General features: G+C 39.1%; 6 protein-coding genes across 7 annotated transcripts; 3 read left to right on the top strand and 3 right to left on the bottom strand.

The window, feature by feature from the left end:
• Positions 1 to 29739: 29739 nt before the first annotated feature.
• LOC112174163 (protein trichome birefringence-like 12) lies at positions 29740 to 33442 on the top strand. Of its 2 annotated transcripts, none has more exons than XM_024311893.2 (4): positions 29740 to 30310; positions 31272 to 31409; positions 32326 to 32575; positions 32828 to 33442. In XM_024311893.2, exons 1-4 carry the CDS (start codon positions 29787 to 29789, stop codon positions 33107 to 33109), a joined length of 1194 nt encoding a protein of 397 aa, XP_024167661.1. In that variant the 5' UTR covers positions 29740 to 29786; the 3' UTR covers positions 33110 to 33442. The 2 variants fall into 2 exon arrangements, with proteins under 2 accessions (XP_024167661.1, XP_040364140.1); XM_040508206.1 differs by having other exon boundaries at positions 32851 to 33006.
• A 756-nt stretch (positions 33443 to 34198) lies between these two features.
• On the top strand, positions 34199 to 34948 carry LOC112172297. Its single transcript, XM_024309581.2, has one exon. It carries the CDS (start codon positions 34354 to 34356, stop codon positions 34819 to 34821), a length of 468 nt encoding a protein of 155 aa, XP_024165349.1. The 5' UTR covers positions 34199 to 34353; the 3' UTR covers positions 34822 to 34948.
• A 349-nt stretch (positions 34949 to 35297) lies between these two features.
• On the bottom strand, positions 35298 to 38446 carry LOC112172296 (protein RMD5 homolog). Its single transcript, XM_024309580.2, has 2 exons — positions 38286 to 38446; positions 35298 to 36643 (listed from the first exon to the last, which is right to left on the bottom strand). The coding sequence occupies exon 2, from the start codon at positions 36618 to 36620 to the stop codon at positions 35454 to 35456; it is 1167 nt and encodes a 388-aa protein (XP_024165348.1). The 5' UTR covers positions 36621 to 36643; positions 38286 to 38446; the 3' UTR covers positions 35298 to 35453.
• A 1464-nt stretch (positions 38447 to 39910) lies between these two features.
• LOC112171136 (protein ALP1-like) lies at positions 39911 to 40453 on the top strand. The gene has a single exon (XM_024308364.1). It carries the CDS (start codon positions 39911 to 39913, stop codon positions 40451 to 40453), a length of 543 nt encoding a protein of 180 aa, XP_024164132.1.
• A 4019-nt stretch (positions 40454 to 44472) lies between these two features.
• On the bottom strand, positions 44473 to 45557 carry LOC121049991 (protein FAR1-RELATED SEQUENCE 5-like). Its single transcript, XM_040508503.1, has 3 exons — positions 44948 to 45557; positions 44638 to 44705; positions 44473 to 44553 (listed from the first exon to the last, which is right to left on the bottom strand). Exons 1-3 carry the CDS (start codon positions 45555 to 45557, stop codon positions 44473 to 44475), a joined length of 759 nt encoding a protein of 252 aa, XP_040364437.1.
• Positions 45558 to 65765: 20208 nt separating this feature from the next.
• Positions 65766 to 66428, bottom strand: LOC112171134 (uncharacterized mitochondrial protein AtMg00310-like). Its single transcript, XM_024308363.1, has one exon. It carries the CDS (start codon positions 66426 to 66428, stop codon positions 65766 to 65768), a length of 663 nt encoding a protein of 220 aa, XP_024164131.1.
• Between the last annotated feature and the right edge of the window lie 5661 nt (positions 66429 to 72089).

Here is a 72089-nt window from a genome sequence, read left to right as displayed (position 1 = left end):
CCCGTGAAGAAACTTTACTGGGAGAGGTGATTTGATAGAGAAAGGTTGTTGTGTATTATATTGAATTGCCTTAAATTACATTGAACAGTGATACATATATTTGGAAAATTCTATAATACATACCCGTATGTCATACACACATTTATAAATGTGACAACAAATTTGTTATCAGAGTGGTAAAATTGAGTCATATTTTGTGTAATCTTAGTTTTATTAGAAGTAATTACATCATCTATGACTTTGTTACATGTTTTTAACAAATTCGTTGTCAATGTTGTAATTTTTGTTTAATTATATGTAAATAGTGTAAATGAATATGGTAACTTAGTTCTCAATGTTATAATTTTGACTCATATAATTTATAATTTTTGTTCAAATAAATGTAAAATGAGTGTATGATAAACATCACAGTACCATAGCTTGTCCTACATATATTTATATAAGCCTAAGAACCAATAAGCCTATAGAGAATTCTAGACTAGTGTAGACCCTATGAGATATTTTGAATTATTGTACTATTATATGTACAGAGTTGGTGTTTGTCTTTGTATGTGAAGGATGTGCATTTCTCTCCCTGTGTGCATCTTCATCACTAGTCATGTGGTCTTGCTGATGTGGCTTGATCATGGTTTCATTATAGACAGCTTAATTAAATGGTATCCTCCAAAGCAGGGTTTTTTCAAACTTAACTTTGATGGCTCAGTGTCTTCGATCTCCTCGATCAAATGCAGTTGGAGGTTTTTTTTTTTTTATAAAAGCAGATGGGCATCCTATTGTAGCAGCCTGTAAACGCTTTAACTCTATTGATGTTTTGTTAGCTGAAGGTCTTTCTCTACGAGCTGGACTTCGTGCAGCTATGCTTCATGGTTTACTCAGCTAGAAATTGAAGGAGACTCCAAAAATTCTCATTGACGCGGTCTCTGGTATTGCTCACATTCCTTGGCGCCTCAAACGTACCCATCTTATATGATATCCATCAGCTTCTCAAACAACTCCAAACTATTGAGATCAAGCATGTTAAGAGAGAGGCAAATTTTTGGCATATGCTATTGCTTAAACAGGACACCAATTCCCAATGAATATTTGGAATAATTCTCCACCCCTTACTGCTTCGTCAGCTTTTCTCTTTGATTCTTTGACTGTTGGTTGTACGAGAGGGTTTCAGTTGTATTTTTCTTTTCTTTTTTGAAAAAAAAAAAGGTAGATCTCTCAAAAAGGAAAAAAAAATTGTGCCAAGTAGATAACGCAGGTTGATACAGGAAAATGATATCTTGAGTCAATTACTTCTCAAAAAAATTATATAATACAAAAATAGGAAGTCTGTTAAAGGAAAAACACATTATGTGTCTCCATCAAAGTGACTGACGAAGAGAGAATCAAGGAATCAGTGATTACCATCAATCAGCATTTAATGTCATTATTGTAATTGATATTTCCGTTGTAATTCTATCCCTATATAAAGGGATCATGAAATGAAATGAGTAGACCAATTTCAATTCTCAATTTACTTTTACACTTTATCAGCACGCTCAGACCCAATAGCCAAGAAAAAATAATTTTCTAGTTTCTCTTCTTCCCGTCGAAAAATAAACCCAAACCCTAGAAGAAAAAAAAAAACTTTCTCTTCCTTTTCTTTCTGCCTCCATCCTAAAAAAAAAAATTTCTTTTCTTCTCCAGCGGCCCTTCCCTCCCTACCCCAGCCTCGGCCAAGACCGCGCCCAGTAGCCCTGCACGGTCTCTTGCCCAGCACGCACAAGCCACCGCGCACACCGCCTTCGATCAAGCCCCGCCCGCGCGGCCCCGCCTGCGCAAATCCTGTTAGAACTCAAAATCATTGCACTAGAACTCACAGAATTGGGAGAATGAATAACTTGGTTTATTGAATATCAGACTTTGGCTTATATCACGCCCTTTTACAATAGAAAGAAGCAAATAACAACCCACGAACTAACACTCCTAAGAACGTGGTTTACTGGCTAAGAACGAATCAAACTAAAACAAGAACTCCCTAAGAATAGGGATTATTAACATAAAGCAGTAAAACAGAACAGTAAAAGCATTAAACCCTATCCGGATTTGTTACGTGAACCCCAAGTCTCATCATCTCCTCCCTTAAACTGCATTGCATACAACAATCAATTTACTTGATCATCTGGCATTCTACACATTCCAAGCAGGTCTCTCAATTTCTCGAAACTATCCAGCTTCAAGGCTTTTGTCATAATGTCTGCCACCTGGTTTTGTGAGCTACAATGTTCAAGTTCAACAACACCATATTTACAGAGATCACAAAGGAAGTGAAATCTGATATCAATGTGTTTACTTCTTCCGTGCATCACATGGTTTCTTGACAACTTAATAGTTGAACTATTATCACAGAAAATTATGGTAGACTTACTTTGTTTGCAGCTCAGTTTCTCAAGCACTCTCCTCATCCACACACCTTGGCAGGCACATGTAGCTGCAGAAATGAATTCAGCTTCCGTAGTGGAAAGAGTGTCCACTGGTTGCTTCTTGGAGCTCCATGCCACTGCCCATCACTCATCATGAAGACATCACCCGCATAATCACTATCAGAAAAGGCCACCAATTCTTCACCATCTTCAGCTCCTCTTTTGTACCCAACACCTAGCCCCACAGTCCCTCTTATGTACCTTAAAACTCTTTTGATAGCTTGCATATGAACTTCATTAGGTTTTTCCATGTACCTACTGACTAAGCTAACAACAAACATGAGATCAGGCCTTGTAACAGTCAAATACATTAAGCTGCGCATGCCTACCATTTGTTTGTAATGAGTTGAGTCAACACGAACACCTCCTTCATCTTTCATCATTTTGAAGCCTGGCACAATGGGATTTTTCACTGAGTTTGAGCTTTCCATACCAAACCTTTCTAGTACCTCCTGTGCATACTTACGTTGACTTAAGAAAATTCGTTTTTCATTCTGCACAATCTCTACTCCAAGAAAGAACTTCATTTTGCCCAGGTCCGACATATCAAACTTAGACTTCATTGAGACTTTGAACTCCTCAAACATCTTCGAGCTGCTTCTTGTAAATATCAATTCATCTACGTACACACTTACAATCAAGATCTCACCATCTCCTCGAGTCTTAACGAACAAAGTATGTTCATTAGTACACCGCTCAAATCCTTCATCAATAAAGTATGCCTCTAACCTGCTGTACCAGGCCCGAGGGGCCTGCTTCAACCCGTATAGAGCTTTTCTCAGCTTGTAGACCCTATGCTCCTCTCCTTTCTTCTCAAAACCTTGTGGTTGATCTACATACACATCTTCCTCCAGCTCTCCATGTAAGAACGCACTTTTCACGTCTAATTGGTACACACTCCACCCTCTTTGAGCAGCTAAGGCCAAGATCATCCTGATTGTGTCCCACCTAGCAACCGGAGCAAATACTTCCATATAATCAATGTCGTACTGCTGAGCGTACCCTTTAGCCACAAGTCGAGCTTTGAATTTATCCACTTCTCCTCGCTCGTTCAACTTTGTTTTGAATATCCATTTTACTCCAATCTTCCTCGCTCCTTTTGGCAAATCAGTCAATTCCCAAGTACCGTTTCTTTCTATTGCTTTCATCTCAATCTTCATAGCTTCTCTCCACTTCGCACACTTTGCTGCTTCCTCAAAAGAACTTGGATCATCTGTTGAGGTATAGAACACCATATTTTGCATTTCCTCTTCCTCAGACAAGCCCTCACCTGTGACATAGTGTTGCATCCAGATTGGTGGTCCCCTGTTCCTCTCTTTATCTGGAATTATTGCTTCAGCTGAGTCATTCGAGGATGAGCTAGTGTTCCCTTGTTCATGTGATTGGTCTGCTTCTTCACTTTCTTCGTCACTGCTACTATGCATCTCATGTTCTTCTGATCCCTCTTCATCACTCCAAATAAGTACATTCTTCTTCTCTTCTTCTTCACTTCTACCCCAATCCCATCTTTCACTTTCTTCAAAAGTAACATCTCTGCTAACCACGATCTTCTTTGTTGACGGATTATACAACCTGTAGGCCTTTGATCCCTCGCTCAACCCTAGCAGTACACACTTCATACTTTTGTCTTCCAGCTTGGTCCTCTTGTGATCGGGAATGTGAACATTCCCTATACAACCAAAGACTCTAAAGTGCTCCACATTCAGCTTGTGCCCACTCTATGCCTCCTCAGGAGTCATATCTTTGACAGCTTGAGTTGGACTTCGGTTGAGAACATGAACTATCCAGTTAACACCCTCAGGCCAAAACTCCTTTGGCATATTTTTCTCAGACAAAGTGCTCCTCACTAGATTCATGATAGTCCTGTTTTTCCTCTCAACAACTCCATTTTGCTGAGGGGTAAAGGCAGCAGTGAGCTGTCTTTTAATCCCATTCAAAGCACATAATTCATTAAATTCATTAGAGGTAAATTCTCCACCCCTATCAGTATGCAAACAACACACATATGCCCCAGCTTCTTTTTCAACAAACACTTTGATTCTCTTAAAGCATGCAAACGTCTCACTCTTCTCGAACAAGAAATACACCCAGCACTTTCTAGATTAATCATCAATGAAAGTAAGTATGTACCTTTTCTTGCTATTCGATTCTGGTGTCACAGGTCCACACAAGTCTACATGAATCAGTTGTAGCTTTTGAGTGGCTCTCTAGAGACTTTTCTTGGGAATAGGTTCCCTGTGCTGCTTCCCAACTAGACAGTATGCACACACCTTTGCTGGAGCTTTGATTGACGGTAAACCCTTCACCATCTTCTTGTAATTCATCGTTCTCAACCCTTTGAAGCTGAGATGATCGAGACGGCAGTGCCATAGTTGAGCCTCATCGTCACTGATGGTTTGAAAACAGGTTGAGTCTCTTGCTGCAGGTGTTGCCAACATAACAAACATCCTATTGCCTGTCATGGCAGTCTGAACAATCAAACCCCTACTTGGATGAAATATTTTGCACATTCCCTGATCAATTAGAATGGCCAGCCCCTTTTCTTGTAGCTGCCCTATGCTCAACAAATTGTTTTTGAGCTCAGAGATGTAGAAGACTCTAGTGACTACTTGAGTTATCCCACCAACATGCAATCTAACATTTCCTTTCCCCATAACAGCCATTCTAGCATTATTTCCAAGTTTCACAGAGTGCCTAAACCCCTCATCTAAATCTGAAAACCACATCTTATTGCCAGTCATGTGATTACTACAACCAGAATCTAAAAACCATACCTCTTCTCTCTTTGCCTAATGAAGATCAACATAGGACATGAGAAGCATTTCCTCCTCATCATCGAGCTCTGCATAGTTTGCTCCCTTCTCCCAATCAGGACACTCATACTGAAAGTGTCCCAATTTGTGACACTTGTAGCACTCGATGACAGCTTTGTTGAAGGGTTGTCTGCCCCTTCCTCTATAGCTCCCACGTCCTCTTCCTTTTACACCAATTCTGTCTTCTTCCTTATCTCCAAGCTTTCCAACTCCAGTGACCTTCAGTGTCTGTTCTTCCTCTCTATGCCCCTTCATTCGTTGTTCATGAACTAGGAGGCTGCTTTGAAGCTCATCAATGGTCATGGTGTCCAAGTCGTTGGCCTCTTTAATAGAGCATACCACATAATCAAATTTTGAGATCATAGACCTCAAAATCTTTTCAACAACATTATTTTGATTCACAGTTTCTCCACAGGCTTTCATGTTCTTGGCTATGGCAAGTGTTCGAGCAAAGTATGCGTTGACCGTCTCTCCTTCCTTCATCTTGAGAGACTCGAAATCCCAACGCAATGCCTATAGCTGCGCCTTTTTAACCTTTGTTGATCCTTGGAACTTCTGCCTCATCGAGTCCCAAATCTTTTTAGAGGTTTCATCCTCCAAAATTGTCTCCAGAATGTCACGGTCGATGGCCTAATAAAGATAGTTCTTTATCTTCAAGTCCTTCAACTTCTGCTCCTCGATAAGCTTCAGTTGTGCCTCCGTAGGCGCTGCTTCTGTCTCCACAGTTGGAATACCATTCTGCACAAGACTCCAATATTCTTTGTAGCACAGAAAGTTTTCCATGAGCTTCGTCCAATGCTCATAATGACCATTAAACACCGGAATGGCAGGTTGCACATACTTGCCATTACTACTTTCAGCCATTCTTCTCAACCCTCTCTTCTGTTTCTCTCAAAATCAGGCCCCTGTGATGGGGCTCTCATACCACTTGTTAGAACTCAAAACCTTTGCACTGGAACTCACAGAATTGGGAGAATGAATAACTTGGTTTATTGAATATCAGACTTTGGCTTATATCACACCCTTTTACAATAGAAAGAAGCAAATAACAACCCACGAACTAACACTCCTAAGAACGTGGTTTACTGGCTAAGAACGAATCAAACTAAAACAAGAACTCCCTAAGAATAGGGATTATTAACAGAAAGCAGTAAAACAGAATAGTAAAAGCATTAAACCCTGTCCGGATTTGTTACGTGAACCCCAAGTCTCATCAAATCCCAGCAGCCATAGCCTGGTCTCGCCATCCCTCCAGACCAGCCTCCAGCCTGCTCTACCCGCCCGACAGCAGCTCTGGCCTCCATCCAGACCAGCCTCCATCTCGATTCGGCGGCCTTCCCACTCGATCCCACAGCCGGCCTCATCCTTCCCGGCCACGAAGCCTCACAGCCGGCCTCATCTTTCGTCAGCTCACTCCTCCAGCCTCGGCCCAGAGCCCTCCACACCCAACCAGCCAGCCAATCTGCAATTTGGTCTCCACACCCAACCAGCTACCACCTGCAATCCAGAAAACCAGAAAAGAATAACAGGCGGAGAAAGAAGAAGGAGGGAGGAAAGAAGACGCGAAAAAAAAAACAGAGAGAAAAGAAAGAAAAAAGAGCGAGAGAGAAGAAGGACGAAGAAAAAAAAAGATAATAAAGAAGGGACCCAGCCCAAATAAAAGATCCAGCCCAGACAAAAAAAAACAACAGAAGGCCCAAAGAAAAGGGCGGCCCAAAAAAAAAAGGCCCTGCGGCCCACCTTTGGTAGAAAAAGAAAAGAAAAGAAGTGCTAATTCTCAGCCCAACAAATCAGCAGGCCCAGCAGAAGCTCGAAAAAAAAAACACATCGCTACGCACGCCTGCATCAACACGCGCATGCTCTAGGATTGTTTTATTTTCTCAAAACGAAGTATGTTCTCTTTTATTTATTTAATCTCATACTATGGTATATTTAATTATTTATAATTAGAATTTTTATCATGAACTTTTGAGCATGTTTAGTTAGAAAATTGTGATCCTTTTACGCATGCCTTGTTTTTTATGTTTTACATGATTATGTTTAAGCATGTTTTAATTATGCTATGGTTTATACTTTATTTTGAACATGTCATATATATTTTGTTATATATTATTTATGCAATTATGAGCATGTTTTGTGAATTTTATTTACGCTTATATAATTATTTCTAAGCATGCCTTTATATTATGCTATTGTTTATATTTTATTTTACGCATGATGTATTATTGCTATTATTATGTGTAACATATATTTTGGTGTATATTCATGATTGTTTTAGCATGCCATGTAATTTATTTTGTATATGCTATGTTTTATTTATTATTAAATGTGTTATGGTTATTTTTGTAATGCAACATATAAATTCCGTTTTGCCATGATAATGAAAATTCATGCGCATTATGCACACTTACCGTGATAAAGCATTTTCACATACCATCGAAAAAAATGTGACCATTACGAATCTTGGTCTTAAAATCTAATTCATATTCTTTGGAAAATAATTCACGTGGATGTCTTTATGACTGCGTAATTTATTTCTTCTCTCTTGTTTTATGTAGATGGCTAATCTAACTCGACGTGAATTTGATATTTTGGACTCAGAAGGACTTGAGTACCATCGTTGGGTTTCCGATGTAGAAACTGCCTTTGTGGCAAAAGACTACACTACAACCATCAAAACTCCCACTGACCCCAAAGACAATGGACCGTCTGACTAGGTGAAAGCAAATGTCTTAATGTTTCTGAGGCGACATATTGATCCTAGCCTACGCTGAGAATACCTTCAGTTGAAGACACCCAAAGAACTGTGGGATGCCCTTAAGGGACGTTTTGGGAACATTCATGACACCTTGCTCCCAGAACTGACCGTTCAGTGGAATGAAATCCGCTTGCTTGACTACAAAAGGGTCAATGACTTCAACAAGGACATGTTGCACCTAAAGGCACGTCTAAATTTCTGTGGAAAGGAACTCACAAAAGATGATATGATCCAGAAGACTCTTTCCACTTTTCCTACTTCAGCAATTATACTAGCGAAACAGTATAGGCTGGAGTATGATAACAAAAGAATCACAACCTTCAATAAGTTGATCAACCTACTGCAAGTGGCTGAGAGGCATGATGAGGTTTTTTTGAGCAACAATGCCAGGCCCGTAGGGACAAAGAAAATTCCCGAGGCTAATTATGGCAAAGTAAAAGGTGGAAAGAACCCCAATGCAAAGGGGGTTGGACGTGCTGATCCCTACCCACGTGGTAACAATGCACCACGTGGAATGGGACGTGGGGGTCGTGGTATGGGCCGTGGAGGCCCTCCCAATGTATGGCACAGAGATGGTGGTGCTGGCCCTAGTGGTCATGGAAACAAGGTGCAAAGGGTATCTAAGAACCCTTCAGTCAAACAGGATAGAGTTGGCAATGAACCATGCTATAGGTGTGGAGTCATTGGGCATTGGTACAAGAACTGCCAAGCAAGCAACAGAGTAGCAAGCAATTACAAGAGGTATAGGGAGTCTAAAGAACAAGAGACTCATGGAAGAAGGAGGCCATGACCCAGACGTCAACCTCACAATTGCAGACTTCAATGGCAACAAGGAACTTGCTCAGTCAATGGATGCTTCAGATTTTGACTGATCTGCTTTATTTATTTTCCAAAAACAGTTGTGAAGGCATAATGCCTCATTTTTAATTAGACTATTACTTGGTCTTAAAGTTTATTTCAATAATGGTTTGATGAATTAGATTTCTGAACAAGACCTTGATTTGATTATCGTTGGCTTATTAATAAATTTTTTATTGTATTCTGAAGCATTGAATTTATTCAAATTTATTTACTACACATATTTACATAGTTTGAAATAGCACTATAAAGATGTAACAATACATCTAGAAAAAGAAAAAATTGTTTGAATGAAAAGATTATCATTCTACCTAAAATAGAAATACTCTAAAGAATATGAGATATATTTAATGTCACAAACGCTCTGTATGCACCAAGAGCTAATCGAACCTTGTTAAGTTTCAAAGATATTTGTGCCAACGGTTATCATGTAAAAACACACTGTGAGAATGGAACTGAATACCTTTCATATTACCTCTAATGAATGTGGAAGGAAACGCATTTTAGAGAAACTTATGAGTCAATCTAGTGGACTGTACCTCACTACAATTCGGATCATTGAATCCTATGCTGCCACCAACAATGAAATGTGGGACACTGACTCATACAGGCTTTGGCATGACCGCCTAGGGCACCCCGGTCGTGACATGATGATCCGTATTTTAAAGAACTCATATGGACATCCCTTCTCTCGAGTGAAAAATAAAATGGGAGAAAAATCCGCCACACTGCAAGGTGTCGGTCCTAGTACTGCTCAAATACAACCATTGCCTTCTGAAGTACCAGAAGCACTACCTCCCTCCCATTATGCCTCATTGACTATTTCAAAGGCACATCACTCGTTTTGTAAAGCCTGCTCTTTAGCAAAAACAAGATCGAGACCTTCCTATGCTAAAGATACAAAACAAAACATTCCATTCTTACAAAGGATACAAGGAGATATCTGTGGACCTATCCATCCAGAATGCAAACCATTCAAGTACTTTATGGTTCTGGTGGATGCTTCGACACACTGGTCACATGTCGCTTGATTATCCACAAGAAATGCTGCATTTGCAAAACTCTTAGCACAGATTATACATTTAAGGGCTCACCATCCTGATCACCCTATCAAGTCTATAAGGCTTGATAATGCTGGAGAATTTACATCAAAAGCATTTGATGAATATTGCATGTCTATTGGGATCAATGTAGAGCATCATGTACCCCATGTGCATACACAAAATGGTCTCGCAGAAGCCACCATCAAAAGGCTACATATGGTGGCTAGGGCATTGGTTATGCACACCAACCTGCCTATATCTGCATGGGGTTATGCAATATTGCACACAACTTTACTTATTCGTTTCAGACCTACTATTAGCCAACCATTTTCTGCGTACCAGTTGGTAACTGGATATGAGCCTGACATTTCACACATACGCATATTTGGTTGTGCAGTATATGTGCTTATTGCGCCCTCACAGCGCACAAAAATGGGTCCCTAGAGACTATTAAGTATTTATGTTGGATACGAATCCCCAACAATTATTCGCTACTTGGAACCCTTGATAGACAATCACTTTACCGCTAGATTTGCGGACTGTCACTTTGATGAGATAGTCTTCCCGTCGTTAGAGAGAGATAGGAAAAAGGATTTTCCAAGGGAACGACAGGAATTGTCGTGGTTTGTCCCCACTCTGTCTCATTTTGATCCTCGAACTTCACAATGTGAAAGTGAAGTGAAAAGAATAATCGATCTTCAGAACGTAGCAGATTCGATGCCTGATGCGTTTACTGATATCGCAAAAGTGACAAGATCACATATACCAGCTGCAAATGTGCCTGTAAGGTTAGAAGTCCCCAACAAGGGGCATGGTGCCACAGATAGAGGCATTGCAACCACACTTAGTGGAGGTGTGGTTGAGGCCGTGGCTCCCCAAAGGAAGAGGGGGAGGCCACTTGGTTCGATTGACACTCACCTAAGGAAGAAGAGGGCGCGTAAGGCACAAACTGATCCATTAATCATCAATGTAGAGAATCCATCTCATGAGATTGTCTCTTATTATAGTTATGTCCATGAATCAATACTGAAGAACGCTCCGATGTTTGAAATGATTCCAGAGAACAAAGAAATCTCAATGGATTATGAGAGTGCGTATGAGTTGATAGAAAGATCTTCCATACACATTGATGATGTATTTGCATACACTGTTGCTCAAGAAATCATAGAGCACGATGATATCGAACCACGCTCTGTTGCAGAATGTCAACAAAGAGCAGATTGGCCTAAATGGAAAGAAGCAATCCAGGCAGAACTAGATTCTCTGGCAAAGAGACAGGTATTTGGTCTGGTAGTGCTAACCCCACCAAGGGTAAAGCCTGTAGGACATAAATAGGTCTTTGTCCGAAAGCGTAATGAGAAGAATGAAGTCCTGAAGTACAAGGCTCGCCTTGTGGCGCAAGGTTTCTCACAACACCCTGGAATTGACTACGAGGAGACATACTCTCCAGTAATAGACGTTATAACGTTCCGCTACTTAGTTAGCTTGGTAGTTTCCGAATGATTGGAAATGCAGCTCATGGATGTGGTTACTGCATATCTCTATGGGGATCTTGATTCAGAGATATATATGAAAGTGCTTGATGGCCTTACATTATCCAAGTCAAGTGACTCTAAACCGGGCGGATGCGGTATACCCGTCTAAGTGACTACTTGATTGGGAAGGGATATAAGAACGATGAATTATGCCCCTGCGTATTCATAAAGAAAACAAGTTCCGAATTTGCAATTGTAGCTGTATATGTCGATGCTATGAACATAATAGGTACTCTTGATGAAATAAGAGAAACCGCGAGCAACTTGAAATCCGAATTTGAGATGCAGGATCTTGGGAAAACTCGATTCTGTCTAGGCCTTGAACTAGAACACAGAGTTTGTGGAATACTAATCCACCAGTCTGCGTATGTCCAAAATATGCTCAGGCGATTTAACATGGACAAAGCGCATCCTGCTAGCACTCCCATGATCGGTCAAAGTTTGGATGCAAGGAAAGATCAATTTCATCCAAAGGAAGATGACAAAGAGGTGTTGGGAGCTAAAATTCCCTATCTAAGTGCAATAGGCGCATTATTGTACTTAGCCCAATGTACTCGACCAGACATTGCATTCTCAGTAAACTTGTTAGCTAGATTTAGCTCAGCGCCAACGCAGCGTCACTGGAATGGTATCAAGAACATCTTCCGATACTTAAAAGGAACCATTGACTTAGGACTATTCTTTCCCTACAGAGAGACAAGAGGGACCGCAGATGGAACTGCAATCCCTAAAGGAAATGTTGAAGTCGAAAGTGCCACTCACTACACCGAAACGCCAAACGACGTTTTGGTTGGTTTTGCTGATACTGGGTATCTCTCTGACCCACATAAAGGTCGTTCCCAAACTGGTTATGTATTTACCATTGGGAACACGGCGATATCTTGGAGATCAACCAAGCAAACCCTTGTGGCTACCTCCTCGAACCACTCAGAGATCATTGCTCTACATGAGGCGATTCGTGAGTGTGTATGGTTAAGAGCTATCATTACACATATTCGAGGGACTAGTGGTTTGAGTTCGACCACTGAAGAGCCTACTTGCATTTATGAAGATAATGCAGCTTGCATCGAACAGATGAAGTTAGGATATATCAAGGGTGATAATACAAAACACATATCGCCAAAGTTTTTCTACAATCAGCAACAACAGGCTCTCCTCAAGATTCAAGTGAATCAAGTAAGGTCTGAGGAGAATGTTGCAGATTTGTTCACCAAATTATTGCTTAAGGCCATATTTGAGAAACATGTGAAAAACATAGGAATGTGAAGACTTTCCAAGCTCCCTTGATTAATGTAAGGATCAGGGGGGTGTAGACGTAAGGGGGAGTCTAACACACACATGTCATTCTCAAATGTAATGGTGCGTTGTGCTCTTTCCCTTCGACCAAGGTGTATTTTTTTGTCCCATAGAGTTTTTATTGCTACTTGGCAAGGTTTTTAGTGAGGCAACAACTCATGCACCATTTCGTCTTTGACTTGGCACAAGGGGGAGTGTTAAAGGAAAAGCACATTATGTGCCTTCGTCAAAGTGACTGATGAAGAGAGAATCAAAGAATCAGTGATTACCATCAATCAGCATCGATTACAGATCAATCAGCATTTAAGGCCTTCTCCAACCCAAGTGTTCAAAGTGCTAAAGGGCAAAAAAAGAGCCCATGATGTTAAGGAGCAAAGTGTCAAATTTGAGGGGCAAAGGTGAGGCTAAAGGGCTAAAAATAGCCCTAAGAGGAGCCCTTTGGCCCTTGGGAAAAACTGGATCAAAAGCATGCTGGCCCACACGGGTAGTGGAGGATGAAGTCAGCAACAGCTAGTTGCTGACGTCAACTAGCCGTTGGGTAATTTTTTTTTTTAAATAGCCATTGGTTAGGTTTTTTTTATATATTTTTTTTTATTTTTTATAGCCGTTGGTTAGGTTTTTTTTCTTTTTTTCTTTTAAATGCTTATGTCATGAATAAAATAAAAATTAAAAATATGATTCCAGTTTTATTCCATTTTAAAATTAGCTAAAGATATTTTTAATTATCTTTAAAAAAAAAATACAACCGAAAAATAATTTTTATCATAAAAATTATTTCAATTACTATAAGTCAATTGACATTAAAAAATAAGCATATATATATATATATATAACATATCCAAAATGTTAAAATATATTTTAGGGCTATAATTTAGCCTTGACGGGTTGGAGACGGTTGATGTCAGATCAATAAATAGTACAGAATTTAGGGCTAAAATTTAGCCCCAGGGCTATTTATAACCCTTTGGGTTGGAGATGGCCTAATGTCATCATTGTAATTGATATTTCCGTTGTAATTTTATCCCTATATAAAAGGACGATGAAATGAAATGAGTAGACCAATTCCAATTCTCATTTTACTTTTACAAAGTCAAAGAATATATATATATATATATATATATATATATATATATGGGGTCCTTCTCTGCTAAAGAGGTCCATTCCTTAGCTAAGGAACATATTGCTATATTTTAACTACTTTTCGATTACATATTCACATCTTAACCGTTCAGTTTTTAGGTCATAATGTATAAATCACTTCTGCAAATTTTCAGCCAAATTGATGATCGTTAAGGTATCAAACTCGATTAAATCAATAAACGAACCGAATCTGTCCAACTTGAACCGTTCGTGTTCATAATGGTAAATTGCAGTTTTGGATGCCTTAACGATCATCAATTTGGCTGAAAATTTGTAGAAGTGATCTATACATTAGGATATAAAATCTGAACAGTTAAGATGTGAATATGTGATCAAAAAGTGATCAAGATATGGAAATCTACTCCTTAGCTAAGGAGCGGACCTCCTTAGAAGAGCAAGATTATATGCGATATGCGATACTCGGTGAGTTTGACATTCACCGATATGCAATACTCCGCCATGAATGAATGAATGATATGCGATACTCAGCCATGAAAGAATGAATAAATGAATGATATGCGATACTCCACCATGAATGAATGCATGAATGATATGCGATACTCCGCCATAAATGAATGAATGAATGATACGCGATACTCCGCCATGAATGATACGCAACACTCCATGAACGAATGAATGTTAACAATACGCGATAATGAATGAATGAATGATACGCGATACTCCGCCATGAATCAATAAACGGTACACGATACTCCGCCATGAATGAATAAACGGTATGCAATACTCCGCCATGAATGATACGCGACACTCCATGAACGAATGAATGTTAACAATACGCGATACGTCGACACGAATGTTAACGATATGCAATACTTCGCCATTCAACAGCTGAATGAACGATATGTGATACTTCACCATGAAATAGAATGAATGATATGCTATACATCGCCACAGATGAATGAATGTCAACACTACGCGACACATCGTGACTCATGAATACTCCTATCAACCACGACCGCCACGATATGCGATACAAGGCAACAAAAAGAACACGTCGACGAGACGCCATGCCAAACGAAAGCACTCAATGTCAAAGGTTCGCCACTCGCTCTCGCCCCAAGTGCCAATATCATACTACACGGTGCCTTGTCCTAAATGCGGCGCCCACACTCGCACTCCGCCACCATAACAGAATATACACAATGAAAAGCAAGTACAAAAATGAAAGACTCTAACATTATGAAAGGCGATACATTCCCCAGAAAGGAAGTTCATTACAAAGGGTTTTGCGGCCAATAGCGATACACCAATTGTTACTCCATACAAATGCGATACACAATGACAACATGTCACATCTTAATACAAATAAGATCTACGCCCTAGCATATTAATACGATACACATACACCTATCGTCGTCGCCCCTCCAACCAAGTCTGATTCTTTGGAATATGAGGAGCTCCAGAAGATCACTGAATTGGAGGATTGATAGGTTGGCCGAGCTCCGATGGGAAAGACTGGGGGCAGTACCATGGCACCACTCCCTGCCATATTGCCACCCGATCTCCATTGTTGTAGCTCGCCGCGCCTCTAGCGATCGTAGTCCTTGGGTTTCTCACTTGGACGCAGCCTTAGTTCCCCAAGAGTGCAGATTGCTCAGTCCTCCAAAGGGTGATGAAGCCGAGCCCTTGTGAGATTAGGCTATAAAGCCCATAACCCAAGATGAGATTAAGCTATAAAGCCCAGAATTCTGGAAAAGCAAACCGCTAGAGGGAAGAAAAGATTTCAGGAAAAGCACAATGAAGAACAGGGAGAAGGCCATGATGAAAATATGATCAACCAATCTCCCTCATTCCACCTATTTATAGGGAAGACCACCGCCACTAACCCAGATGACCAACCGTCGCGTTGCTTTAATGACCTGCAATAATGACAAGGCACCAAACCAACAAAGCAATAAATATACTCAACGCACGAGGGACTATCGCCCAGAAAATGTTGCTCCCAATAAATTTTCCATATTCCCAGAGTAAAACGGGCATATCAAAAGGCAGACCAATCGGTCAATGTCTCGACAAAATCTAACGCATTTACAAGTGAAGCAAGCCTATCGCTAGCACAAAAACAAAACAAAGAAACAGCTACTAGGTCTCGCCCTCAGCACTGCGTTCCCGCTCCCTTACTTGGTCTCGCTCCCCCGTTCCACCTTGCTCCCCAGCATTTTCGCCCTGCAGCTCGCCCTCGTATCCACGCCTGCTTCCTCAGGCTCGCCGGTAACACCCTCAGCCTCGCGATCGCCAGCCTGGCCCGAGACATGCTCTGTTTCAGTAGTTGGCCCACGGATCACAACCCCAGTGCTTCGCCCACTGCTAGCAGCGCTAGCTTGCGATCGCGCCGCTTTCTTCGCCTGCATATCGCAGACCATCTTCTCCTCATCGATCCAGCTAGCGGCGATACCGTCACCGATCGAGTGTAAAGCCCCATCCGAAAAGGCTTTATTCATCTGCTCTTGAAAATGGGCTGACCGGAGATAGAGATCCACCGCCTTGTCTGAGCCATCCCACTTAGCCTTCTGGAGCTTGTCAAAATGCGTCTCGGCAGCGGCGCACAAGCGAATGTAGTCCTCGGTAAAGTTGCTAGCCCGAGTCTGTTGATCCACTAACTCCTTCCTCAGCCGCTGAATCTCTGCCTCCCTTTCGCCTGCCTGGAGTTCAACGACTCACAAGCGGTCGACCTCTCCTTGCAGAGTACCAACCTGCCCCTCCAACTCCAACACACAATCAGGGTAGGGAGCCAAACTCGCCAAGGCTGCATCGCGAAGCTCCAACTCGGCATCGCACTCCAGGTGTTGTCTCTCCAACTCTTGCAAGCGCTCTTCAGCCTCTCCAACCCGGGCCCTAACCTGATCCAAAGCCTTCAGATCATCCTCTGCCCGGTGTAGTTTCCCGGTCAGATCTAACTTGGACTCCCTCAGAGGAGCGATAGCATCCTCGGCCTCCTGACGACGGGACCCTTCCATTACGAGTGATTGCTCCAACTCCATCCTTCTCACGATCCGTTTGTCAATCGCTCGCCTCATATCCTCTCCTTCCACCCGGCCTTGGTCCACCGCATTCTGAAGATCGAGCGCCCGCTCCCTCTCTGCATTCCGCTCCTCCTATAGTCGGGCTATCTCCCGATCAAAGTGGGCCACCAGCTCGGCAAAGGCATGGTAGTTCATGTTCACAGCCTGCATCACACACCAGAGTCAGCACATCCAAACGAAAAAAGTGAAGGATGAGAAAATAATGCGCACCCAAATTCATAGCGATACATACCCTCATCAGCCTCTCCTGAGCCTCCCGATACCCCAGGCGAGGATCCTCAGCATTCACACGACCGCGATCACGATGACAATTCCGCAGGTCGGCAACCATATGAAGGATGGCACCATCAGTGACTCCAATTTCTCCGAGAGTTCGCGCGAGATCCCTGGCAATCTCATCACGAGAACCCCGCGAGCCCCCACTTGTCGACCTCAAGCGTGACACACCATCAACTCGAGACCTCTTGTCTCCACGAGTATCGATACTGACACCGATTGAGGGACTCCCGAGACAAAGCCGCAAAGCTGTCCTCTTCCTCGACCCAGCTCCATCAGTGCGAGCACAGGTCTCCAACACTCGAGTCCTGGCCACCTCGCCGACCTGGACGTGGGTCTCTGTCTCGGCAACCTGGGTACCCCCAACATCAACCTCTTTAATCCCCTCAACCTCAGGATGTGCTTCAATAACATCAACCACTGGAACGACGTCACCAACAGCTTGGCTAGTCACCTCAGCCTCGCCACCATCAATAGTGATAACATCCCGCGATGCCGGAGCCCCGATATCACCACCAAAAACAGCGTCCAGCTATTCCAACACGGCATCTTGAACCAGGCGAGCCCAAGCACTGGTATCACTTTGGCGCCGCTCAGCTTCCTCAAACAACTCCTCGACGGAGATTTCCACTTCAACCACTGGCTCTGATGGCCGATCCACGACGCCATGCTCCACCCCTCCCGTAGAGGCTTGAGGGGACTGCCTTGCACCTTCCTGAACCTCGGGGAGCTGGCCCTCAATGAATACTTGCAGCAACTGACCATCCTTGCCCGCTCGCTCCAGAGATTGAGTGGCTTCCTCAGCAACTGGCTCGGGGTGGCCCTGGCCCACGTGCCCCTCAACACCAGCCTGCTCCTCGGCTTGTTGGTTGAGATATTTCAACACCGTATCGGGAAACTTCAGGTACATCTCGTCGGGCAGCAGCATGTTCACCCGATGATCGGTCACACGTACTTTATCAGGAAGATCGACGTCAACTTGCCTTGTCGTCTGCGATTCTCGCAGCAACTCCCTGATGATAACGTCGGTATCCACCTCCGCATATGGGGCATCACTCTTGCTAGCATCCTCGCTAGGCATATCCGCTGCAACACAAGAACATAATGTTAACAGAACCATAAATAGACTGAATGGTTAGACATCATAAAAATAAACAGCCCCTCACTCGGATGCCTCCCCAGCTTCCACCTCTTGTATATCGGGAGCCTACATAGGCGATAGAACCCTCTTGCTCCCCTGGGGAACGCGCCCCGCACCCTCGCCACACGCTTCTGCTCTAGAGTAGTCAGGGTGGTCTCCTGCCTCACTACGATACAAAGACCTGCTATTAGCACACCAATGGAAAAATGAAATTCACCAAACACACAATCACGATACTCACAGATATGCTGGAAGCGGGTAGGAACCTGATGCATCATGTCCGGGTTCTGCCAGCGGCCCCCAACCAGGCAAGGCCTACCCCTCCAGCGAGCATAAATATTTGATGGCAGATCCTTAATAATCGCGTGGCCGCGTGCCCTAAAATTGACACACTCGCTATCGCCAGTCGTCGTCGAGTATTGCATCTTCAACAAAGAATTAAACTCGCCAATGTTGGGACACAACAACCTGCTAAGCTTCCACAGTAGCAACACTCCCATCAATTGCCTCAACGCATTTGGCAATAGTTGTCCCAACGATATATTCAAACACAACAGCAAGTACTGCAGCTCCTCCAGTATCGGGAACGTCAACCCACACTTGAGCTGGTACTCGTAAAATCATGCCTACCCCACCTCGGGGTGGCTAAAATATTCACCATCCCTCAAAGGATGCAACAATACGTTGCCCAGAATCCCCCAGGTCGCCCTCATTTCGGCGATCTGCTCCTCCGTCATACTCAGACTGGGCTTATCAATGGGCATATCGCCAAGGAGTAACCGCCCCCGTGGCGAGTGAGGAATCCCCAAAATTTCGACATTCTCCACCTCAGGCATATCGGAACCCACGGTTTGCTCAACCCTACTCGGAACTCCACGAGACAAACCCTCACTACCTCCTCGGGAACTGGCCACGGCACCCCAGTGAGGAACACCCTCACCACCTCCTCGGGAACCACCATCGCCACCTCCTCAGGAACCGCCATGACTGCGAGAAACGCCCACGCCACCTCCACGAGAAGCGCCGGCGCCACCACGAGAAATTCCTTCACCTCCACGAGAGGAACCCTCTCGCCTATCGCAACCGCGATGCTCCCGCACAATATTGCGAGCGATACCTACAGTTAGTCAATCACCTCCTATCTATCGCCTTCCTCGACCCGCCCCATGAAATTTCAAATCCTAATCAACTAACCCGGAGCTGCAACACCAAGCCCAGCTCAACCCAAAATTCACCCTCTCCAAAACTTCAACGGACCTGAAGCGACCCAGGATCCACAGGCAAATCTCACTCCCAAAAAATGACCCCCCTCACAAAACCCACACACACAAACGCCCTCAGATAAACACAGAAAGGCCAAGAGACAGCGTACCTATTCACTCCTCCAATCGGAATATGGGGGCAATGACGCCAACAAAACGGAATTCCGACCACGACCCGAAGGTTTCAAGCTTCTCACACGCTAAAGGCTCTAACTTTAATAAGTTCCTATCCCAATCTCCAACAAGAACACAAGAACAGTAACCACCCCATATCTTTCCTCTGTCCTTATATAGGGACCTCGAGAATGCAGGGACCATTGGACGTGCAAGGACGACGACACCAAATCTCACCACGTGTCCGACATCCCTGAACATTATAGAGGTCATGCGCCGTCGCCTCGACTTCATACCACTACGCCATTATTACATGTTACAGACTCCAGTACACCGGACTTCCCGCACACGAAAAACGAATGACATTACTACACGTGTCACCAGGGCATAGCGTATACGCCAAAAGATGAATGAAACCCTACCACAGATTCCAATAGCAACACAATGCCAAGCGCGAGAACGATCTCCTCAACCCCAACCAAGACTCCTTTTAGGTGGGGACTTGGGGGACTGGGGGTAATGGATGTATGAAAGCCACGTGGCATGAACTTGCCTTGAGATAAGTCACCCCTTGTGACTCTCAGATCTTTAGACCCTCGGTCGTTAGATCAAAACGTTCAAATCTCATTAAAGCAACTCACACCAAATCTTGACACTTTTCAACACTTTACAAACAATAGAAATTCCCAATTCCTAAAACATTGTTTCCCGAAAAGTCAAGCCTCAAAACAATATAATGAAACCCATCAATCCTTATCGTTTAATTCACCTATCAACCCATAAGAATATACATATTTCACGTATATATATATATATATATATATACGTGGTCCTTAACTCAAAACAATAAATGTAACTCCATTCGTAAATGAACATTGTGAGATTACTCACCTCAGAATCATGATGCGTCTTCTATACAGAACTAAACTAACACTCACACCAACAACTCGTCCAAATAACCTTGAGAAGCACCTAATCATCAATGGTCTCAAATCAGTACACGAAGACCAAGTGAATAAAATTCGAATCCCCTAATCTAACAACCGTGAAAGTAACGCTAATCGAGGCGAAACCTCATCCGAGACCACCCAAAATCTCTGGAATGCTAATACGATCGATATGTCAAAACCACAAGTCGATTGAAGGCTCGAATCCTCACGGACTGAATAATCGAACAGTTCAAAACCGTAAAAATCATAACATATTCATACGATCTCCAAAAATTGTGTATTATATATTGAAATGCTCGTATCGACGAGTAGATGATAAATAACACAAGAAACCATCCCTTACATGGCTGGAACGCCACCACAAGCGGTGGCACAACCACCACCGGCCAAAACTCAAAATCATCTTAATCCAACCGTCCAAAATGTCAAGAACACCAAATAGAACAACTTTAATACCTAGGGTTCAAGCCAACTCCGCTCAGATCGGCCTATATCAAGTCTGCAAGCCGAGGATCATTGTTCACCTCGTGTTGAACCACTTCCCACGTAAATAGCTCCAAACAACCACCAAGGATCAACAAAGGAGGCTATTACGAACTTAGGAAGCCGAGTTTGAGCCGCTGTCGTCGCCGAAACTAGGATTTCCGACCGGGTCCAACTGCACAAGGGTTCACCGCTTTGCTGCACCACCGTGACCGAGAATCAACACTAGAGGCCACCACCAGGAGGACCGGAACAAGGAGGCGAAGAGGTCTGTCCAGGTCCCGCCGCTAGAGGTCGCCGGAAAAGCCGGGTCGGGTTTCCGGGTTTAGGTCGGGTCTGACACAAAAAAGAGAAAGAACGAAGGTTCTGATTTTCGGAAATGGAAGCCCAAATGAAAAAAGTAAATTTCCCGAAATGGAAATTTCTATTTACAGTGGTTTCCAAAAATATCTTAAACCTCCACATACCATAACTTCCACATACAAACTCTAATTTCCGCGTTCCACATGTCCACGAACTTGTATCGACGCACTCTACGACTTTTGTGAAGGAAGTTTTCAGAGAAACCCAACGAATAAAAAGTCAACCCTTGCACCCCCCTTAAAATGCCGCTTCTTGAATAATTATTCGCCCGAAACACTTCCACTCCATCCACGAGCCACGAAGTCGTCCAATAACCACTAATTAAATTCTGGAAAATCCTCGAAAAATAATAACAAACTTCCAGGGCACTACACCCAGTCACTAGCAGTAACGCAGAGATAGGTTGAGTGGCGATGGGTCGTAGATGAATTAACATAGCTGCATGCGATATTGCATCACCCCAAGCGATTTAGGGAGATTGATGCGTATACCAATGTCCTGGCTACCATCATAGTCATTTCAGCGAGAAAATTTGGGTGTGTACATGGGAATCTGATGTCCAACATTAGTCCCAGTGCAATAACCATCGAAAGTCTTTGATGTAAACTCTCTAACATTGTCAAGTCCAATTGACTGAATCAGATGATCTAGGGAGTGAGCCCGTCACCATATAATCTGTGCTAGGAGTGTAGTAGAAGCAGCATAACAAGTGGACAATGGCATAACACGTGACCAGTGTGTTTGCGTGACAACCAACATCATGAAATATTTAAACGTCCGTAAGTTGGTTGAATCAGTCCACATAATCCCTTCGGATTCTATATAAGAACATAATGAGTATTTTCGTTTCCTTTGTATAGGACGGTCTCTGTTCTAATTTCCATAAGGAAGATTCTTTGTAAAACAAGTGAGAGGCCTTAGAAGCAACCAATGAGGATTTTGGTTGGGCCTAAGCGTCTGAAACGCTATTGGAAGCAAAGTTGGGGATTGCAGCATCACCTGAGGCACCATCACCATGATGGACACCATCCATGGCGTCATTAGAAGGGACTACGACTGCCCTAGGCCTGCGGCGATGCCAGAAGGCAGCGGCGGCAATGGTCACACTTAGTCCAGGAATCAACTTTTGATTCTTGCTTCGTTTCGCTCAAAAGAATGGGTGTCTGTGTGAAGTCTTTAGTAGAAGGATCATCATATCATGACTAAGATGACCCATCCTGTCGTGATAAAGTCAATATGTGTCTAAATCCAAGATATCTTATCTCATGACTTTATTGAATTTAATAGCTCGAATAGTGACATAGAGTCCACTAGAGAGACACATAAACTTCTCTAAGATGCGCATTTGTTTGCAATCATTAGAGGTATTGTAAAGGAACTCATTTCTGTTCTCTACATGTCTGTTGGCTCAAATGGCTCAATAGGGTTTGAATCGCCCTAAGAGCATAGAGAGTTTTTGTGACAATAATCAAGGTGCCATTTGACAAGCAAAATTTGGGCTATTCCGTGTCCTTGAACTAATCCTGATGGCCTAGCCATCGTAGTCACAAAGGAATATGCTCAAAATTAAAATAGAGTCATGAAAAGAACTCAAAATTTTATTCATAAGCCACATCATTGTTTCTTAACCATTAAGAGAATCTAATCCAAGTACTAGCTAGCTAATGCAAAACAATGGTAGTCGTTTAACTTCTTTCGGTAACTCCAAAATAATTATGACCAGGTGAGTAGAGAGATGTCGGTGGAGCAAAACTCGCTTAAGTACCACTTATCTCAAAACCTTCCTAGACATCATACTCATTTTGGATGAGCCTATGTGAAGAAAAACTAAACCAATGGCATTTACTACAAAGTATATGGCAATTGCCTATTACATCTCTTGGAATTATTAAGACTTAAACAGAATTGGCGATCTATTGATTCCAGCCAGATTTGAATTCTTCAACGCTTCATTCTAGATCATCTTCTTGATCTCCTTGTTCCACATAGTGAGCTTCTCTTGCTTCACAATGTGCTTTGTAGGCGGTAACAACATTTTCACGAGCTCTACAAATGTGTGCCTAATGATTGGATACTCCACATCGGGAACATTCATCTATGTGCTCAAACTCCATTAATTGAGGCGCTTTGAAAGCATCATTAGGATGGCTCTTAGTGTTGGTGGCGCTACCAACAAGGCCAGAGGCGTTGCCTCTCTCTCTCTCTTTCCATGTTGATCTCTTCGGTTCTGTGTTCGCCTGTTTTGGCGGTTACCTTCGCTCTTGGTGCCCTCCCTTAGGGGCGCGACTATAATTGGACTTCGGAATATGCTCTATTCCCACGGGGCTCGAATTATAGTTATTCACAAGGATCTTGTCATGCTTTTCAGCGACATTCATAGCTCCAATGAGCTCATGAAACCTTGTGATCCGTCCTACAGTAACATCGATCAATAGTTCTTAGCAACCATCAAAGTAGACACGGGGAAGGTAGAGAGAGTCCTCTCAATCAACATCGCATCTGTGATACCTTTTCCCCAGAATTCCATTAAGGATATAATGCGAAGTGCTTCCGAGTTGTAGTCAGTAACTGACTTGAAATCACAGAAGCGGAGGTTATGCCATCTCACTTCTAGTTTAGGAAGCTAAGAGTCACGAACGTTGCCAAATCTTTCTTCAAGTGTGTAGTACCCCGGAAATTCGTTATTATTTTTCGAGTATTTTTCAGAATTTAATTAGTGGTTATTGGACAATTTTGTGGTTCGTGGATGGAACAGAAGTGTTTCGGACGAAATTTTATTCGGAAAGTATGGTTTTAGGGAGGGTGCAAAGGTTGACTTTTTATACTTTGGGTTTCTCTGAAAACTTCCTTCATGAAAGTCATAGAGCGCGTTGATACGAGTTCGTGGACATATGGAACGCGTAAATCGAAGTTCGTATGAGAAAGTTATGAGCGATTGAAAATTTGAGAAAGTTATGAGAGATTGAAAATTTGAGAAAATTCTATAAATAGGAGAAATTCCTAGATTTTTCATTAAATCCCAAAATTTCCCTTTTTCTCATTTTCCTCCCCCAAATTCTCTCCATTCTCTCTCCTCCGCGTAGCCCAGACCCGACGGGTTTCGGCCGAACCGACTCATTCTCTCTCCTCAGGCCACCTCCGGTGACGGGACAAGCGAAGACCGACTCAGAGTTGCCTCGCGCGTCGCCCTGTGGTGGTGGCTTGCACGGTGGTTCACCGGAAAGTGGATATCAGAGCGCCTAAAGCCAAGCCATTTGGGATCCGACCGGTTCTTCCAGATTCCCGCGACTCCTCGGCCGATCCTTCTCGGTTTTGGAATCTCCTGCTCCTCTTGATCATCCCCATACCGCCTTGAAGGACGATTTTACGTGTGGAGTGAAAGGTCAAAGTTTGAAAATCAGCGGTGCACAACGAAAATGGAGCTTGATCAAATGGTAGAGATTGATCGATCTTGCAAGCGTGATCTAGGACGGTCTAGGCTTAGAAAGTTGCTCTACTCTTCATGATTAACATTTCTGGATGGCTTGATTGTTGTGATTTTGAGTTTGGTCCGGCGGCGTTCCGGCCATGTAAGGGACAATTTCTTGTTTTATATATTATCTACGTCGATACGAGTGTTTTGATATATAATACATAATTTTTGGAGATCGAATGAATACGTTTTGATATTTACTGTTTCAAACCGTTCCATTGTTCGATCCGTGAGGATTCGAGCGTTCGATCGACTTGTGGTTTTGGCATATCGATCGTAGTAGCATTCCAGAGAATTTGGGTGGTCTCGAATGAGGTTTCACCTCGATTGGCGTTACTTTCAGGGTTGTTGTTCGATTAGGGGATTCGAACTTTAATCACTTGGTGATTCACTAATGTGAGATCATTGGTGATTAGGTGCTTCTAAAGGTGATTTGGATGAGTTGTTGGTGTGAGTGTTAGTTCGGTTCTGTATAAAAGACGCAGCAGGATTCTGAGGTGAGTAATCTCACAATGTTCATTTACGAACGGAGTTACCTTTATTGTTTTGAGAGTTATTTAGTTAACTGCAAACTATAGTTTGTATTAATGGCATTCCTGAGTGATTGACCACGTGTGTGTGTGTGTGTGTGTGTGTGTGTGTATATTTTCGTGAAATATGTATATTCTTATGGGATGATGGGTGATTTAAGCAATAGGGATTGATGGGTTTCATTCTATTGTTTTTAGGCTTGACTTTTCGGGAAACATTGTTTTAGGAATTAGGAATTTCTATTGTTTGAAAAGTGTCAAGATTTGGTGTGAGTTGCTTTAATGTGATTTGAACATTTTGATCTAACGACCGAGGGTCTGAAGATCTGAGAGTCACAAGGGGTGACTTATCCTTTTGATTTGGTTTAACATTTTGGGTTCAGTGTGACTTGCTTAATGTTTTGAATCTGACGACCGGGGAAGTTGGATGATTCGAAGGTCACAGGGTGACTTATCCTTTTGATTTGGTTTAACATTTTGGATCCAGAGCGACTTGCTTAATGTTTTGATCTGGCGACCGGGGAGGTCTGATGATCGGAGATCACGGGGTGACATCTCCTTTTGAGAGTCGACTAACATTTGGTCCTGAGTGACCGCTTTTAAATGTTTTGATCTGAGGACCCGGGAGGTCTGAGGATTCGGGGTTGTTGGGAGTGACCTCAGGCATATATATCGGGACTTCACGCCTTTGGCCTGGTGAGTGGATACGATCAGTTAGAGCTCTAATATGTTGCCATTGTACATCATGGGGGGTAGCGGGGAGCTATTTGATGCTCATGAGTATGTGTTTTAAAAGGGAGTGTCAGAGATTTTTTCTTTTAAATGTCCAGGGAGGACTTGTGTATCATATTTAAATTGTCAAAGTTTCAACTAATATGATTTTGTCACAGGGTGACTTTTGTTGTGATTTTTGGGGAAATGCATATTGAATTGTCAGAGTTTAAATTAATATGATTTTTGTCACGGGGTGACTTGTGTTGTATTCTTTTGGGAAAAGAATGTGTTGTTTGGGGAAAACCGGGTGTGTGATCCTTATTCACTAGTTGATAGGTTTTCCTCAGTTGGGTGAGTTGTGCGTGTGTGTTTGAGTTACTCATACGAGCTTTCATAAGCTTACTCGGGGTAGCGGGGAGGTACTTGATGCTCATGAGTACGTGTTTTAAAAGGGAGTTTCGGGGATTCTTTCTTTTAAATGTCCAAGTGGGACTTGTGATCATATTTAAATTGTCAAAGTTTCAATTTATATGATTTGTCACGGGGTGACTTTTGTTGATTTGAGAACGTATTTTAAAAGGGAGTTTCGGGGATTCTTTCTTTTAAACATCCGGGGTGGACTTGTGTATCATATTTAAATTGTCAGAGTTTCAATTTATATGATTTTTGTCCCGAGGTGGCTTGTGTTGTTTTCTTTTGGGAAAAGAATGTGTTGTTTTGGGAAAACAGGGCCGGTGTGTGTTCCTTTTTCGCGAGTTGATAGGTTTTCCTCGTTTGGTGAGTTGTGCGTGTGTGTTTTGAGTTACTCATACGAGCTTTCATAAGTTTACCGGGTTTGTTGTGTGGCAACCCGGTGCACTATTCAATGGTGTAGGGTTTAATCCTGCAAGTCAGGGTAATCGTGGCTGAAACTGAGGTAGCGTGCTAGCAGCTTTACGGTAGGAAGCCAATTTTGTGACTTTATCGTTATTAAGACTTCCACTTGTAGTAAGCTTTGAGGAGCATTTACTTATTATTTTGTTATGGCAATTTAATTCATAAACTTATGTAATATATGACTTTGCAGAGCAGGTATATATTGACATTGTGGGTTCAGGGCATTGGTATGTACTTGGTTTAAAAGGAAAAAGTTTTCAAGGTATTTGTATTGATGGCTGGACCATCACGCATGTATAATTATGGGATTATATATCGATTTTTATTTATGTTTAAAAATCGGGGCGTGACAAAGTGAGACCCACATCCTCCTAGAGTCTTCTTCATTCATATACTCGTACTGGAGCGAATCATCCATATGACGAGTCATTAGAATGATGGCTTTCGCCTTATTTGCCTATAAGGCTACTTTATTCACTTTCAAACCTTGAGCTTGCTCGATCAACAGTTAGCACGTCCTGGCTAGGCTTGAGAATCGTATCCAGGATTCTATCGGCCTTAAGATGCTGGAGGACATCACGAACCCACTCTAGATATCCGGAGCCAGTTGTTCCTAATGGAGCAAAGTCCAGTTTGTTCAGGTTACTCATCCTAAAAGAGAACAAGAAAAAGAGTTAGTTTCGAAGCGAAAAAGGCTACTACGAAAACAATAAATTTTTTTAGCGTAGTCACTCCCAAGAAATTAGGAATTTTCGAGCGTAATAGAGATATTGGATTAGATCGAAACAATGATGTGTTTGTGATCGATCATAACTTCTCAACAAACTCTAAGTTTGGAGGACTCTACAAGCTCCAAGCTTGGAGTGAGCACGAACCCCCACAGTTCGGTTTTTGATCTCCCCTATGAAGAAGAAAAGGGGGTAGGAGAAAGGAGGTTGCAAGTCCGCAAGAAAAATAAGAGAAAAAGAATAAAAACTTCAAAAACGGAAACTTTTAGAACTTTTAAAACATACCTTAAAAAGTATCAAAAAATTGTCGGAAAAAGTTGTCGGATGTCTGAGCGAGGCTAACATTGGCAAGGGCTGCCCGAGGTTGCGTGCGCGTGCTGTCGGCAGATGTCAACAGCAAGCGAGGCTAAATGCCGAGTGCTGCCGAGGGGTGCTGTCGAGGTGCTGCCGAGGGCTAGCGAGGCTGAGACCTATCGAGGGTGCTGTCAACAAGATAGCGGAGGCGTGGGCGCTGATGTGCTCGCAGTGGGGGGTCAACGAGGGGCGCAGGGGCGTGCAGGCAAGCGAGGCTAGCAGGGCCGTACCGGAACTTCCGATGGCCTGTTCAGGGATTTTTCAGCCGGTTCTGGTGGTTTCGCCTCCTGTTCTGGGCTCCTGGGATTAGGGGCTTCAATATGTGTGGTGGAGGTTTCTGGGATTTGAGGGCTACGAAATTAGGGTTTCAGGGTTAGGGCTTCATGCTGATAACTTGTTTTAGGAAAACTAAAATTGAGAGAGAATTGAGTCGTGCTTTCATTGATAATAGCGGTCTCTTTATATAGATAATTACAAGCATAGAGATAGAGATAAAGATAAAGTTGGAGAAATTTTAAATACACATCTCAAACCACTTAATACACATTCCTATTATTTTATATTTCAAATCAGATTTTATAGGTTGGTTAAATGACCAAAATAGACATTTATGTATTAAAAGAAAAATAATAATAATAATAATCATATGTTCCTTATATTATTCTATAATTATAAACACAATGAATTTATATACGTGGCATCCTAATTTAAAATAAGAATAAAGTTAGAAACCATCTAACTTAAATTTTTCTTAAATGAATTGTAATTAAATGGGGTGAGATACTATCTAATTTAGAATTTCAAAATCAATAGCATTAAATGTTTTTAAAACATATCGTTTTACTCCCACTTTTTAGTTCATTTTTTTTAATCTAAAAGTGATGATTAGACAATTTATTATCTAATATAAAATATCACAGGTATAAAACTTTTTAATTGTTAATATGTTTGATCATCCAATGACAACTACGTAGGTCCGCCATTGTGGAGAAACTATTGATACAATTTTGGTTGAATGTTCGACTCAAAATTTTATACTTGATCAATTGGTTGTTTAGTAGATGAGAACTCAAATAATACAAAACCTATTTCTAAGCATCTATTTGAACTTTGAAGGGAACAATAATGAATCCTTATGGATTTCCCAATAACTAACACAAGTAATTAATATGGTCAATTATATATACTAATCAAATGTTAAATAATAGTGTATTTCATGGTTTTTAAGTTTAAGGATATTTTAGGTCATTTGGGTTGTGTATTTAGTAAAATGTTAGAATGAGAAATTAAATGATAGGTGTATTGAGTAAGGAGTGTGTATTAAGTAATTAGGGATGTGTATTTAAAACTTCTCATAAAGTTGTACGTGAAAACATAATTATCCAATCATTGTACATCTACGAATATCTCCGAGAATATCTCTAACACAATTAGAGCAAGTAACCTAGAGTTTTGATTAGACATATATTCTGGATTTACTTTAACAAAAATAAATAAAAACTCTCCAATAAAAACCCGGTTAGAGTTGGAGATCTCCACATGAACCAAATAACAGAAAGAAACAGGGGACTTTGCTGACGACAATGGCTCCGAAGCTACTGTCACCCCTCTTCCAATGGCTCATTCTCCTAACCCTCCTTCTCCTCTTTCTCTACTCCTCACTCCTCTCCTTCCACACATCCTCACCGCAACCCAAACCAATCCCCACTTTACCCTCCTGCAATTTCTTCAATGGCCATTGGGTCCAAGACCCCGACCGCAGACCCATGTACGACGAGAGCTGCCCATTTCACAGGAACGCGTGGAACTGCTTGAGGAACAAGAGGGACAACATGGGTGTCATCAATTCTTGGAAATGGGTTCCTCGTGATTGCGTCTTGCCTCGGATCGACCCGGTTCGGTTTCTGGGTCTGATGAGGAACAGGAACATTGGGTTTGTTGGTGACTCTTTGAATGAGAATTTTCTGGTGTCGTTTTTGTGCGTACTTAGGGTGGCGGATTTGGGGGCTAAGAAGTGGAAGAGGAAAGGGGCTTGGAGAGGTGTCTATTTTCCCAAGTTCAATGTTACGGTGGGGTATCATCGAGCTGTGTTGCTCTCCAAATATGAGTAAGACTATTTACTTTGTCTGTGCACTAGTTTGTATTCTCTAACATTATATTGTGAAAGTTTACTTATTAGGTTCTTAAGTATGAAATTATTGTTATCTGTTGTCATTATGAATGTTGTAATGTAATCCAACCGGAACATATTGTTCGCAAACACATAGAAACAAAAACATGCAACCATGGCATTTTCAAATGACTGAAGCTAGTATAAGATTCCCATGAGGAGATAATGCTGGTCTGTCTAGTTTCGAATTTGTGAAGACTAGAGGAAATTAGCTCACACTTTAGCATTGGATGTCTTACGATCGGTTAATGATCCATATAAACGGGAAGTGATGACCAAGAGGTGTTTCCCGGACTTATCTATCATTCAAAGGAATTAGTGCACGCCCTTGCATTAAGTAATCCGTTTTTCCTTCCTTCATTGTCTTTTGCGTTATAGATCTGAAGGAGATCAAGGTAGCTGGTGTAAGTGTGCAGTTTAAAGGTCTAGGAAGAGGCAAAAAAACTGAAACCCTTTCGGGTTGGAAGATGTTGGCCTTTTAATGTGTTATTTGGATACTGCGAAATAGAAGGGTTTTTGAACAGTATTCAGGGTTGGGGGTGAAAGAGCTGTGGGATCGAGTTAGTTTTTGGTTTTTTTTATTGAGTTAGGTGGTATTTGTCACTGTTTTGTTCAGAGATTGTTCCCTATCATCTTTATTGTTAGATTGGAAAGCTGCAGTAAGTTGATGAAGTGACATTATCTTGGAAGTTTGTATTTCCTTGATAACCTTGAAATCCTTAGTGCAGCTTTTCTTTGTTTGTTCTTTGAAAGTGGATTTGTTGTCCTTTATTCTATTTTGCTGTCTGCGTTAATAAAACTTCAGTTGAGTGACTTTATCTCAACTAATGTATTTTGTTGTTTTCCTTAATAATTATGAAAATGGAAATCTCACATGCTCATAGATGACTGAATCAAGGTGGCAGCCAAAACAGCATGCAGATGGTGATCAAGATGGACTCAAAGGAATTTATCGAGTAGATGTTGATATTCCTTCTGATGATTGGGCAAACATTGGTGATTTCTATGATGTCCTTGTTTTCAACACTGGCCATTGGTAATTCCCTTTTCCTTATGCTAATCACTTTAAGGCATGAATGAATTGATTTAAAGCTCTGGTATGAAATCATCAAGGCACTGGCTTGACGCTGGCATTTATTATAATTTGAAAAGTTTAAATCATGAGTATCAGAAATACCCATTTTATTTAGGGGTCTTAACTGCAGTTTAATTTTTTCACAAGAATGTGCAAACATAGTATGTTCTTGTCCATGGTTGATTGCTGAGTCAAGCCTCCATTCCTCTTCTGTATGTCAGTATGGATTCTCATGTTTCTTTTTGAGTTGTCAGAACATAAGATGGTATTTCTTTGATGTCCTTGTTTTGAATACTGGTCTTTGGTAATTTCATTCTCAATCCGCTAGTTAACCATAGATGTTGGTTAATGAATGGTTTCTTCCTTCTCAATCCGCTAGTATGGATTCTCATGTTTCTTTTGAGTTGTCAGAACATGAGATGGTATTTCTTTGATGTCCTTGTTTTCAATACTAATCTTTGGTAATTTCCTTCTCAATCTGCTAGTTAACCATAGATGTTGGTTAATGAATGTTTTCTTCCTTTCACCACTATGTGCACTGATGAAATGTTTTATTCCTGATAATTAATTCTATTTTAAAATAAATGGATATCGGAAAATTTTCTGGGCATAGAGATTAATAAATTGTTTGTTACCCACCCAGACACATGCACAGAAGTCATCATGACTAGTTTTGGAAAGGAACAGAGATAACATATGGAAATGTTAAATCTGTAAACATAATCTTCTTAATATGAGATACATTTTAAATCTCTTGTGGAGTTTGCTACATTGAGCTGCCTCATCATTAGCTGGTTTGCATTCTTTGGATTTTGTTATCAATTCATAGTTTTACAGAAACGTCATCCGACTAAGTATTTTTTGCTTAACTAACTAGGTGGGGCTTTGATAAATTCCCAAAAGAAACTCCTCTCACTTTCTATCGTGCGGGTGAACCAATATATCCTCCGCTTGATATATTGGGTGGATTTAAAGTTGTTGTCGAGAATATGGCCTCATACATACAAAACAAAATTCCTCTGAAGACATTGAAGTTATGGCGTTTACAATCACCAAGGCATTTTCATGGGGGTGACTGGAATCAAAATGGCAGTTGCTTGTTTAATAAACCCCTTGAGGAGCACCAGGTATGAATTATGATGCTTTCCTTCTTTATGCCACTTACCATGGTTTTCATACATCAATCACATTCAGTTTGGTTGTCTTCCATCTTGAATGAAAAGCCTAGAGTTCTTTAAGTTGCTTTCAGATTTCATTTAAACATTCTAGAATATGTCATAAAACCAGATCTTGTACTTCATGTTTTCTTTACTGTATCTGCTTTTCATCCCCCTCCCCCAACGGTTTCTTGAGAAAATTGTATTGTAATGCCTCAACAGCTTGACTTGTGGTTTGATCCCAGCAACAATGGACCAAATAAAGAAGAAAGACTGCTGAATCGTCTCATAGAAGATGCATTGCAAGGAACTGATATTCAATTGCTTAACTTGACTCATCTGAGTGAGTTCAGAGCAGATGCCCATCCAGCAATTTGGTTGGGACAGAAGGATGCCGTCAAAGTCTGGGGCCAGGACTGCATGCACTGGTGCCTACCTGGTGTACCAGATACATGGGTTGACATTTTATCAGAGCTGATCCGTATTGGTTTGGAGCTGGGATGATGAACACTTTGTCGAACATATGGTCTAAAATTGCATTCCAGTATGGCTTCTAAGGAGGACAGATTTAGCCTAAACTTTCCCTATGCAGAGTACGCAAAGAAGGCCACGACAATGTTTTGAATTGAGAGCATACAAGCACATCACAAATCTGACTGGGAACTTGGTGACAGCTTTTTGATGAAGGTTGCTGTTCCATTTTTTTGTAAAGGAGAGTTGGATGGTACAAATTGAATTGTAACAAAATTAGATCCAGAGGGGAAAATTGTAACAAATAAGTAGCATGTTCTTTCATTACACTTTAATGTTATATGGGTGGCAAAATTTCCCTGTGAACTTGATGCAGCTTTTTCCTGAAGGTATTTTTTTTAATTAATCTTTTTATATGAAAATATTTGCAACCCAAAATTAAAGAGAAAAGCTCGGAGGGCAACCAGAGTTAAGTAAATCATAACTATTAGCCAAAGATGCTGAATGAGGCAACTGGTGGACTCAAGATCGATCTGAACTAATGGAATTACCCAACTTTGCTAAAGAATCAGTTGCAAAATTAGCTTCACGGAAGATGTGCTTGAAGGAATAGCTTCAAAAGATGAGGCATTAACTTGGATGTCTTTCACTATTTTCTATATCCGCCAAGGGATGTCACAATGCCGCACAAAAGTTGATAAGAATTTTGGAATCACTTTCAACTTGGATTTTCTTGAAACCACTTTCTAAGGCTTTTGTGAAGACCTTCGCATAACGCAAGAGCTAGAAGAATATTGTTGAGTTTCAGCTAGAAGAATATTGTTGTAACCAAGATTTCTTGATCCAAGAACAACAAGAAAACCATGAGCATCTCTTATGACAAAACCAGAAGCAGCATCGTTGTTATGAACACATCCGTCACATGATGGCTAGTAGGGGACTTCATATGTTGTTCTTAAGGTGTCGTTGCCAGTTTGCCACTCCTAAAATGTAACCTTTTCACGACCAACTCTTACATAGATAATTCTTGTCATTGCATTTCATAACATTCGGAGATTTTGACCTACAATTTTTGTGCGGGTCAAACGGATTCTCAGGAAAAAAACAAAAACAAAAAAGAGTAGTAGTAACAATGGTGGAGCCCCACTGGGTAAGAAACTCTGCGTTTTAACTTTTAACCATCCAATTCAGAACTTAAGGTGAATTCAAAGCCGTAGTTTTCAACATCTGGGTCTTCACCTCTCGCTACTATCATTCAGCTGCAAACTGATCTCAACATGGCTCTGAGAATGCATCTCCTTTCCCCCAAAGCCCCCCGACAACCTCCAAAATTCCACACCAGTCCCTTCTCCTCCACCAGACCCAAAACCCGAACAATCCAATGCAAAAAGAAGAGCATAAGCGATGCCGAGCTCGCATCAGATTTGTCAAAGATGACCACCCTTTTCGCGCAGAGAGACGAAGCCATGAACAAGAGCAGAGAGCTTCTCTTCACAGAGCTGTGCCAATTCCTGGATTCAAAAGCAGAGGAAGTCAAGAAGAAATGGAGGAAATCGGATGAGGACGAGAAGCGGGTTTTGGTTAAAGCCTTTGTTTCAGAGTGGGGTGTCAATTTTCACCCACTGTCTGCAAAATCTGTTCAAGATTTGGTCGAGGAGCACCTGCAGCACCAAAACCCACCTGCAAAATCCCCTTTGTTTCCTGGTTTGAAGAGGATGATGGGTTTCTCAGAAGAAGACAAATAGATTAATTTCGTTGCTCAATGTAAAATTTCAATTTGGTCTTTCAGATAATGTTAAGAGTTCATCTTTTTCCTAAGTCCTAACAACTATTGTGAATCGATTAAACACTATATACAAAAAGAACTAGTTTATTATCAATCGAATTCACGAACTCCTACTTATAAATAAGAGACATATGACACTAAATCAAATAAGAGACATATGACACTAAATCAAATGATACTGCATAACTTTTCTTCTTCTCACTTTGTGGTGGATTCGTTAAATGCAGACTATAATTGCGGAGTAGAAGGTGGTATTAACCCTTCTGCAGTAACCACTAAGCAAGCTACTTGAGTTGTTGTAAATCCAACAGATAAACTAGAAGGTGGTGTTAACCCTTCTGCAGTAACTACTAAGCAAGCTACTTGAGTTGTTGTAAATCCAACAGATAAAACTTTTATTTTACGTGACATTAATTTAGCAACATATGGTTGGGATGCAGGTCTTGTACCAAAGCCTTTGATGAGATTAAAAAATGTCAGTTCAAACTTTATGCAAACTAAGGGTACTTAAATAATCAAACAACGAATCTGGAAGTAATTTCTATATACAAAGTTAATAATAACACATTGATGCAATAATAGAGATGACCATCAGAAATGTAGCTGTTTGCACTGAGCAACTGATGCCTCTGCCGGACAATATGGGCATTTAAATGTCCTGGTGCTGCTCTTCGACAGCTTCATGATTGATTGCTTGCAGAGAACATGCAAGCACGGCATCAACATGGGGGGATTGTCTTCACTGCCTTGATCTCTACTCACAGGACAGACAAATATAGAATGGAACTGAAACTCCTTCCCCAACTCCACAGGCACTGGCAACTGTTTCATCGCTTGCCACTCCTGCTTCTTTGCAGCCATTACATTTGCCAGCTTCAAGAGAGTAGGCAACCCTTCAAATCCTGCAGCCATCGTCATACTCAACGGGCTGTTATAGGACTGTGCCAAGAGACTACAGAACTGCCCTGTAAGATCCTCCATCGCCTTCTCCCAATGAGTTGGAGATGTAAACTCAGAATAAGGGGAGTTGTTGAGCCTTCCTGCATATAAAAGGCAACCCATGAGCTTCAGTACCTCATCCTTGTGAGGGGAGGAAGGAGAAGCAAAAGGAGCAAGGTGAGTCCTGGCATATACAAGTGCATCAGCTTGAGTGCCATTTTGTAAAATCTCCAGAAACTGCAAACTATGGAGTTTCAGCTCAAGATTCAAACCATTCTGATTCAGTTGTTCACGGTTAGCACGGATCCAGTTTAGAGCAGGCTCAAGATTCTTAACCTTCATAGCCTCAAGTAACTGATGCATTACCGAGAACTGAGATTTTACAATGGTTAACTCTGGTTCTCCAGCCTCATCTATTATGCCATCTCCCAGATCAAACAACCCTTGCCGGTAAAAATGATTAGCAATGAGCTGATTCACAATATGGTAGTCAAAGTCAACATCTCTGTATGCCTTTGATATGTCTGGATTCAAGGTTCTTTCAAGGAGTTTAGTGTACTTGCTGAGGTTTAAGTTCAGTTCCTTATGTGACCCTTCTAACTGCTGGACTGGACCAACTGCACTGAGTTTGAGTTTCAGCTCTGCAAGGATGGATTTTTGATCAACAGGCGCGGAAGGATCCTGAGCTGAAAGGATCTGTGTCAGTGCCTGTTCAATTTCACGATGAACTTGCTGAATTACTTCTTGGGATTTAGAAGAAGATAGCTTTTGCTTCTTAACAACACGCTCAAATGCATCTTTGATGGAATTTAGCTCCATATTCCTATTTAAGTGACAAGCCCCTGTAAGAAAGTAACAAGGCAATCGATTCTTTAACTTCACAACCAAAAAATAGAAAATAAGCTATGCAAGTTCATTTTTTTGAATGTATGTATTAGAAAATTTGAGTTTATTTAGTTTCAAACAAAAATTTGCTGAAGGAAAGCCACAACAGTAACAAAGAAAGTGGAAAGTTATATCATCAATGACAATATCAAGTAAACTATTGGCACATAGAGCATATACACTAACAAGTGACAACATTCTACACTATAGTAGCCTCTTCAAGCAACTCTTGCATAAAGAGAAAATAAACCAAAAACACAGGAATAGGTTCATTGATTAAAAATAACTTTAAGCAAGGCTGGTAAAGGTCAATCTGACCTCTACCTTGCACAGCCTTCAGCCCAACTAAAGCTTCCTTCAGTTCATCTAGTCCTTTTCACACTGTAGATAGAGATCCCAAGTCCATAACTTACATATTGTGAATCCCCTAGCTCAGAATCAACAAAATATCACAAAACGCACATGTCCTTTCCTTCAAGTATGCACACAAAGTTATCTTCATTTGTTGAGCTTAATCTCTAGCATTTGCTCATACAGTACATGTGAATCTACATGGCACTTCTTGTTATCTGTTATGGACTACCCCATACATCAATATATTTGCAAAGTAATCATCTTCAGGCATCAACCAAAAAAGTGTAACAGAAAAGAAGCAGGGTGGCATTTGTACCAATGAATGCAGAAAACATTTCATGTTTAACTTCGCGGTGACATACACATCAGAGCCCAACAATCTTGAACAGAGGGCAGGTCTGTATCAATATCCTTGGGAGTGTATATAATGTCCCAAGATATGAATCAACTAGATTTCAAGTGCTTTATGATGTGTAAGAAATATAGATGGAAAATTAAGTATGAGAAATAAAATTTCCTTAAACAAAAATGCCTAGAACACCTTATGTGCTTAATTGACTCCATGAAGCATTCAAGTGAGTGTTGCATCATCTTTGATGCCCAATTTCCAAACAGAAGCATGAAAGAAAACCCTTTTTAGAAACTTGAAAACGATGAATAAAGACTCAAATGCTACAGAAACAAGATATATGAATAGAGTGCACAAAGCAATGTAACAACTTTAAATACAAGCGGTATTCTCCCTAAAGTTCAGAAAACCAAACAAGCACCCAAAAGAATCTCCATATACAAAAACACTAAAGACCTGATGAAACAAAAAATAACAATACGAATGCAACATATCATAACACAGTAAATACCAATGCAAGATATCACTTTCAGTACAGCATAGAAACTTAGCCAAGTTTAAATTATCATAACACAGTAAATACCAATGCAAAGTCGCCAAATTCAAGAAAGATAGGATTAAAAAAAAAAAATCCAATCAAAATATCGCCAAATTTTTTGCAGGAAAAAAAAAGCCTCCACCACTATTATCTGATGATTAACAAGTTGCTAAAACTAACTTGAAAAAAAAAATATATATATTCCAATCTGTGTTTGGTTAGCTAAAAGCCTAAAACATGAACTGAAGTATAAGAAATTTGAATAGGAATGATGATGTCATATATGTATATAAAATAAACGATTCGAAATCTCAATTTTAAATTCGAGAGAATTCCGTAAAGGAAACGAGAAGGTTACCGGAATTAGATCGCGATTCTGGAGGAGGAGTCCTGGTTCGTCCAGATACCTGAAAGAGAAGAAGAAGAAGAAGGAAGAAAGGAAGAAGAAAGAAGGGCGAGCGTGCGAGTTCGTGATATAAATATTGGTGGCGCACGTGTGAATGTGCCCTCGGGGCTTCTGTTTTTACTTTCACTTTGGGAAATAGGACGAGGAAGGGGATTCGTTTTTGTAAAGGTTAAGTGGGCCTGCAGTAAATCCACGTCCTCAATACGTATTGGTTGACTTGGACCTGCTTGCAGAGAATAACTGTTTGGTTTTACTGAAATTCATGGGGAATTGAATACGTGTCGGTTTTTGCCAGGATTTGTGAAAGTGAAGGATAAAAGGGGATCCAAATTCCATACCACCATCCAATCAAAATATGTCATGTATGTTAGGGCAACTCCAACCATTGGCACCATTTGGGGGTGCTATTCTCATTTTAGCACCCCCTTATTGCACTATTTATATAGGAATCAATTCTCATCTTCAATCATGAGGTGCGCTATATGGGGGTGTTATTTTCACTATTTGTGAATAAAATATAATATGAGTATAATTTTGATGAATATTATATTTAAAATATGTTAATTTAATTAAATAAGGTAAAAAATAATAATTTAACATTTTATCATAATATTTAAAAATTAATCTTATTATTTAATGAATTTAAAAAAAGTTTTAAATTTTTTTTTTTATGTCGGCATATACGACAAAAGTGTCGGCACATACGACAAAGAATCTAACTATTTAGAAGATATTTTGATGTTTTGTGTCGGCATATATGCCAAACAACCGAATTTCAATGTGATTTCAATGGCACGTGTCAATCTCTAATTTGCTGTCCAAATTACGGTTGAGTCTTTGTCTGCCACGTGTCATATCTTATCTAATGATATGAACTGAAACCGTCCATAAATATGGAGTCATTGTCATTCTCATCTCTCACAAATTCACAAACACTTCTCATATCCAAATCACACAAATCTTTCTTTCTTTTCCGTTTTGATTTTGTCAAACCATTTCAACAATGAATCGTTTGACGAAATGGTTGCAGAAAGATCAAGAAGAGGCCGTCACGAGAAGCCGTCGACGAGCCTTGATGATGTCTGCCGCTGCCTTGCAAATCCAAACTCTGGAAGATGAGGATTCACAATGGGGTGGTTCTTGAGAAGGTCGTACCTATAAGGCCAGGGATCGAGAGCTGATGGATCTTCGACTCAAAGCTCAATACTTCATTGATCCGTGCAGGTATGAACCAAACATATTTTGTAGGCGATATAGAATGCAACCTTGGGTCTTTGACAAGATGATGCGCGACGTGGCCAACTTCGACCCATATTTTGTTCAAACAATAAATGCTTGTGGGAGACTCAACTTATCCACTGAACAAAAGCTGACATGCGCCATGAGAATACTCGCGTATGGCATCACAGCTGGTTTCTGCAATGATTACCTAGATATTGCGAAGACCACTGCCATTGAGATTTTAGCACTTCACAAAAGCAATCTGAAATGTGTACCATGAGACTTACCTCCGCCGACCAACACCGGCATACTTGCGACGGCTGCTTGACAAAGCTGCAGAACGGGATTTCCCGGGGATGGTCGATTGCCTTGATTGTATGCATTGGCAATGGAAAAATTGTCCCACCGGATGGGCAGGGCAGTATACTAGCTACAGGGGGAAACCCACAATCATCTTAGAGGCGGTGACCTCCTACGATACTTGGATTTGGCATGTCTTCTTCGGACTTCCAGGTTCCCTGAATGATATTAACGTCCTTGAATGTTCACCGTTGTTCAATGACGTATGCACCGGTGAAACCCCTAAAGTGAACTACCAGGTACATAATAGGCATTATCGTCAATGTTATTACCTAGTTGATGGCAGATACCCTAAGTGGGGTTCATTTGTACAAGCAATCCGAAACCCGAGGTCGCCGCAGACACAACATTTCACAAGGATGCAGGAAGCATACAGAAAAGACATGGAGAGAGCATTTGGTATTCTCCAAGCTCGTTGGGCAATCATAAGAGGACCAACTCGTGGGTGGAGTAAGGAGAACCTTCAATACATCATGACAACGTGCATTATCTTGCACAATGTGATTGTTGAAGATGAGCATGATGAAGATGCAGCATAGCCATTTGATCAGGATGATATCCCAACCAGACCAAGGAAAGCAGAGATATATAAGAGACCAGTAATGGACACCAATGTTCATCGCAATCCGCAATAACTAAATCAATTCTTACGTCGTTATAGGAAGGTTAGATGTCCAGTGATGAATAAAAACCACCAAGACGATCTAGTCGATCACCTATGGACCATGAAGTTACAAGCTGATCAGAACCACCAGTGAGCAGTTTTCCTTTTTTTTTTTTTTGTGCTTTCAATAAGTGGCCATGTTGTCATGATAAATGGTCATGGCCCACTTTGGTTGTATTGTTGTGTGGTATGCTTTTACTTTGTATTGTGTGCTTTTAATTTGTGTGGTGTGCTTTATTATGAAAATAAAAGTTCAATGTTTTTTTACGAAGATGATCTACTCAACAAAATAATTTTTATTATCATAAATTAAAAACACAAACCATTCAAAGCAACTAACAATATTAATTACATCCAAGATGTCTCGCCAAATGGATCATAAGTGGTCAACTGTGTTGTCTCCTTCAGGGGGTGTAGGATCTTGAGATTCCGGGATGCTTGAAGTTTCTGCCTCCTTATCAATTATTTGTTGTTGTTTCCTCTCCCAATAAATCCTCTTTCTTGGGGTGAAAATTGATGGATCCACCTACATCATGCGAGCATCCTCAGCACGTTGCTCAATTAGTTGACCTTCCTCAAACTGTCTTTGTCTTTTTTGGTACTCGCGTTCTGTTTGTTCATAACATTTCTGCATTTGAACTCGTAGGCCATCCGCATCCTGCTTATTGCCTTTTTTCTTAGCTAGCTTCTGAGCTTTCTGTCCTTGAGGACGTGCCTTTCTTGATGAGGGAAGCTCATCCTCAGTAGTGTGTGTTCCATCGTCATCCAAGTTGACATGATTAGGAACACTAAAGTGGGTGTTTTCCATTGATGGCGTTTTTCCAAAACTTTCTTTATTTTTCAAGTATTGCCAACAATGCTCAAACACAAAATCACAACCTTCCGAGTCGTAGTACGTTGATTTAACATTCATGAGCTACATATAATATTAAGTAAATAAAATATTAAAAAAGAATTGGCTTAGTATAAATCGATGAATAAACTATATAACAACATTTTACTTTTAACAACTACATGATAAATAAAAAAATAATCATTATTGAACATATTTCAATATAATTACCTCGTCCTCCATATTTTCGCCGCATCTTCGTTGAAAGTGTTCGACCTTGTTAAGAGCTTGGCGCCACTTCATATATGCCGGACTTATTTTCTTCCAACAAGCGTGGCAACTAGAATGTGTTCTATCCATGCAACTGGCCGATTTGTGAGCATTGTACTCCTCCGCCACACGACTCCACAATAAGTCCGACTTTTGATCTTTTCCAATGCAACCATCACCCCTAACGGTGATCCAAGCTTGGCAAAGAATGACTTCTTCATTGTGCCTCCAAGAATCCCCTTTCGGAGCCATTTTTTCCAAGACAAAAAAAAAAGGAAGATATATTTAAGAACAAGAAGATGGGTTAATGAATGGAAAATTGTGAAGGAGATGGAGGATATTTGGCGTGAGGAAATAGAAAAGAATGGGTAGGTATTTATAGAATTTTCTACAATTCACTGTTCCAACGGGTATATTTTTTCCCCCCAATTTTCTAGTAATTTTTTTATTTTTTTTGGAACAAAAAGGAAATAATAACCCTTCAATTAATAAGAGCCGTTGATCACTTTTTTCCAAAAAATATGAGCCATTGGATTAAAAATAGATCCGTTTCAGTCAAAAAAAAAAAAATTAACCCAACATCTGACCGTCCATATTCAAAATGGACTGATCAGAGCCCTTCAGTTTGATGACCGTTGGGGGTTCCAACGGTAGGCAGGGGACAAAACGCAGCCCTAGTGGGGCCCGTGAACCAGACTTCGTCAGGCCTTTCTCTCTCTCCAGCGCATACGCACGCGTCTCCTTCAAGCTCAGTTCCAGGAGCGTCTCTTCTTCTGTTGGGCTGAGACAGCCCACTTGGTGGCCCTGTAGCTACAGTGACGAGTCCTGGTCTTGGAAAAGTCTCATATTTGAGACTTGGGATGAGCCCAAGTCCTATAAATTTAGGACCAACACCCCTCAAAAACCATGGTTGGAGATGAGAAGGCACATAATTCTCCCAAATCTGATTTTGAACCCCATGGTTGGAGTTGCCCTTAGCTTATAACCATATGTTAACTATGGTTAACCCTTAATAATTATCAGGAAAGAGAAAAATAATTTAATAATATAAAACTAATTTCTACATTATTCATTAAATAAACACACACTAAACCTTTTTGTCTTCAACTTGCCCTGACTTTTATGAGTTTTTCTATTGGAACCTCCAAATTTACTCACTTGACCTCTATGCTTTTTACACCTCTTATCAAATTTTCAAATACTAAATTTACTCACTAAACCTCACTAAACTTCCTCAAATAACCTCACTCAAATAATTTGCAAACAAATTATTATCTTTAAAATAAAAAATTTAGTCATTTCAATGATTTAATCACTCTGTAAATCTTAACTAAATATACATTTCTTAATCAAACATGAGTTTCAAAAATTAATGTCTAATCAATAAGAAAATGCCATGAACTATTATTATTATTATTATTTTCTATTTTAGCTGTGCAAAAAAAAATATGAAGAAATCTTTTGTTTTTATTTTTGTCGGTGAGCTGTGAGCTGTTGATAAATTATAATTCCAACACTGTAAAGGTCATGGGTTCGATTCTCATTAACATATGTAAGGGTCGGGTGGGCTAAGGATTTTTTTTTTAATTTTGAATTTTTATAAATTTGTTTTTATTCTAAAAAAAAATTATTCTTTTTTTAATGTTTATTTTTTTTTCTGTATTTTTGGTACCACATGATTAATTTAATTTTTTTTAGTTTTTTTTTTTTCAAATATAATGGATTGACTTAGATTTAGGTCATAAATCATAAGAGGATTTATTTTGTTTTCCCTCACCAATATGCGTTCAACATATATATCATACATTTTTATGTCACATGATCTTAATCATATTTTTAATTCTTATTAAATGTATATGAATGCTTTAATGAGTATGTAGTGAAATTGGAAAATGAAAATAGATAAGGAAAATAATAAGGAATACAATCTAATATTATTGAATTGGAAAGTCTACATAAAATAAATATAATATTTTTTTGGTATAATTTATTGTCCTTAATAGTCATTTTATAGTAGATTATATATGTCATTTAATAATTCATAAGAGAGTGAGGTCAAGTGAGCAGATTTGGAGGTCTCAATATAAACTCTCTTTCTTTTTCTGCTACCAACGTCTTCTACCATCATCTTCTTTATTTCTTTTTTCTCCAGTCCACTCTCTTCTCACAGACGTTTGGTTCTTCATCTTCTTGACTTACTTTTTTTGTTTTTCTTCAAAAAGCCTCACAAGACTAACATAAAAATAACATTTGTTTTTTTTTTCAGTTATTATTCATCAAAAATGATAACATGCCAGATCAAAATGAAATAGGTAGCTTGATAAATGAAATTAAGGAAACATCCAAGTTGAATGTACATTTCACGAACTGTTCTACATAAATTCCTCTATCACTTTAATAGTTTGATAGAAGCAATAGACAGACTACAAACAAAAAAACAGACCAGCTACTCATAAAATGGCTTCAAAACTTCTTTTCTTTTCAATTCTAGCTAGCTGCAATATTGGTGCTTAAAATGTCGATGGATCTGGAAAATTCAGTTGGTGATCTGGTCCTTGAGGTCTTGGTTGGATGATAGCCTATCAATTTTTTCCATAAGCAATAGTTATTATTTAGATAAACAAATCTAAAAAAATAAAATAATAGATACATACAAGAGAGCAAACCTGTGAATACATAAGTGAATAATCAAACATTGGACGAATAGGTTGGTAACCAAGTGATTAACTTAGAATTGCATGAACAATAGAAGCTGTTGGTGGAAATCCATAAGGATAATGCGAGGGAATGCCTTAAGCACCAAAAGTTGTTGGAAATCCAGGACGTATGAAGGGCATATTTGATTGATTTTGATTAACCAATCCAATTGATCCCTATACATTATATACACAGTAATATAAAATTATTTCAACTTTCACAAAATATGAGCTATAGATTTCATAAATGACAAAAATAACCTGAACATGTTCATATGAATTTGAAGGGTCAGTCTTCTCATGTTCATATGAGTTGGGTTCCTGAGAATCTATATATTGATAATGATTGTTACAATGGTTAGATATTGTATAGATAAACAAATAATGCAAGATAAACAATACACATAACATTTTCTACTAACCTTTTCTTTTAGATGTGGAGCTTTCCTTTTCTTTGATACAGAGACATTTTGTTTTTTAAGGGGTACTGGACCATCCTCTTGTTCTTGCCGCAGTGATGAAGATCTCGTTTTTGATTGCTTCTTAGATCCCAAATCATTATTTCTCTTACCTTTGCCACGTCTTCTACGTCTCTTAACTTTTGGATCACGCAAAACCAGATTTGCATTATTTTCATTCACTTGATCGTCTGAATCTATATCACCATTTGTTTCATGTTCTTGTCCAATGGATAAATTGCCATCCAATTCTGCCTCCAACTCCAACAATTTAGACTCCACCAAAGTGGATAATTGCTTATCCTTTGCACCTTTTGCTACAATTCTTTGTGCTATATGAGCCAAGTGACTATATTGGAGTGCAGAAGATGCGCTCCGATCACTAAAATTTGCTTCCCCATAACATTCAAGATCAACTCCTTGTCTAGCATCTCGTCTCCATCTTTTTAAGTAGTACTTGGATGGTAATGTTGACAAGCCTAACTCAAGGAATAATTTTAATGCATGTGCACAAAGAATCCCTTCAAACTGAAATCTCTTACAACTACAATTAACTGACTGATTTGAAGGGGAATAGATGACTGACCTTCTCAAGTTTGGATTCCCTGGTCTTTGAACCACATATGTTTCTATTCTCCCGTTATCACTCTCTAATTCCAGTATCAAGTCCAAACATTTTCGAAACTCTTCTTGAAAACAATTGAAACTCGCTTTTGTGTACATCTTTGCTGTTTCAACCTCCACCTACCAATTAGACAGAAGTTTTCGCTTTCTTTGCGTAGTTGCAACTTCCGTGAGCCTCTCCTTTTCTCTTCGATCAACTAAAGCACGCTCATAGTGTACCATCCACTCACAAAGAATAAGGTTCTTATAAAATAACTTTTTCAAAGTCTTGTTTATACTTTCACTTCTCTGAGTTGTTGTCATACCTACAATAAAGCTAATGCATTACTGTCTCAACAAAAAAGACTAAAAAAGAAAGAAAAAAGACCAAGTAAATGCCTAAAAATTTAATTATTTAAGCCAACCATTATTACATTCTCAGGTCATCTTCTTATGGATCTAAAGAGCTTGTTATATAAGTATTGATTTGCTACAGACTTAGAGTACAATAAAGTTTGTTGTGGTCCATATATGTCTAGTGCCTAACCTTTGAATACGTATATATATATTAATTGACTCATAGTTAATAAACATAATGTGATAAACAACTACATAGAAGCAAGAACCCCAGAAAGCTTGATCTACATTATAAAAAAAGAAAGCGATCAAAAACAATTTAACCAAACAAAAATGGTCATACCTGCACAAAAGTTGCATCGGCCATAAATTTGTGCCCACTTCTCACGCAAGTTATACAAGTCTTTTAGCCACTCATTTTCTTTCAAATCATAATAATCAAGTAGATCTTTCCAACTTGATTCAAACTCTTCAACACTCTCTGGATCATATATGCAACTTTTGAAAGCTTGTGAAAATATGGAGAACTTCGTAAAGACTTGACTCAAGTGTTTTGTAGCATTTTGATATATGCACCACAAATAAAGACGATGGTAAGAATTAGGTAGTACTTCCCTAATTGCACTAGCAATTGATGCAGCTTGATCTGTAAATATTGTCTTTGGTTTTTTTCCTCCCATAGCTTGTAGGAAAACATCAAAGAACCATTTGCATGCCTCTGTGGTCTCCCCATCTAATAACCCACAGCCAAATAGAATTGTTTGACCATGATGATTAACTCCAACAATTGGAGCACAAACCATGTCGTACTTGTTGGTTTTGAAGGTTGTATCAAAGACAACCGCATCACCAAATATAGCATAATCACTCCTTGATTTTCCATCACAAAAAAAACAACCACCACTACTAGAATTCTGTTCATTTACATCACAACATTTAAATCGGTCAGACTTGCCCACGATGTAAAAAAGTAGTCTAACATCGGTTTCAAAAAATACCGATTTAAATGTGTATCATTAACATCAGTTCTTAAAATGACTGATATCTATATTTTTGTTTCAAAATTTGCGGGAACCAAATTTTGGTGGAAGCGCTAAGTGTTTAAGTGATTTTGGGGAAGCGGATTCGAAAACTTAAAATTTTAACACTTTGAAAAAAAACCCGGCCAACCCCAAAACAGAAACCCTAACTCGTGCTTTGTGCGTCTTGACTCTAGCTCGACCTCCATTCTAACCTCCATTCTCCCAAACGCGAGCTCCTCACAAACTCGAGCTTCTCCTCCTCAGTCAAAGTCGCCGCCATTGTTACCGTCCTCGGCTTATTCGTCATCGACTTGGTCCAGTGAGAAGCTCACGGCCCTCCCACTAGGATGACGACGTTGCTGCTTCAAGGAGGATGAGGACATCATCCAAGCCGTTCTAACCGGCGGCGTTCAGTCTTAGTGCTTCGAATCGAAGCTCGGCGATGATTCGGTGCTAGTGGCTTCAGAGAACGACTGGGAGGTCACTGCAGGGTTTGTAGGATTCGATTACGACTCCATTATTGGAAAGTGTTGCGAGTCGTCGGTCGAAGACGAAGTAATCTTTATAGGTATGATTGTTTTTGTGGGCTATTGTTTTCATTTGGGCGAAATTATTGTATGGATTTGTGGGCTATTGTTGAAGTATGATTGTTTTTGTTTAGAGTTTAAGAAGCAACGAGTTTGTGGGTGGGTTGAAGAACTATGAATTTCTGGAGAAAGTGAAATCCAGCTTGGGTATATGCTCTCTTGCTTCATTCCAATCTTAATTTGTACAAATTGAAATTGTGAGCTATGAAATTTTGGTTATAATTGCTTTATTCTAACATTTGTAGGGTCATCCACTCACTCGGTTCCTTCCGCACCTGCAATCAATGATGCATGTCTCTTCTCAGCTCCTCATCCAATAGTGCTACAGGAGGTATAATGTTCATCCCTAATGTTTTTTCTAATTGTAATATCAGGTTGGTTCATTGTTGGTCAAAATCCCTAGCTATTTGTTTTTCACACCCAAGTAATAATTTTTTGAGAATAGTTGGTGATGAATGAGTTATTTTACCATGCTAGCCATGTTAAGTTAATTAATCTTCTGCTTTCTGTTGTGGGAAAAGAAGACAGAACCAATTTTCAAGATAGTTGACAATAGTCCAGTAGAATGTTTCTTCTTTAATCAACATAACAAGGTAACAAGGTAAAGATTTAGCTTGAGTGGAAAGAGAATGCTAAGACTTAGAAGGGCTCCCCTTGTTGATCGTACATGATATTGAGTGTTCAGAAATATTAATGTTGCTTTAGGAATTAAAGATCGACTTATCCTTCTGGAGGAGTACTGAGCAAGTAGCCGATCTTGATGAAAAAGCCACCCCGCTTCTCGATTACTATAGGCTTAATTGGAATACTTTTGGTCTGTAGTTTGATTTAGTATTAGTTGTTTGCATGCCCTAGTATTCTTTATTATTTAAGTTGTTCAATACGTGTTTGGCCTTGCTGCATTATGTCCTTGAAAGAAATCTAGGTTAGCTTGTGATCGAACACAAGGTTTCCATTTAAAATTCTAACCTCTGGCATGACTCAACTTCTTTTTTCTCGTTTTGGTAACTAGTGCATGATTACTGCATCTTATGAGAAATTTGCATTATGTTTCATCTATATGCTTGAAGAGTTGAAGTAACTCACTATTGCTAATGATTCAGCAGTACCTCTTGGCTTATAAGAGATCCTTTTTTTTTTCCCTTTTTTTTAATAGGAAAACTTCTATCTAGACGTACTTGTTTTTATTCAAGTATTGCAAGAAGTAGTCTAGTACTTGGAATGCTTGAATAGCTTAATACTAGTTACATTTGCCCGCGCTTTGCTGCGGGAATTACTATTATATGTTACTGGGATAACATTACATAGCAGAATATTTCTGTTGTACACCTTCATTAAAGATGATTAAAACATGTTACATGAATTTCTCAGTGGAATCAATAACTTCAAATCAAACTTGCTATGTATCGTCTAATAAAGCAATAGATGAAAGACAATAATGAGAACCGTTTGATGGATGTTGGCTTGAAAATTAGCAGTTTGCCTTGTTGTAATACAGTAGAATGTTTCTTCTTTAATCAACATAACAACAATAGTCTAGGACTCTGGGCCTAGTTTATAGGAACATGCATGCATTCAAAAAAATTTTACCTGCTGCAGGTTTTTAGTGCAACTAGCTAGCAGCAGATACATGGCATCCTTCTGCCTTTGACGAAAAATAGGAATTTCAATCTGTACAATTCCAGCCTATATGTAGGTTCTTATCAGTCTCCACTATTAGTATAATCGTAGCTCACTTTCTCAAATCCTCCCTTCTCTTTGTTATTTTTTCCTATATTGAACATCTCTTCTTGGAAATCAATGAAATGGTCTGTTTGTGACCTATTTAGCTGCTCAGAAATTCTTATATCTGATGGCAGTTCCTATTCACACTTGTGGCACTTCAAATTGTGTAGAAACCGGGTTAAGTTCTATCTACTTCAGCTAGCCTAGCTATTTTTGAATTCTTCGCTTTGTCTTTTGATGCTTAGATTTCTCTCTTCTTCTGGTGGGGTCAAAATTTATTCTTGCTGTTGTTACTATTAATATTATGTTAAAGATTTGATCTTTAACAATTTTGCATCAATAATTTTTAGATAGCTATACACCCTGTTTGAAGTAATCTTTGTTTTCTTGTACTGTTTGAGCTTTGTTTGACTGAAAGTTATGAGCAAGCTCTCATCTTGTGAGTTCGGAATCAAATTAAAACTGATGTGAGAATTTTGTGCAGGTTTTTGTGTTATCAGTATTGAATGTGCAGTTACCCAGGTGATTTCTTCTCAGATCAATCTTTAACGTGCGGTTACGTAGGTGATTTCTTGTCACTAGCTCTTTCTTATGTTCTAATAGAAGTTTTAGTGGGTGTTATCCTTTGAAATAAGTAATTAGTTAGATAATGGGTCAAATGAAGTAGAAGGGACATGGGAGTATTACTAATACAATGACTGAAATCATTTTGTACTCTTTTTGTTCATAATCTGATGTTGTAGTAGTAAAGTCTTATTCAATTTCAATATTGCGATAATCTGATGTTCCTTATCTCAATAAATTGTAAGATACCAAGTTAGTTGCAAGGAGCAGCAGGTTATCCACGGGTCTTCAAGGCTGGACTAGTTTGTGCATTGTGAAATCCCAACTGTTCAGGTTAGCAACCCAACTCTGCTGTTGGTTTGTCTATGAACTATGTGAAGTGTTTAGCTAATTTTCAGTTGATGGTTTGTGTTTGAAGTGTTTAAGTGATGATTTTGAGTCTTTAGTTTGTGCATGGATTGTATGACAAGTTGATAATCAATCTTGAATTTGTATATGAAGTGTTGAATGTGATGTCGATATCTAAAGAAGTGTTTGGCGAACCCACGCAACTCTTTATCTTGTCTGAGAATGTGATTAATCTGTTGGAGATGCAGTGGATTGGCCAAGGAGCATATGAGGGGTAAGCTTCACTTTCTCTAGTGCAATAATTCTTATTTTGTTCATGCAACTATTCAAATTAAGTGATATCAGCCAAGTTTCAACCATATATAAGACTTTGATCCTAGATTTTTGTGGAAAAATTCGAACATATTTATTCTATGTTGTTGCAAATGGTTATGTGTGGCAAGGTGATATGGATTATGGGGTTTTGCTGCATTTCATGTCTTAGCTTTTGACACAGGTACTTGCATGAACTTATTACTGAAAGGGACCTTTTGGACACCTTTGCTTTTGTTGATCCGACAGCTACATATAATTGTCAAAGACCGGACTTTGTGCGGTACTTAGTTGATTGGTTAAAAGAGGGAAAATCTGATCATATTTTCTTTATGCCTTACAATCCGGGGTAATGCTGCAATATTTTTAGTATACTTATGAAGAACATTTTAGTTTAATTAAGTATTAGCATGTTTAGCCCCATTGTGACTTATATGTTCTTTAATGCATTTCTAGTGGGCGGTAAAGACACGCAAATTATATAGCCAAGCTCAAATTGACGAGGTGCGCATTGAAGTGGCTGATTATATACAGAGTTGGGTGTATGACTTGTGGCTACGAAGAAATTTTTGAGAAAGGCTAGCTAGTTTTTGCTTTGAAGGAAAGTTTGGTGTATATATGTAGAACTGATATAGTTGGTTGCTATTATGTTTATGGGCTAGCCTTTGTAGGTTTTGGGGTTTTTGGTTTGTGAATTATGTGGAATCATGAATGAAGATGAGAAAATGAATGGAAAGCCCCAATTTTTGGATGATATATATGAAAAATGTATTTCTAGATTTTTTATTTCCAACCAACAGCAGCTAGATCATTACTTGCACATCATTCTTATATATATGAACTGATTTATATAAATGGGAAACAAAACACCAATGTCAAAGAAAACGATGTCAATTTAGAGATTATAAATCAGTACCTAAAACTGGACTGATGTCTCATGATTATGAACATCGTTTCAACTAACGAAAAGCGATGTTCCTAGTAACATAAAACATCATTCTTAATAGATTAACTGATGTTGCCTAAAGGTACATACATCGTTTTGAGGAGAATAAGGCGGCAAGTTGCACATAAAAATGAACACAATCATCTAGTATTTTTTGGAGACTGATGTCTACGAGTGTATTAGACATCATTTCTGAAATTGTAATCGATTTAAATGTTCACTTAGGTATTGTTCGAGATATATTTTATTAAGCATAAAATGTGAAAATATGAAGAATTAAATATAGTTAACATATAAGATTATGATGATTATAATGATTATACATCGATTTTTTTTTTAGAATCGATGTTGGTTGTTGTCTGGGACATCGGTTAAAAACGTGCTTATACTGATGTCTATATCTTTTACATCAACCACAAAGACATCTGTCAGAATTTAGTTTTACATCGGTTCTGGACTGATGTAAATGAACAGAATTCTAGTAGTGCACATATTTCATTGTCGATGTTTGTTCGAATTGCATAAAAAAATGACTTATCCTCCATTTGCTTCTTCTTAAAGTAATCAAGCAAACATTGAGCATCACCTTTTTTTAAAAACTTTGCCCGCCTTCTTTGAATGAAGTTATTGTAATCGGTTTGAAGGAAAATTAGATTTTCCGGTCCTCCTGCTTTGACGGTCAGGTATGAAAAGATCTGTGATGGTTTGAACCCTGCAAAGTGCATTTGATTCATCAAACCACCTTGAGAAGGTTCTATGGTTCTTTGTGACCTTAAGACATGTGAACTTGATTCAGGAACAAGATCATGGGTATGCTCAGCTTCAAACTTTGTGACAACAAATTTCCCATCTTCATTTAGTTTGATATAAAGCATTGCCTTACATCCGAATCTTCTTTCTTCTCTTTTCTTCTCTGGAGTGTTCTTTTTTGTATAGAATCCTTCACAAGAGCAATAAAATTCTCTTTTCCATGTCACATTAGTATGCTTATATTTGTTGCTTCTCAGCCTTCGAACGCTAAATCCAACAACTCTAACATATGAATTATAATAGTCATATGCATCTTGAACACTTTCAAAACTCATACTAAGAACTGGGATATTCTCACCTCCTGCTTGCTTCTTACCATCCAAGATACATAAACCTTCTAAACCAGAATCCACGTGTTCATCATCACTGGGCACTTGAGTATCGCTACTAGCCTCTTGAGTATCATATTTAGGTTCCTCATTAGTCTTACCATCAATTGCATCATCTTCACATCCTCTTTGCTCATTCTCAGTGTTACTACAATGCTGATAACAAGATTCATCGTCTTTATTTTCCATGAATTTGGTGGTGTAGGCTTGTGTCCCAATTACTATGCACTCTGTCAATCTAACTAAAACAATTGTGTCAATATGTTTATGGATTACGTTTATTGCCAAAAGCAATTAAATGATCATCACTTTTTCTTTTCTTTTTTTGAATAAATGATTAGCAATTTTTCTGGGTAAAAAAGGTTTAGGCGGATAGAAAGGTTGAGAGAAAGAAAGTACTACAGTGTAAAAAACAAATACAAATAAAACAAAATATAGGTGGAGAGTCAGTAGCTTACCGTTGCCAATATAGGTTATGCCGAAGATGAAGAACCAATCAGCCAAAAAAAAAAAAAAAGATGAAGAACCAAACGTCTGTGAGAGGAGAGTGGACTGGAGAAAAAAGAAATAAAGAAGATGATGGTAGAAGACGTTGGTAGCAGAAAAAAAAAAGTCAGACCAAGTAGAAGACAAAAAGGTTTAGTGTGTGTTTATTTAATGAATAATCTGGAAATTAGTTTTATATTATTAAATTATTTTTTCTCTTTCCTGATGATTATTAAGGGTTAACCATAGTTAACATATGGTTATAAGCTAACATACATGGCAGATTTTGATTGGATGGTGGTATCACCACCTAAGGGTTTATGGTGAGTAAATTTGGATCCAATAAAAGGAGTCAATAGTCTACGGCGGTTTAAATAACCCATCACTAATGAATAGTTAATTATTATTTTTAACTAAAAAGTGTATATAATGTTATCAAACGTGTTCGTACAAGTATATGTCAGTGCTCTGAATCCTTCATTCTTGTATCATTAAATTCCTCAATTAATCACCTACTTCCTTTGCCTTCCCCTATTCTTCTATAATACCCGGAGTTTTCATTATTATTTTGTAATGATTTCTAAAAATTAATAAGTTGTCGATTTGTGCGATTAATTATTTTGGCTGCCTTTCAATTGTTTTGTGATAGAGTGATAGTGTTTCGAACAAATAATTACTCGAAATGTTTTATTTTTGAGTTGACTTTTTATTCGTTGAGTTTTTCTGAAAACTTCCTTCACGAAAGTCGTAGAGCCAATCATGAGTTCGTGAACATGCAGCACGCCAAAATTGGTGATCGTATGAAGAAGTTATGAGTGGAAGTTATTTCCTTTTTCAGAAATTTAAGTATAAATACAGAAAAATAGGGAAAATGTATCAATTCCCATTTTCGGAAGATTTCCAGAAAATTCTAGAAAACCTAACTCTCCCTATAAAACGGCTGACCCATCGCGGTCCTATTTTTCGTTTCCGACGTCGTAGCGCCACCAGTCCAGAAGTGTTCGCCTCCTCCTCACTGTCCTCCCTACCAGTTTGGTTTTTATCGATTTGCGTCGTACACGATGGATCAAGGGCCAAAACACGGCAGCAGACTGCCAACGTTACTTCATCTTATTCTGACGATCTTAGGGCTTGAAACCTACTGGGTTTTGTAGCTCTCCTCATTCTCATTCCAACCATACCAGTCTTGCAACACGATTCGAGGTGTGGTGGCTGGAATCTTGAGTTGAAATCCAACGACTGATCTAGCTTTACAGCTCGATCTAGGCTGACTTGGCCTTGGCTCCAGACATGAAAAAGTTGTTTCTCTCACCTAGGTCTCCATTTTGATAGTTGACTTCCGTAGAATTGAGTTTTATATGGCGGTGTGTAGGGCTCATGCCCAACTGCTTGTGGTGGCACTTCCTGCTTGTGTTAGAGCTCCTGTTTTCTTTATGAACTTCCACTCGTCGACATAAGCGTGTTCATACATGGGTTGTGGCATAGTTTGATAATTTAAAACATGCTAGGTTTAACGTAGTTCGGTTAGTTCCGTTTTCGATTCGTGAGAATCCGACCGTTGGATCATCCTTTTTTTTTTTTGATAAATAGACTATAGGAGTATTTCGGAGACTTTGGACAGTCTTGGATGAAGCTCCGTCTCGATTGATGTAGTTTTTGGTTTATTGTTCGCGTGTTTTGAACTTTATACGTTTTCATGTTTCATTGTACTGAGTTGTGACTTTGTTGCTTAGGTGCGTAACAAGATCATTTTGACTGGAGTTTTGGTGGTATTGTGGTTAGTCTCGTTTGGTGTAAGAAGACGCAATGAGATTCAGATGTGAGTAAATCTCGTGATGTTCAGTTACAAATGGAGTTACTTATCGTCTTGGAGTTATTTGTTCAACTGTGAACTATAGTTGGTTTTAGTGGCATTCCTGAGTAAATATATTTACGTGAAATATTATATCTTGGTGCGTTTGTTGTGTGGTAAAAGTGATATTAGTGAATTTTCATATTATTGTTTTGAGAAGTGACTTTTCAAGGAAAGCAATATATTGTGGAAAAGATAATTTATATTGTTTTGGAAAAGTGTTTGAGATTTGTGTAACATTTTCAGGTCTTACGTGATCTCGTTAAATGTTTTTGTATTTGTACTGAGGGTCACAGGGATGACAAGAGTGTGAAATCCTTTAATGAGATTTGTGTAATATTTTCAGTTTTTGCGTGACCTCTTTAATGTAGTCTCCTAAACTAAATTATATGCAGGGATTACTATGATTTGGATTGTGTGATTTTAGGTGATCTCATGAAATAATTTCCTATGCAGGGATTACTGGTTTTACTTAGTGTAAATTGTGAGTGTGATTTTGGTTTGAGATTTATATTTCTTCCCGAGATTGTGGTAAGTCTTGAAATGATTTATGATTTCACAATGATGAGAAATGCTTCCTATCAAAAGGAAAGAAGTGTGATTTCATGAATTTTTCATTGATACTAAAAATGATTTGAAATGTCACTAAGGTGACAATTACTTTTGATGAGACAAATCAAGGATGTTTTTGTAGATTGTTGCGTTTTAAAATGTGTTAAAACTTGAGTTTGAATTGTTTTAGTTGAAGTTTTGTGAAATGGGATACTGAGTTGAGAGTTAAAGCATATGTGTTTTAGTCATGAGTTGACTTACGTAAGCATGATATTGAAAGATATGAAACTGATTATATTGTGATATATGATTATCGATTTGCTTAGGTTAAGATGACTTAAGCATGCGTTTCTGTTTTGATAGTTTGAGTTTACTCACACGAGCTTCATAAGCTTACCAGGCTTGTTGTTCCAACCCGGTGCACTATTCAATGGTTTAAGGGTTTATCCTATAGGTTAGGGTGAACGTGGTTGAAGCCGTAGAGGTTTCTTACTGTTGCAGTGATAGGTTTAGTAATCTCATTGTGTTAAACACTTGTTAGACTTCCGCTGTATAATGAGCATAGTGTGTGAGTATACTTATTGAATTATTGTTTCAGTTTAATGTGTAAACTTGTTTATTGTAATATGTGACTCTAAAGGTTGAGTTTGTGTTGACATTGTAGGTTCAGGATATCTTTGATTGCTTATGTTAAAAGAAAAAAAATTATAAGTATTTAGTGTTGATGTCTGAACCATCATGCCCAGAGTATTTGTGATTGTTTAAATTGTATTATTAATTGTGATTGAAAATCGGGGTGTGACATCTTCATAATCAAAATCCATAGTTTTTTGTCCAATTTTTTTCCCAAGTTATTTTATTGTTTGACTCCAAAGTGTGCATTGACAATACTACTTGTGGACTAGAGTTTATGATCGGGCTCTTCTTTTAGGAGTTGATTACAACCCCTTGGTTGTCTGAGTACTATTTGTATAAAAAAAAAAGGAACAAAAACCAAATAGGTAGAAACTATTACAATGGCATAAAATATAAAAAATTTAATATAAAATGACACTCGGCTCTGAAACTTTGCATGAGATTTGGTTGACCTTCAATATTGATCTCTTTTGAGTTCTTTTGATACAATTCCAATATATATTCACTTTATTTCAATTACTAATGATTTTGTTTTAATTATCCAAGAAGAAAACTTGAAGATTTTCATTTGGCTATTGAGGATTTCAACATTTGAAGATTGGGTTATGGGATTCTTGTGTACATACCTCCACTAGCTAGTATGGAGGATTTCTTATGTTACCAAACATAAATAAGTGAATCCACGAGCCATGGTGGAACCTGATTGTGGCATACATTCCATAGCCCGACATTCAAGCTACCCTGTGATGGTTGAAGGCTGCCAAGACCTCGCCGGAAAGCCACATTTCGGGCCTTGCCAAGATGCTTCACAATAAGCTTTTATAGACTAGAAAGGACTTTGTGTGGAGGAGTCTTCCTTCCCTATAAAAGGGGACTCCTTCCCTTTTAACAAACATCTCATTACAACATTTGTAGTCTATTTGGGCCCAAATGCACTAGCTCATATAGTGCAATATTAAAGTGGACGTAGCCTGCCCAAAGCGGGAGACGAACCACTATCATTCTCATGTCTCAGACTCTTTCTTTATCTCTAACGTTAACAAGAGCCCCCTCCGACTCTATACGTTAACATTGACGTCGACTGTGGGAAGTTAACACAAATGTTTCATCACTTACCATGTGTGAAGTTCGCTTAATAGAGCTAAAAGAAATTTTCTTGAGTTATCTAATCTAGTCACTCATTGTGCAAGTGATGTCAAAAACAAGCACACAATTAGATATGCTAGCTTGATGTCGCATTGCTAAAACCGCAACAACTAAATGGCTACAATATGTCATGGAAAAAAATTTGAAAGAAGGGGAATAAACCTTAATGAAGAAGGTAGGCTAATTTTTGCTGTTATTCTATATTAACTTTCACAACAAGATTTTATTTATTTTATTTTATTTTCCAATTCATACATTTCTCAATGTGTGGTTCTATTCAGACCTCTCAATTTACTCTTTGGACCCATCTAAATTTTTGTCAAAATTTAATCTTTTTTTTTTTTATTGAAGGAGGTTAGACTTTATTGATAAACAAAAACTTAGGATACAAACATCTCAATCTCAATTACATCTTGTATAAAACCTGGAGCTGTAGGCCAAAAGAAACTCTGGGCATTGGCAGATGCATGAGCTGCCAGAAGATGTGCAGCTCTGTTGGTCTCCCTCCAGGCATACTCAATCCTAGAACTAGGCAAGGCCCCCAGATCTTCCCTAATATCATCATCTGACCAAGTATAGAGAAATTATGCCCATCACTTTGACATAGTTGCTGCTTTAAAATCAGACAGTCTGTCTCAAAAATGACCGAGTGAAGATGATGACTAATAACATAGTCCACTGCCACCCTGCAAGCCATCAATTCTGCGTGCTCGATCGATCGAATAGAAGGGAATGATCTCCCCAGAGCTCCCAAACAATCTCCCAATTCATCACGGATGAACACTCCTAAAGCAGCCTTGCCGTTGCTGCCATTAAAAGCCCCATCGAATTAACTTTCAGCCAGCCTTCCATTTGTGAACTCTTCTTAGATTATGCACCCTCTGAACCTTGGTATTGTAAAATACATAATTACTAAGTCTTGTTGAGCACAAAAGAGCAACATCAGCTAAAGAAGTAGTCTTGTTCTCCCAAACACAAGTGTTTCTCTCCTTTCATATACCCCAAATGGAGAATAATAATTGCACAAAAGCTGTCTTAGAAAGCTTGTCTGAACAAAAGGTAAGCCAACTCAGGGCATCAAGATGATCAGATTCCACACCAAAACAGCGACTGCCTAAATAAGAGTTAGTAGCCAATACTTCTCAAGAATAAGGACAGTTTCGACAAAGATGAATGATTGTTTCATCCTCCGCATTACAGAGCACACAAGTATGGGACTCCAAGACAACATGTCGTGAAGATAGTCTATCCAAAGTAGGAAGAATATTATGACCAATCTTCCAAGCATTCACCTTCGCAGAACTAGGCATCTTGGCCTGCCATATTTTCTTCCATACTCTTTGATTAACCACTACAGATGGATGAAGAGAGGAAGCAGTTTTGGTAAAAGTAGAACGATATGCATATTTCACAGTGAACATACTCTTTTCTCCAAATGCCAAGTCAGTCGATCATTAGGGCAACGATTACTCAAGGGAATAGAGAGTATAGCTTCTGCCTCAGTGACAACAAAAGAGCTATGCACCTTCTGTAAGATTAATATGGACATCATCATTTTAGTTCAATCAAGCATTTAACAACTTGTCAATCTTCTCGCAGAATAAGCAATGGAAATCATGTGGCTTAAATCCAGATTGCCTATCCATTTAAGTATCAAAATGTGTAAGGCATGGAATCTGATAAACTTGGTAACAAAACCAAATGTTAATGATATACACCTACAATCAAGTGATTCTATATTGAATGACCTCCTTTATGGGAGGGGGTCAAAGCCTAGATTGAATCCTATTTAAGCCTGGTCCCTGCATTCTCATTTCATCATCAGACATTCATACTCGTCCCATAGAGAGCTAAGAGAAGTGAGCAGTGCAGAAGATCAGTGTCTTGAGATCAATGGCCTCTTCAGGTTTGTTGATTCTCTAAAGAACACACATCATATGCATATATGTATCATTGTGTGTTTATTATAGTTTGATTGATATTGTATTTATGTTCTCTTGTGTGCTGTTTTACAAGTTCCATTTTCAGTTTACATGTGGTATCAGAGCCACACACACAATGGCTTAAATCAAATATGGTTTCCTAGACAATTTAATAAATATGTATTTTCTAGGATTCTATTTTTTTCAGAAAAATATATGAATGAAGAAACACCTTTAGTCAAGGCCTGTTTAACACCATAAAATAAGGCACTGGCCCAATAAACCCAAAGGTTGAAACCACCGAGAAAACACCTTCTCTCTATTTTAACTGTTGTGAGGCAAAGGTCAATTTTGTCTTCTTCTTTTTTTCTCTGCAATCATTTGGGGCTTAGGGTTCATGCGAACTTCAGAAAGGGGTTTTTCAATTCAATGTCATATGCATCAAATTGGTATGTTTTATGTCTTCAGATTGATTTGAATATATGCTGCTAGAAACTATTTGCTTCCGCTAACATGTTTTGTGCAACGCCGGATAGCGATCGGGTTAGTTTCCTTATTGCCCCAAATCCTATTGATTTTTGTTCAATTTTGTCAATAATTGATTCGAATCCTAGCACTTATGAAATGATGGATGATGTCTTGCTACTTTAACTTTGGGATTACAAGTATTACATTCATTGATGCTTTGTTCATATCTTGTGAACTATGGGATTCTGTGGATTAATCAATACGTTTGATTAATTGAAATAGGTTGTGATGAATGATTATATATATATATATATATATATATATATAAATTGTCTCCCTGATCATGTGAATGCATTTTTGATTGAGCAAACATTTGATTCTCTTCAGGTACACAGTTGGTGGTTCATCAAATTTTGATGAACTTGCAGAAGCCAACAACTGATTTTGAGTCAGTAAGGGTTCTAGGGATACATGTTGCACAAAGCAACCTATTTCTGGGATTCTCACTGACCTTGTGGATACAAAAATCCGGAAACTTGTGTTTATGTACTTTAGCATGTAAATGTATCTTACAAATAAGGTCTAAACTTTTATATTCTAAATTACATAAACAGCACATTACAAGATGAATTTAACTGCATCAGGTTGCTTAGGTCTTTTCTTCTTGCCATAAAGGTGCTGACTGATCTATGCAAAAGGCATTTTTGTTTATCTTGGTTTTGTGATACAGAAAATAAGGAATGTTATATTATTTTGCCATTAAAGGTATTATATAACATTGAGACTTGTGGGATTCTATGTGAATGTCTGATTTGAGTTATGTGTTTTGCGTGAATTCAGTGTGTTGAGCATTATGTTTAATTCTGAAACACATCCCATAGCATTAAGCAGAACAAAAAGACTTAGAAAAGTTTTTTTTATTTTCAGCTTTGGCAACCTCTGGCATTAGTCTTGCTACCATTGAACCATTGACTGGTTCTAACTTTAAGAAATGGAAGGCCGACATTGAAATCTATTTAGGGCTGCTGAATATTGACATTTGCCTGACTGAGGATGCACCTGGGCCAATTACTGATGACACTCCTAACATAGACAAGGTGCATGCACAAGAATGGTTGAGAGCTGATAGAATGACTAAGCTCATTCTGAAAAGAACCATGAGTGAGACTGTGAGAGGTAGTGTTCCTGATGAAGGTACAGCTAGGGATTACCTGAATAATATTGCTGACATGTATCAGGAAAGTGAGAAAGTTGAAACTGGACAGCTTTTGGACTCTTTGATCACCATGAAATATGGTGGTTCCACTGGAGTAAGGGAGCACATTATGAGGATGATTGAAACTGCTGCAAAACTTAGAGATTTGCAGATTTCAGTGGATGACCAGTTCATTGTGCACATTGCACTGAACTCACTGCCCCTAAAGTTTAGCCAACTGAAAACAGCTTACCATACTCAGAAAGACAAATGGTCTCTCAATGAGCTCATTGCAATCTGTGTCCAAGAGGAGGAGTTCCACAGGAAGGAAGTGAGTGTGAATCTTGTGGGTAGAAATCAGGGTAAGGTATGGAGGTTTAAGGGAAAGAAGTCTGCTAATCCTAGTGATGTGTCAAAGCCTAGTACCTCAAACGCTAAACCAACTGCAGCCTTGAAACCAAAGAAAAACAATGTCTTTAAGTGTTATTTCTGTAAGAGAGAGGGTCACATGAAGAAGGATTGCCCTAAGTATAGGGACTGGCTTAAGAAAAGAGGTAATTGCATAGTTTTGTCTATTGAAATTAATTTGATAAATGTTTCACCAAATTCTTGGTGGCTTGATAGTGGATCACCAATACACGTTTCCAATTCTATGCAGGGCTTTCTAAGGTGGAGGGAGCCAAGAAAGAGTGAGCAGTGTGTCTGTGTAGGGAATGGTCAGAGAGTCACTATGAAAGCAGTGGGAGTAGTTCGACTAGAATTAGGGCCTGGAGTCTTTTTAGATTTGAATAATGTTTTTTGTATTCCTTCCTTAAAAAGGAATCTAGTTTCTGTTAGTCTCTTGATGAGAACTGGTTATTGTTTTTTACTAAGTTATGATGAAATAAAAATCTCTCTCCATTCAAATTATATTGGTTCTGGTATTCTTATTGGTGATTACATTCAATTGTGTTGTTCATATCCAATAGAAAAATCAATCTTATTTTTAGAACCTGCTGAAAATGTTGAGGAAAGAGTAGGAACCAAGAGAAAGTTTTCTGAAAATTCTTCTTTTCTGTGGCACAAAAGACTTGGCCATATTTCCATTGAAAGAATGAAAATTTTAGAAAAACAAAATCTTTTACCAAACTTGGACTATTCTGATTTTGAAACCTGCATTGAATGTGTAAAAGGGAAATTGACTTCGACTAGAAAGAAGAGTTCAACTAGGAGCTCAAAATTGTTGGAGATCATTCATATAGACATTAGTGGTCCATTTAGAGATACAACTATCTGTGGAAATAAATATTTCATAACATTTATTGATGATTTCAGTAGATATTGCTATGTATACCTCATGAATGACAAATGCCAGTCTCTAGAAAAATTTAGAATTTTTAAGGCAGAAGTAGAGAAGCAGTTGGATAAAATGATCAAAATAGTGAGGTCTGATAGAGGGGGAGAGTATTTTGGGAAGTATGATGAGTCTGGACAACACATGGGGCCTTTTACAAAATATTTGCAAGAGAATGGGATTACAGCACAATACACTACCCCAGGGACACCCCAACAAAATGGAGTGGCTGAGAGAAGAAATAGAACTTACCAAAACATGATCAGAAGCATGATGTGTGCTTCTGGTCTTCCCAAATACTTGTGGGGTGAAGCCTTGAAAACAGCTAACTACCTCACCAATAGAACCCCAAGCAAGGCCACAACCGGTACCCCATTTGAACTTTGGTGTTAGAGAAAACCTAGCTTTCATCACTTGCACGTCTGGGGATGCAAGGCAGAGGCCAAGCCTTATAATCCACAACTTGGGAAATTAGATAGCAGAACTGTCAGTGCTTTCTTCATTGGGTATCCTGAAAAATCAAAGGTTTTAAATTCTATTTCCCTTCACATAGCACTAGAATCATAGAAACCAACAGGGCAGTCTTCTTTGATGAGATGAGTGAGAACCAATCTGTGGAAGAGTATTCTTTTGAGAGTGAAGGGAGTTTAGAAGATGGAAACATACAAACCACACCAAATGCTGTGTCAGAGGCTGTTCTGCCACAAACTCAAACACCATCCCTGACTGCTATTTTACAAGAAAATCACCTGGGACATGAAAATCACATAGAAGAGCCTGCAGAGTCAATACCAGAACCAGAACCCCAAACTGAAACTGAACAACCAATTCAGCCAGTACCCAAACACAAGCTGAAATCCAAGTTCAACCTTCACCACAACCACAAGACTTGAGAAGATCTGAAAGAGTGAGAAAACCTGCAATAAATCCAGATGAATTTGAGATTTATTTGCAGGAGGCTGAAACTGATTTTGGGGAGGATGATGATCCTTTGAGTTACAAGCAAGCTATAGAGAGTGAGAATGCACAGAAATGGAATGAAGCTATGGAGGCAGAATTGAAGTCCATGAGCGATAACAATGTCTGGGAATTAATTGAGCCAACTGGAAACCAAAAGCCAATAGGGTGCAAGTAGGTCTTCAAAACCAAGAAACATGCAGATGGCTCAGTGGAGAGATACAAGGCAAGACACTAGTTGCAAAGGGCTTCACACAGAAGGAGGGAATTGATTTTAATGAAACATTCTCACCTGTTTCAACCAAAGATGCCTTTAGACTGATCATGGCCCTTGTTGCCCATTTTGATATGGAACTACACCAGATGGACGTGAAGACTGCTTTTTTAAATGGTGACTTGGAGGAGGAGATATACATGAGGCAACCTGAGGGTTTTATCATAACTGGAACTGAACACTTGGTGTGTAAATTGAATAAATCCATTTATGGATTAAAACAGGCTTCAAGACAATGGTACTTGAAGTTTGACTCGGTAATTAGCTCATTTGGTTTTGTAGAAAACATGGTTGATGAATGTGTATACATGAAGGTCAGTGGGAGCCAATTCATTTTTCTTGTATTGTATGTTGATGACATATTGTTGGCAAGCAGCAGTTTTGGTCTTTTAAATGAAACCAAGAAATTTCTGTCAAGAAATTTTGACATGAAAGACCTTGGTGAAGCTTCATATGTTCTGGGGATTGAGATAAAGAGAGACAGGAATAGATGCTTACTTGGTCTATCTCAGCAGAGTTATATTTCAAAAGTGTTGAGGAGGTTTGAAATGCAGAACTGTTCTGGGAATGATGTTCCAATAGCAAAGGGTGACAAGCTAACTAAACTACAATGCCCATTAAGAAGAAATGAAAAGCAAACCTTACTCTAGACTTGTTGGCAGCCTGATGTATGCGCAAGTGTGCACCAGGCCAGACCTTGCTTTTGCAGTTGGCATGCTTGCAAGGTTTCAATCCAATCCAGGCAAAGCTCATTGGATGGCAGGGAAGAAAATTCTTAGGTACTTGCAGAAAACTAAACATCACATGCTTGTATACAGGAGGGTTGAAGACCTAGAAGTCACAGGTTATACTGACTCTGACTTTGCAGGAAACTTTCCATCATCCAAGAAGTCTACTTCTGGGTACATTTTTGTCCTTGCTGGTGGAGCTGTGGCTTGGAAGAGTGTGAAACAAACTCTCACAGCTACATCAACTATGCAAGCTGAATTCATTGCCATTTATGAAGGAGTATGTCAGGGTCTATGGTTAAAAAATTTCCTGCTGCAGACCAAGATAGTAAACTCCATTGTAGCTAAGCCTCTAAGAATTTTTTGTGATAATACAGCTGCTGTGTATTTCACAAAGAATAATAAAAGATCCACAAACTCCAAACACATTGACCTGAAGTACTACAGTGTCAGAGAGAGAGTGAAGCACAGGGAGATTGAGATTACCAATATAGATACTTTGTCACAATTGGTGGATCCCTTCACCAAGGCCCTGCCAATTATTGCCTTCCAGAAACATGTTAACAACATAGGAATTTTAGCTACTTTTGATAGCTGAGAACAGTGGGAGTTGTGCTTGTTTTCCTTGTTATTTGTCTTTCATACATGTCTTATTTCTTAGACCAAATTATGTGTAATAAAGTTCTAGACATCTTATAATAAAGGCATTGGCATTCAGTTCATCCAGAATAAAATTTCAGCTCATATCCAGTTTTGTTTTAATTACTGCAGTTTCAGTATGTAGCTCATTTGAAACTTCATTGAACTTTCAAAATTGAGTGACATGTTTGCTTGTACATTTTCTGCATACATGTGAAATAGCTATTTATCAAGTTGTTGTCTGTGTTTAAAACAACATGAAGCATTTTACAGATATTAAGAAACACCTTCAGTTTGCAGTTTAAATTAAAGGCGATTGTGTTTCTTGAGGACCATAGCATTAGAAATAATTTTGATACACTCTGGAACTCTAATGCATTTACAGGTATATTATTGTTGGTGATTCATGTAATCTACAGCTGCTGCATTAGTAGTTGTGCAAGTCTTCTATTATGTTGAATATGAAGTTCTTTCACAGCTCTATGTTTTGGTTATGGATTGACAGAATCTTTCATCAGATTAATTAAGCACTTGATTTCAGAATGTGCACTAAGGAACTTATTGCTATATCTGATCATCTTGGCATTCTTGTTGAATGAACTTCATGATATGTCCAAGTGGGAGAATGTAAGATTAATATGGACATCATCATTTTAGTTCAATCAAGCATTTAACAACTTGTCAATCTTCTTGCAGAATAAGCAATGGAAATCATGTGGCTTAAATCCAGATTGCCTATCCATTTAAGTATCAAAATGTGTAAGGCATGGAATCTGATAAACTTGGTAACAAAACCAAATGTTAATGATATACACCTACAATCAAGTGATTCTGTATTGAATGACCTCCTTTATGGGAGGGGGTCAAAGCCTAGATTGAATCATATTTAAGCCTGGTCCCTGCACTCTCATTTCATCATCATACTCGTCCCATAGAGAGCTAAGAGAAGTGAGCAGTGCAGAAGATCAGTGTCTTGAGATCAATGGCCTCTTCAGGTTTGTTGATTCTCTAAAGAACACACATCATATGCATATATATATATATATATATATATATATATATCATTATGTGTTTATTATAGTTTGATTGATATTGTATTTATGTTCTCTTGTGTGCTGTTTTACAAGTTCCATTTTTAGTTTACACCTTCTCTTCATTCCACACGTTAGGTGCCACAATAATATCACTTACGAGCACCACATCATGCTGGTTAGCAGTAATAACCTGCGGTTTATGAGAGGGCAAAGAAGGAATCCATGAATCATTCACTACAGAAACACTAACACCATCCCTAATTTGCCAAATAGACCCATCTCTCAGCAGATCCCTAGTAGCAAAAATGCTACGCCAAGAATATGAAGGAGATGCATGCTCCGTTGCATTCCAAAAAGAGCCGTCTGGGAAGTATCGGGCCTTATAAAGTTGTGCAATCAAAGTTTCAGGATTAGAAACCACACGCCACGCTTGTTTAGAAAGCATGGACATATTAAACTCAGAGAAACTTCTGAACCCCAAACCACCAACTTCTTTGGCATGACACAAATCATCCCATTTCTTCCAATGAATTTTCTTTTGATCTGTGATACTTCCCCACCGAAAACGTGCACACATTTGCTGAAGATCTTCACAAAAGTTCTTTGTGAGTTGAAACACACTAATTGCATAATTAGGAAGTGCTTGTGCCACCACTCGGATCAAAATATCCTTGCCTGCCTCACTAAGTAGCTTACCTTGCCAATGCTTCAATTTTCCCCCTAGCCTTTCTTTGATATATGCAAAAGTAGTTGTTTTCTTCTGTCCCATGTAAGTTGGGAGCCCCAAATATCTCTCATGAGATTCAACTATCACAACCCCTAAAAGGTTAGCCACAACTTCCTGGTCAACCTCACTAACATTCTTGCTAAATGCAACTGAGCTTTTGTGGAAATTTACCACTTGACCCGAAGCCCTACCATACACATCAATCCTTAATTTTACCCTCTATTATAATTAAAAAATAAAACTGAATATATAGAATAAATACCATTGATATGCAAGAGTCATTATTCTAAAAACACTCTCTTCCTTCGCAATTGGTTTTAGCCAATTGACAAATATGAATTATAGAGTTTATATTTTTAATTTTTTTTATTCAAAATTTGTGATGCACTTCATAACTCCATACCCATGAGAAATTAAAGAGGAAAAGAAGAACGAGCAAAGAGCAGATTACATCACTTGAGATGTGCAAGTGGTTTAAAATTATGCAAGAACCCATAAATTTTTGTGGGTTTTTGTGTTGAGAACGTAGCCTCTAGCTTGGCTTTTCTTCTGTACTCCAACACAATTGCACTTGTAGTTCTCAATTAAATACTCTATTTTATGCTTGTATTTATCCATTTTGACGAAATTGTCGATGGCCCTTCATGCCATATATAGAGTTTAGACTTTAAAGTTGGTAGTATGGTCATATATTAATCCTTCCTCTCCTCTTTATGTATATAGTTCCTTACTGGACAAAGATAAATTGATGTCCAAAGGAACTGCACGGATCATAGTAGAAGGTATAAAAAAAAAGTAAAATACAAACAAGGACAAAATATGAAGTTTGTTGAAAAAAATTGGGATGGGAGGTCTAAAGAGTAAATTAGGAGATTCAACTAGAACCACCCTTTCTCAATAGGAAAGAAAGGGGAAAAAAAGCATTTATGAGTAACTCAAAATAGCTAAAAATTAATACAACTATAAATATATAGATGAAAAAAAAAAAAAGATAGGAAGAGAACAACAATCAACAACCCTGCAAAGCACAAGCAATCAAACAATACATCTATAGAAAAAAGAGTGTTTTATTTATTTATAGCTAGCAAACACAGTTCTTTTACTAAGACTACATATAAAATGTCTTGTATTGCCTTGGAGTGAGGACTTCAATGGGAGTTGTCTTGCTGAAACACAACCTTAATTGTATGAAGCTATGAAGCAAATCAAACAAAAATAAAAAAATCACTGTGGGCAGTGGCCCTCACTGGGCCTTACGTGCATCCGCAAGCGACTGGAGGTAGGTGTATTCTAGCAGGTTTGGCTTGTGTATTCCATGGTCACACTTAAAAATTAATCTATATTGAATTGAATGATGAAGTGTTATAAATTGAAAGTTTTCCCTTTACAAGATACAACCTTAAAAACTCTACCCCTTTGTTAATCTGTTTGGATCGAGACTTATTACCTTCCCACATATTTAACAATTTTGCTCTACTTGATACGTACGTCCCGTATCTGGTTTACTCCTTCACTGTACATAGGTTAATTACTTTAAGTTTTACCGATAAAGGGGTCCAAAGAGTTGACTTTTTATAGAATGACAATTTGAGAAAACTTTCTTCATGAAAGTTCTCCAAGGACGTTAAACCAACTCCGTGGACTAGTGTCACGCTTAAATTGAAGTTTGTATGAAGAAGTTATAGTATAAAACGTAAAATGTTATTGTTCTGATAAATTGGCTATAAATAGAAATTTCACTTTGGATAACTTATCATTTTTGGAAAATCATCCCTTTTACCCTGTTCAATTTCTCTCCAGTTGACGGGAAACCCAACCCGACCCAAACCTCCGACCAAATCGCCTCTAACCACCATCATATTTCTATCGTTCAAACCTCGTCGTCGTCCTCTGAAGTCTATGGTGGTGGTTGGAGGCGATTTGGTCAGAGGAAAGCGAATCGAAGCAAAAATCAAGAGTAGCCACTGCTCGAGTCGACAGAAATGTCCACACTTCAAATTGGATTAGGAGACTTGGAGGGAATGGTGCACGTACGAAAAGCTTCAAAACCTGACAAGAATTGTCGCCGGAGGTGGCTGACTTGAGGATTTGAATTTCTAGGTTTTTACCCCGATTTGTCAAGGTAATTTCTGGCTAATTTATGCATTTCTAGACTTTGTTGTAGTTGTGAAAGTTGTTGGGTTTGATGAGAGGAAGAAATTGGCATAGGTGGTTTCACCTAGTTTGGGGATTGGAGACGGTGTGCCCATATATACGCTGCCATTGTTGGTGGCCCTAGGGGCACGTGGGGCTGATTCCGACCTTCTATTTTGGCTGGTTGGATTGTATGTAGCGTGTATATTTTGTAGATATGTGTTTGGTGAAAATCGGAGAAGGTTCGATATTGATGGTGAATTTCTAAAGTTCGGAGTTTCGAATTGTCGATTTACGGAAATTCGACCTTTGGATTTCTCTCGGTTCTGCCTTAGAACCTAGAACCTATAAATCGACGAATCGATGTTAGTGGTGAAGTTTGGGTTGAATCCGAGAAGTTTGAAACATTTAGGTTTTTCAGGGTCCACGATTAGGGTTCAATTTCTAATTAGCATAAAAATATTTCAGCACAGGCATGGTCTAGTTGTTTATGAGTGTTGTTATGTACATGAAGAGAGGAGATCCTACACGAGGTGAGTGCTGATCGAAGGCAGGCTTAGCTATATACTATGAGTGGACTTTTGTTTTAAATAATTTTGTGCATGCAATTATTTTTCTGAATGAACGATTTTATTTATCAATGGAGCATATGATTAGATTTTAGAGTTTTTAATTATGATTTATTTCGATGTTGACTTTTGAGAAAGGCTTGGCTTTACTATTTATTTTTGACATTGAGCTTCCGATAATTTATATCCAATAAACGGATATTATTATTTGAATTATGAAGTTAATTTAATTGTTGGAAAATTTGGTCGATGGATGCTACTTCCGTCACCAGATTTCACCTCCTACAAGATCTAAAAAATACAATATATTAATAACAAATAATAATCATAATATTATTGTCATAATAGATGAAATAACGAGGATTATAGTACTTATCTCTTGGATTTATAGGCTTCCGAATGACACATTACTGGAAAAGAGTCTAAGGTTGAGGCGTGTAAACACTGCCCTTAAGAGTAGATTTCGCCCCTCAGAGACAATTTTTTGGTGTAGCAGGTTTGCGGCGCCTTACCCTCCAGGGTACAACAACCGTTAATCCTTGTGAGCATATACTCGCAAACTTGGATCCTAGAACTGCTTGATTCTTTCCTTTGGTAAAACGAAAAATAGTAAAACTCTCAAAACTTTACGACAAAAAATAATTCAATAGAGAGAGAAAGACTAATTTTGAAAGAGATGATGAAAGATAAAGAATATGTGTATGTGGAGCAAGTGGTGTTTTGGCTTATAAAGGAGTTGCTAGCTAGTATAATTATACAAATCATAAAGAGTTAGAATGATAATAGAGGGGTTACAAAATTGGTAACTATTATAACCCGGCCCAATGTATGAAATAATCATAAGACAGGTTATGATCATTTTTTTTTTTGAAGAAGAAGGCAGTAGCCAATATATTGATCAAAGGCCAGAATGACCATTACATACCCTTCCGCTGTCATATAAGACAGACAAGAAGATGTGTTAGTACCCACAGTGGTACATAGAAACTAGGACACTCATTTGACAGTGAATACATCATAGACATAGCGGAATCCTCCTTTGGTACTACGCCGGAGGCGCTAGAAAACTAGAAGGATCCAACCCCCCCAACCTAACCCGGAATACAGTACATCTAGTCGCCTAGAGACCTCAATTGGTGTACAACTAGATATACTGAGAATTAAGTCGACAAGACTAAGACCCAGTACTACAACTAGATAAGGAAAAAACCACTAGAATGCCCAAAAAGGCCTTAAAAAAAACTAGCAAATAAAAGAAGTAAAAAGCCCGCCCACCAAATACGGCCCAGTAGCCAAAGGGAGACCCAAAGGCCCAAGAACCAAGCCAAGGAGGGCGGGTCAGAGTGAACCCGCCTATGTAGCCGGACCAGCACCGCGGCTTCCGACAGATCATCGTCGCCGCATCAAACCGCCACCAACTGATGATGTCGGCAGGGACGTCGTGGATCACGATTCCAGACCGAATATGATCCGATACTGGTTCGATCACCACAGCCTCCGTCCTCCGTCAGACCTTCTCAACCCCAAACCAGGGCACCGCAATGACAACTTGCCTCCGCCGCGCACCAGAATCCCTCTGTCGCACCCCCCCTTGCTCGAAAAACCTCCGCCGTGCAGATCGGAACGAAAAACAAGGACGAGCCCCTCTGCTGGTCGTTCTCTCTCCGGATGCGACCAAGCCTCCAGCCCTCTGCTCCTGCCCAAAAACTCTTGGTCCTCCCCGGTGGACTGACACAACTAGTTCGCCCGTCCGACGACGACGTCCCATGGACGCGCCGCCGGACGCGGCATAGAAAAATTTCTTAGGGTTTTCGCTGCTCCGACTTTCTTGGAGCTCTAATATTTCTTGGAAGGGGTCGTCAACTCATCAGTTTGTTCAAGACAGGTTATGATCATGATAAATATATGTATGGATAAATTTCAGTTTAGTACCCTATGGTTTGGGGATAACATCATGTCAGTCTCTGCTCTTTCAATTTGATCAGCAACACCCCTGTGCTTTCAATTTCAATCAACCGTGCCCAAATTTTACTGTTCCGTCCAATTTGAACGTTAACTTTAACTAGATTGACAAAGTAAAATTTGGACGGAACAGTAAAATTTGGGCACGGCTGATTGAAACACAGGGTTGTTGCTGATCAAATTGAAAGAGCAGGGACTGACATGATGTTACCCCCAAACCACAGGGTACTAAATTGAAATTAATCCTAAATATATATATCAATATGAGTCAATTCTTAATTTATCCAATAAATGCTCTAAAAATAAAACAGAAATTCACTACTCCAAAATTTAAATTGACGCATATAGAAAATAAGGCAAATACCTTTCACCATATAGTTGTGTATTTTGAAATATCAACTAAAATTGCAACAAATCTCACTTATGAATTATGAAGTTACTACATACTTAGTAATCTAACAATACTCAAGCAACGTGATCAAAAACAGATAAGATACCTTCCTCTCCTGTACCTCGCTCACCGATAACAAACACTTGAGCTTGCCCTTGTGGTTGTTGCCTCTGTTGATTCCCCTGTCTCATACCCTAAGGCTGGGTGCACTCTCTAGAGAAATGACCTGTCTGGCCACATCTAAAACACTCTCTAGAGATTTACCTTCCAAACTTTTGCAGGTTAATATTAATACTTTGTCGACACCAGAGAAACTGAACACCAAAGTTAGGTCGCTCTCATGAGTCTCTTCGAATGTAGAGATTTAATGGAGTTTGTATATTTTTAACGTGTTATGTCCACATTAGATAACTTCTAAGTAAAATACGTTGATTATTTAGTTATGACCTAATTTAATGGAAGTCATAATAATTGATGACATTAAAACTTTTTGGACCACATTAGAGCTTGTGCGTTTGCAATTGCTATAACTCTTTGAATTCATGACCTCTCATGATGTTTGTTAGATCAGAGTCTTCATTAGCTAGTTTTTAAGTGAATAATTAATTTTCTTTTTGTTTTTAGTTTCCAAGTGAGTAATTTGTAGAT

This window comes from Rosa chinensis, chromosome 6, assembly GCF_002994745.2.
Source record: "Rosa chinensis cultivar Old Blush chromosome 6, RchiOBHm-V2, whole genome shotgun sequence".
Lineage (NCBI taxonomy): Eukaryota > Viridiplantae > Streptophyta > Magnoliopsida > Rosales > Rosaceae > Rosa > Rosa chinensis.
Note: the sequence above shows the minus strand (reverse complement) of the source record. Positions and strands in the feature narration are given on the sequence as shown.

Bases quoted from the DNA above. Each gene is read 5' to 3' on its own strand.
- LOC112174163 (XM_024311893.2), top strand. From the start codon at position 29,787: ATGGCTCCGAAGCTACTGTCACCCCTCTTCCAATGGCTCATTCTCCTA. The intron at 30,311-31,271 runs GTAAGACTATTT...GACTGAATCAAG, and splicing joins GTGTTGCTCTCCAAATATGA to GTGGCAGCCAAAACAGCATG. The intron at 31,410-32,325 runs GTAATTCCCTTT...TTAACTAACTAG, and splicing joins GTTTTCAACACTGGCCATTG to GTGGGGCTTTGATAAATTCC.
- LOC112172297 (XM_024309581.2), top strand. From the start codon at position 34,354: ATGGCTCTGAGAATGCATCTCCTTTCCCCCAAAGCCCCCCGACAACCT.
- LOC112172296 (XM_024309580.2), bottom strand. From the start codon at position 36,620: ATGGAGCTAAATTCCATCAAAGATGCATTTGAGCGTGTTGTTAAGAAG.
- LOC112171136 (XM_024308364.1), top strand. From the start codon at position 39,911: ATGGTCGATTGCCTTGATTGTATGCATTGGCAATGGAAAAATTGTCCC.
- LOC121049991 (XM_040508503.1), bottom strand. From the start codon at position 45,557: ATGTACACAAAAGCGAGTTTCAATTGTTTTCAAGAAGAGTTTCGAAAA. The intron at 44,706-44,947 runs GTAAGAGAAATA...ATCAATATATAG, and splicing joins ACGTAGAAGACGTGGCAAAG to ATTCTCAGGAACCCAACTCA. The intron at 44,554-44,637 runs GTTATTTTTGTC...TATAATGTATAG, and splicing joins ATTCATATGAACATGTTCAG to GGATCAATTGGATTGGTTAA.
- LOC112171134 (XM_024308363.1), bottom strand. From the start codon at position 66,428: ATGGGACAGAAGAAAACAACTACTTTTGCATATATCAAAGAAAGGCTA.